Below are 72089 nucleotides of genomic sequence, written 5' to 3'. Positions count from 1 at the left end.
TGTAGTTAATGGAATTGGAATTCATATCAGGTGGAAGAGTCTGTAGTATATAGGAATTTAGCTGTAAAACACAGATGAATATTCACCTTCATCAACGATCTGTACTTTCACAGTTAAACTTCCTTGACCAATCGAAAATTCCTCTCACAAACCTGACGAAAGCAAATAAAGTACTGTATCAGTAATAATCAAATTCTCTGCAATTATAAATTTAGATTTCGTGACAAATTTTATCCTCTATAGCTTCAGTACTCTTATATAAATTTGCATTTAAAATAGAGAGGAAATGGTACCAGGAAATGGCATCACTTTAAATTTAAGATGACTCCGCAGCATGCAGGAGATGCAGGAAATAGTGCAAGATCGTTTCGAAAATATTAATGCTGAGTGGTGAACTAGGAAATTTATTCTTTTTACATACGTACAGTACCAGAAATAAATCAATCAAAACGTCCGTACTAAAAATTATCATAACATTTTAGATTTCTGAGAACATTGAGTGGGTTGTGTGTCTTCGAAACAGAATTTTAATTGGAGTTTTTCCTTTATTTCATATATTTTATTGGGTAGAAAAATGAGGTAGTGCTTTTGGTGCGAAGCCAGCTTGCTCCCTTATGCATCCTTGTCCCAGATGCAACCGAGGAACTTTATTTGACAGACTGCAGAGTGTATTCGCATGACCATTTTGATAACGACTTTACATTGTTCCGCGATATTCCCGTTGCTCTTCTCGTCCTAGTGCTGTCAATGGTTATTGGCGAGTAACCTTGTATATGCAAGAATGTCACGCTGGTTCTGTGTAGGCGTGCTGACCATGACTTTTGATCCATATTACGAAGATACTTAATCCGTTTTTTACGACACTCAACAATCATCCCAAGCCTTATAATACACACCCATAATGAAAGAAGACAAAGAGCAAAATCAGATGACATGTATTTTAGCTTAAGTTTTCACCATAAAGTTTCTTCTCTCCTACAGTATAGTCCATATGAGACCTTTCAATGTAAACTAGGATGACCAAATAGTTACCTAGAAAAAACGGGTCACCTTTTATTTTTGGATAGGTTGCTCCCCTAAATATATTTTTTAGCCTCTCCGTTCTCTCTCTTTTTGTATCTCTCATAAAAAGGGACAAATTTACACTTTTTCGTTTTCAAACCTATTGAAAAAGTTGTAGAATCAGTTAAATAACAAGTAACTATCAGCAGCTAACAAGAAATGAAAATATAAAATAATGAAATATTTGAAAACATTACTAAAAATATATGAAACATTTTATCAATTATTAAAATAAAAAAAAAAAAAAAAACATGAAGTATGTTCATGACAGGGGCGGATCCAGGACGGACTTCTGGGGGGGCGGTGGGTTGTAATACTGCCACTTAGAGCTACTTTTAAGAGTTCCAAACTCTGGGATAGGTTTTGTTTATATATAAAATAAGAAAAAGTTTCCTCTTTGAGGGGGGGGCGATCACCCGATCGCCTTCCTGGATTCGCCCGTGGTTCATAACAATAATGTAATGCAGAACATAAGTTCATTTCATGAGCTAGATTCATGAGAATACCTAGCTGTTGTTCTAGTCACCTTTAAAACTTACTTCTTTTCTAACAAGTTTACAAAGTTATAAAAGTCACAACAATCCACTTTGAAATTGTATAGCACTTGAAGAATTGCAGAAAGGGTCTCCACTACCATCCTGTTTCTTTCGTCTGTCCATTGGATGTTCATGGGCGAAAATATTCTTCCAGTATTGACATTATGAGCAGGGATCGCAAACACATATTGGCATATATTTAAAGATTCAGAATGCTGTTCAGACCTAGCATGGGTTTTAAAAAAACAAACCCATTTCTTGTGGCACTGGAGATTTTTTTAAAATCCTATCTCCATTCCTTTATATTATTATTAACAAAATCCTTCAACGAAGCCACGTGATCGAAAGGAAAGAATCATTTATTTCAATACTTTTCTCTTTGAAGTAAGCAACACTATTTTCAACCCCTGCCCCCAACTGGGGATCTTCAACAGCATCCATTTGAATATTGAAAAAGTAGGGAACAATACACTCCATTTTCTTAGATATTCAATGCAAGTTTCATAAAACTCATTAATTTCATTTTTGAAGTTGATTTTGTCTTGTTGCGTGTTTTCATTCCATTACATTAAAGGATTTTACATTAAATGATAAAAACTGTTCCTCTTTTCTTTTAGATATAGCTTTAAGCATGCTTTTCATTATTGACATCCATAACACTTGTTTTTGCACTTCCTCTCAATTTTCTTAATTTCGTGGTAGAAGATACTATATTTGTGCTTTACTTAAAGGATTTTTGTCTAGTCAAATCACGGAGACACTGTACTGTATTGATGACTGCGCCTCAATTTTCTACGACCCAAAATAGAGAGCAAACTCAGTTGAGTTGAATTGATATTGAGTTTAACGTCTCTTTCAGCAGCGAGGCTATATCAGACGGGATCTACTGACTAACGTGGAATCCGAACCACATGAGCTCCCACCGGGAATCGAATCCGGGTCTCCTACGCCAAAGGCGCGTACGCTAATAGTTTAACCACGAAAGAGCTCGAGAACAAAAACAGGTTACATTTGTTCTTCAGTCCTTTGAACTGTCATCTGCGGAGTGGAAGTCTTGGAATGAGGAGACCTGGGAGGGGAAACAGTGCAGCCACCACATGCACCATCGCAAACGTCGTAGTGATGTTGCCCAGTAATTAGAAATGTTCCAATATGATCACATAGCTTAGAAAAAAAATATGAATTAGGAAATTTTAGCGATTGGAAAGTGTATTTGTACCCAATGTAAATACGGGACATTGTAGCGTCCCGGGAGTTTTTTTTCGGGACACCGGGTATGGCAGTCAAAAAACGGGACAATCCCGTTTTTACGGGACGGTTAGTCACTCTAATGTAAACGGGAAAGTGGAAGGTAAAAAAGTAACTAGAAGAACATATCAATGATTTTGTATTTCTTTCGCGAAACAGATCTAGATAATCACTAATATTAAATATCCAAGTATCTAAAGCTTCGTTTAGAATTATTGTTGGATTATCCTCCCTAAACAATTCAGAAAAATCACGGACATATATTTTAAGATATAAAATAGTATAGATATATTAAGAAAATATATGTTGCTGAGAAAACGAGTCCTTGCATCACCACCGAGTTTTGTGCAACTTAACAGAGATATTCTATACTAAAAATAGTAGCCTAATTACAGTATGCGGACACTAGAGTGCGTATGATGCTCTTTATTATTCATTTTGTGTAGTTATGAGTAACATTTCTAGTTTCGTGCGGGTCAGATAACATATACATTTTACCTAAGCTACACAAAACCCGGAAGTTGGGACACAAAACTATCCAAAATTGAAATTATACATACTTACTATTATTCTGATCAGTGTTGTGCCCATTCAAATATCTAGTATATACATTTTGTTTAGTCAAGTGTATTTATATTTCGGTACTTCAGGTACAGTAAAGGTTGATGCACAAAAGGGCGCATAATGAGTACTAAGACTTTGACATAACTATTGTCGTAAAAGGCATTACGAGCCCTTCAGTATCTGGCCTAGGCACTAGGTTTAGTTTTTCTGATATTCTAAGTCGCACAGAACTCGGGAGATTGTACACAAAACTGCATAAAATGGATTTCTTACCCATCAATATGTGATATAACTATTGAGGCAAAAAGCGTTATGTGCAATTCCTGGCGGTAGGTATATCTTTGGTGGTGCGGTATATGCTAGAATATTAAGTAGAGGTACACTCGACCTTTTTCAAAATATAGCGAGAGATGTATAGGGCGTATATTCACCCAATAATTTTATAGTACAGCGTATACTCGTCTTAAATTTTCGAAAGAACGAGCGTTTACGGGGGTGAGTACGGTATATCCATGTTTTTGAAAACCGTAAGTCGAACATATATCTATCAGAAATTCTAGCATTTTACCACTGAATATAGTTTATACTTACGACCCCAGTGAATTTAAGGTATGTATACGCTGGAGTATAAAAATATTAGATGGGTATACGCCATATACTTCCGTATATGCCCCATTTAACTGCCTTTTCATATACGTCAACTGCGTTGCATACCGAGTTGCGCCACAGCCTATGAAGCATTGTTTTAAATTGAAGTCTTCATATGGGGCCACCGCACTTTTCAACTAAAACGATTGCTGAAACTGTTTCCTCTCGCACAACTTGTGTCTGCCAGTCCCGCAACTACACAAGAAGCATTGTCTTACGAGCTTTCATACAGGGACACTACATTGGTCGAAATCCCACAAGGTTGCCAATGTGTATCTTTTGTAAAAGGTATAAACTTACTTAGATTACTGATCAAAGACGGAAAATGTACAATTGTTTATGACAAAATTTTTCTTATTTTACGCCGTGTACTGGAGTTGTCGGCTGTATTAAAATATCTAGAAACTATTCTTATGCGTGCATTTAGCAAAAGAATTTAGAGTAAGAAATTAATTACAAAGTTGATTTTGAGTTCGAAGCTAGCGAAGTGACCGTATATTCTCTCGAATCAAAAGCGTGCCACACACACGAAGGAAAGTATGTCTGTATGCGTTTTTGTGTGCTTATATGTGCTTCTTATGTGTCTGGCAACTCACTCACAGGCTAAAATAGGTGGAAACTGAAAGATTATATATAAAAATGAACAAAAAAGGTATCAGTGGCTGCAATCAGTTGCTTGGTTTGTATTGCTTTGACTTCAGTTGCTATGTACGAAAGGGCTGTAAGTTGCGTCGGGAAGTGGTAGACAAAACTCGCTCTACGAATGTGATAACAGAGAACATTAAGTTTCCCAATTTAATTCTGATTCTGAATCTCTGAAGCGTAATTTAATGTCTGGAATTTACAGCAAAATATGTAAATCTTCAAATATAGTATGTTTCCTAAATTTTATTTTAGGTAAGCTTAGAGCTGTGCTTTATTTATTTATTTATTTATTTATTTATTTTTTAAATTGGTTTTCCGTGCTGCAAAATACTTTGGTGTATTTTTGTTGGGATCGATTTCTGAAATGAAATGAAATGAAATCTGTGAGTTTTAAGTCCCACAGTTATACCGGCTAGGCTAAAGGAGACAGTGATGATGAGAAATGAATGAAATGGTGGAATGAAGAAATTGGGAGGAAACGAGAGAACCCCGAGAAAACCCACGCACACGGTGTTTGTCCATGACAAAGTTCACCTGGCGCGAACTACGATCGAACCAACGACCGCACGCAGCAGAGGTGAACGCTCTACCACTGAGCCACTGCAGCCCCCAGGAATCGATTTCTGGTTCACTTCAATTTAATGATTTTTTCTTTTTAAATAACGCGTCATCAATGTCACATAGCCTGTGTCCAAGCATAGAGTTCTCTGATGATGCTGGTATCAAATATTTAGATTTTAGAGCAGGCCGCAAAATTTCAAAGTCAGACGCACTCGCCAATCCGAAAATGATGATCGCCAGTATCTCTCACGTACAAATTATGAGAGCTCTGGCCTTTGGTTTGACAAAGAAAGAAACTACATCAGGGCATAAAATTTCAAAACCAGACGATTAAATTCAGAACTTCACATTCCATGTTTTCTCTCACTCAATGACAGTTATTTGCATTCGAAACAGAAACTGTACAGCCCTGTGTTTACGCAGAAACAATTCCTACTAAACACTGGTCACCAGCTCTAAATTTCTAGTCACCAATGGCGACGTGGCGATCGGAAATTTGCGCCCTGCTTTAGAGAGTCGTAAAAGAGTCGGGATCCCATCTGTGAGATATTAGGTGACGTTGTAGTCAGGACAGTAGTCCAACTCGGGCCTTTCTACCCTCATCTCAAAAATGTAAAACACCACAAATAAATAAATAAATAAAATGATATTTCGAATACAACATTACGAAAAATTGATATTTCGATGTGTATACTCGTATAGTTTTTTGTCTCTTGAAGATAATAAGCGAAATACATTGCAAAGGAGTATCTCAAATGTCGAGAAGCGTCCTCTAGCGTTGATAATGGAAGAAAAATTTGTAATTAATGATCATGTCAGGGATATTTGCACGTTATGAATGATATAGTAAGGTATGTAGTATAGTAAAATAACCTTAAGATTATATGGGAAAATCACAATACATCAGTATGTTAGATTTTCTAATGGTCGGTTCTTAATTAAATCAATCTGTGACATAAATAAAGAAACAAGTCATTCCTTTCTAAGACATTAAATACCTATTATGGGCCATCTTTACAAAAGTACACACAATGAGTTCAATTTATTCTTTTAAATAGGTGGGTGTGTTAAAAAGGAATCAAACGTTCATCTATCCTTCTTTCGACTCTCTTCCACCCGCTAGTCTTTTTCTTGTTACCGTTAACGTGACGGAAACAAAAGAAAATCGAAGTCATGGGTGTGACATGAACCTAAGTGTCGGATTAGTCACTCATTGTGTACAATAATGAAACATGGATTGTGACGAATCCTGTTATTGTTGGCTCGCGCTTTTGTTGTTAAGTTGTTTAAAGGGATCCACCGCGGAGAGGGGTGTTTTTTGCTTGTGTGGTCGCTCGCCAGTCCACTCTTCATTTTTTTCCTATTTTATTTTATTTTACTTTTTTAATAGGAAGAAGAGCAAGTCCATAATAACAGAGTCATCCGACATTTACAAAGAACAGGTCAAGAAAGATTTCGTAACAGAACAAATTAATAGCTAGCTATTAAATAGAGTACGACAATTCCACGGTATATACCGATGTTTGAAATTATATGCAGAGAAATTTATTCCTTCTTTCTCTTCTGGCTTTGTATCAACATTATAAACGGTAGAATGGTAGGTTCGAAATGGGCTGGATTCGATTCCGGGAGCATATTTTGTTCCTTAATTTTTTCCAGTGATTTCTTTAGTTTCACAATCAAATGTTGGGCTGAGTAATACCGCCGTATAAAAGATCTAATCATACTCTTTTTACCATAATGTTTATTGAAAATGAAAATGAGAAATAAAGTGTAGCACACTCTGTATTCAGTTAAATCTGATTTAAATGCCAGAAGGCAAAATATGGGTCGAAAGTAACGATCATACTCTCCTTGAGACTTTTGAACCCGGAAGCAAAAATTTCTTTCTTTCTGCTTTTGGATCAGAAGATCCAACATATTTCAACCAAAAAAATTCTTGTAAGCTTTATATCTGAGAACTATATACAGTGTAGTCAAACTATTACTTAACTCAGTATGATGTGCTTATTCCGTAGAAAATACGAAAATTCGATTTAGGGGACTATTCAAAAATTTTGGGACCCCTGTTCCAAGATCCAATATATAGTTAATAGTCATATTACTTGTGAATGAGTCACATAATATTAAAAAAAAAAAATCATTCTAGTCCTAACTCTAAATGACGGACTCTTATTAATTTATAATAATTGGAACACTCCATACCCTCTCTTTTCATGTATCGAATTTTAAAAAATCCTTCTTTAGGATATCTTACATCACAAGCATAATGTACTGACCGAATTTCAAGTCTCACATTTAAGCAGTTTGGCGTATACGTTAGTCAGTCTGTTTTTTATATATAGCTTTTACATAAATTCTAGCCATTATATACATACTTAGTAGAATAAAGATCATTTTAAGTAACAGAAAAGATTACTTGGAGCAGTTATTCCGTAAAAAACTGCTTTATGAGAGCATATACTGTTCTCATAAACTATTGTCGTTGATCCGTTGATACGCTTAAATATTTCTATGTGAAATATGAGAAGTGGCGTCCTGTTGAATGAAGTAACCAGACAAAGAGTATTCTTGTAGAAGGCAGCAGTTCTCCAGCAAGATGACGGTAATCATAGTGATTGGTACGGCAACTTGGACATTAGTTGCAGGTGTGGTCAGAGTGATTTTAATGGCTGGAGTACTGCGGACTGGAGGGCAATGGGAAACCAACACACCATTTTTCCTTAGTTTGCTCACAGCAGAAAGAAAATATATGTACAATGGTCTTTCATAGATCAAAATATAGTTCCGGAGGTAAAATTTTCCCCATTTAGATCTCTGGGAGGGGGATAACTTAATAAGGACTATTGGACGAGAAAGTAACCATGTGGGGAAGATAGATAGGGAAATAAAGACATGCAAGAGCAAAAGATTTAGGATAGGGACATGAAGCATACACACCATGTTACAGAGAGGGAAATTAGAAAATCTTAAAGAGGACATGAAACAAAATAATCTGGATTTGGTAGGAATTTGTGAAGTTACGGTGTGTTGAATAGCGAAGGATATAGAATGTTTTACTCAGTTAATGAAAAGGACAGTCATAAAAGTGTAGGAATATTTCTTGGTAAGCGCTTAAAAGAGAAAGTAGTGAAAGTAAAATGTGTTGATAATGATATAGTTATGATATTAAGACTTACAGGGATAAAAGAAGGATCTAATAGTGATACAGATACGTGTACCGACAGGTTCGCATACAATTGAAGAAGTAGAGGAAAATGATGAGAAAATAGAAGAAATCGTAGACAAGGAGAAGAGAGGTAGATGTCTAATTGTAATGGCAGACTTTAACGCAACCGTGGGAGAATAACGAACGAGAAGGTAGTGTTGTAGGCAAATATGATTTAGGCGAAAGAAATGAAAGTGGAGAGGGTCTGGTCAATTCCTGTAGACAAATTCACTAGTATTGAGAACATGTGGTCCAATCAGCACAAGAGAAGAAGATATACATGGAAATTCCCAATAGGTGGCGGAAGATATCAGATAGAATATGTTAAGATTCAGGATTAACTTGAATAGCTTGACGAAGCGAAAACCATTCGTGGTACTCACATAGGCAGAAGAAAGCTAGGAAACAAGATGTTGAATACTGAAAAGTTAAGAAACTAGGAAGTAAGAAATCCTTTTGTTGAGAAATTCGAAAAAAACTAAAAGGAGTAAAGGACAAGAGCGGGTAGTAACAGACGGTGGCAGTATAGAAAACGTCGCATACAGCAGGCTGCAGAAGTAGCAGTAGGTTACCGCGAGAAAAAAGGCTAACAAACCATGGATTACATAACAAATGTTGCAGAAAATGAGGGAAAGAAAGACGTGGAAACAGGTTGATACGGAAGAGGGACAGGAAGTTAAACAACGAACTGTGAAGGAAAAGAGACAGAACCAGAGAAAAGTTTTACAAAAGTAATACGAGTACATAGAAAAATTAGAAAGAGTTGGAAAATATTAGGAAATGTACAAATGTATATCTGTGGAACTTCGGAGGAAATAAGGGGGTATTACAATAGTACTATAAGATAAGAATGAGAAGGTAGTCATCAAGAGAAGTGAAGTCTTAGGATGATGGAAAACTACGTTGAGGACTGATGTGAGAGTAGGACTAGACTATGTTTCCTAGATGTTGAAGAAGAAAATGAAGTAGGCGAAGATGATAAAAAGTTTAGTATTCTTCGGAATAAGTTCGATAAAGCTATATCCTAGATTAGGAATGGAAAGACAACCGAAATAGATAATATATCAATCGAATTCATTGAGAATATTGGATGCAAGGGCAATAAAGAATTGCTCCGACTGTGAACACTGGACAGTGGCCAAAAGACTTCCTGACAATGATCATGATACCAATGACTAAGAAATCGAATCTAAAGAGATGTGAGACTTATAACTATTAGCTTCTTATCTCGTGCATTAGAAATTTTGCTTTGAATTCTGAGCAGATGATTGTATGGAAGAACAACTGAAGAAATTGAGAAGAAATAGTTCGGGTTTAGAGAGATAAAGGCACAAGAGATACAATTGGATTATTAAGGGTGATCGTTGAAAGGTTTATAGAAATAGGGAAAGAGGTGCATGTGGTATTTACTGATCTAGAAAAGACATTTGACCGCCTGAATTGGGAGTTGTTATTGGAAGTTCTAAAGAAGGTTGGTTGGAATGGAAAGATCGAAGACTCATAAGAAACTTATGTATGAACCAACAAGTAAGTATTAGAATAGGGGAGGAAATGACATAGGAGAGTGCAATTGGAAGGATAGTTCGACAGGGATATTGTCTCTCGCCTATATTATTTAATATCTATCTAGAAGACATAGTAAAAAAGAGTCTACAAGATGAAGACGGCATTTCAGTTGGAGGTATTATGCTTAGATGTATAAGGTTTGTAGATGATATATAGCGCTTGTTGCAGAACCTGAAAAGAAAATCAATACAGTGTTAGAAAAATTGAGGAGGACAGTGAAGAATATGGGATGGAAATAAATGTTCGAAAGACGAAAGCCATTGCGATTGGAACGAAAGAGATGATGTCAAATGTAGAAGTAGAAGAGAAGAAAACAGAACAGTTTTCGATACCTGGGTGGTATTATACGTGGTAACATGAGGTGCGAACATGAAATAAAAAGCAAGAAAGGAATGGCGAAAGAAGTCTTTAGGAGAAAGAAAATACTTTTTGTGGACCTTGAATAAAGAATGGAGAAAAAGACTCTTCAATGTTTCGTATGTAATATTGTTCTTTATGAATAAGAAACATGAACTTACGCCAAAATGATGATAAACGACTAGAAGCTTTCGAAGTGTGGGTATGGAGAAGAATGGAGAAAATTAGCTTAGACGAGCAGAAAACAAATGAGAGCATGTTAGAAATGGTGGGGAAGGAAAGAACAAATTTAGATATTATGAAGAAGAGGAAGAGAAAGTGGTTGGAACATTGGCTGAGAAGGAATTGTATCATGAAGGACGTGCTGTAAGGGGAAAAGAAGGCTGTTATTGACGGATGATATCAAAACAGAGTATGTGAAGTCGAAGAGATTAGGTGAAGATGGTGGTGCATGGAAGCTTCTCAGTTGAGGCAAGTGACCTGCCAATAATGACAGAATACCTATGATGATGATGTAGATGGGACTATTCTTGCAAATTGGTACAGATAATAAGCCAAATCATGTAACATTATTCCTCTAAATTACACAAAATCTTATTTCATCTTCAAATTCTGGAATTGTCTGAATGAAAATGAATAGAGTACCTGAATGAAAATGAGAGAAAATGAATAAATTGTTAAATAGTTCTGCTTTGGCTTTCTTCTAGTCAGTTCTTATCCATATGCGTGGACAGTGTGAGACACTACACATGAGCCCCTCTGTAGTTCTTATGTATTACACTACTTTGGGTTCAAAATATCGATGAATTTTCCTAGTTCTGGTTGTGAAACAAGCTTTATCATCTCTTCTCTTGAAAAATGGTCGTCTTTGGTAAAGGATGACTATGCTTAGTAAGCACAAAATTTTCAGGATGAAACCAGATTCACTTCAGAAAATTCTCCTACACATATTTGTGTGATTAGGCCTCTATGTTCTTTTAGGTATAAACACTATGGAAAGAAGTCACACGACAAAACCAAACAGATAGACAATGAATAAAAGGACGTTATCCTTTATTTGTCGAATTTTCATTGACAAAAGAATAGTTGTTTGCATTCGTGAAAGGAATATATTGGGCCTATGTCTTGAGGGTGGTCCATAGGTCCGTAAGTTATTGTGTGATCATCAAATCAAGAGCTCTAATTTTAAAAGAAAAATCATCCAGAACATTTGTTCAACACGAAGAGACCCGTATTATTATCATTATTATTATTTAACCACAGACAACACTGTTCTTGGGGATCTAGTGATTTCTTTAAGGTTAAATTCAAGGCAAAAAATAACAATACTGTGTTGTCCGTAAGGGGTGGTTCTTCGAGTGGTGTTGGAGGGAAATTATGAATGTATTTCAAGCGTCTCCGTTCGTGGAGCGACGACGCCCCAAAGTCGAGGAACCCCACCCTTCCTCTTTTTCACACTGTTACGGTGACCTGATCTTTCAAGGGCAGGATGACGCTCTCGATATATATAATGTGCGTGTTTACCCTATCCTTTCTTTCTCATTCTGTTTGTCTGAAGATCCCAAAGAGGAGGGAGAGAACAGCGTGCAACAAATAAGGAGAGGAAATAGAAGGCAAACATCTAATTAAGCTTTTGTCATGCCTTTTTTCTCTTACTATTCTACACATGATGGTACGTATAATCCAGAGATTTTAATTGGAATGATGGCGAATATGGACTTTGTTGGCGCCTCTAGTTCAAGTACGTTGTCTTATTTACATTGTCTACTGTATAGTTTGTTTCCATTGCATCAGTGCCATAACAAATCTCTTCGGGGCCCCAATGCAGGAAGTATTTCTAGGGCTCTCGAGTTAGCGAGTTAGCGATTGGGGGAGGCTAATTGTGGGGTCAACTTGCTATTTTGATGATGTAATAGTTGAAACTTAATCTCCTTGTCAAAGCTATAACAATGGGTCCCTTCGAATTTATTTATATTACACACACACACACACACACACATATATATATATATATATATATATATATATATACAGGGTGCGAATTACCGGGGGGGATGAGGGGGATTTTCCCCCTCAATCACATTTTGTTCCCCCCCAAAGAAGTCAGCTGAAGTATCCCTACCGGGGATGCTCGCTTTCCCCCTCAAACTATGCTTAGTATAACTCCAAATTTCACTGATTTTTGTTATTTCTTGTAAATTTAATCTTCTGGCTGTATTTCGAAATGATCGATGTAAACTGTTCAATTTTGGTCATTTCTACTTACCACCTAATTACCCACTATTTTCAACGTTGTTTAGTAGAACTATATTATTATGACTACAGTTGTTACTTGCAACTGTACCTTCGTACCCTTCAGTTCGTCATCGTTTGTGAATTTGAATGTACTAATTGCGTATAACAAAGCCACATATAAATTTATAAATGTTATTAGCGGTTGGCCAAGAAGAAGTAAACAAATAGCTTCTTCTACCATACTTGGCGAAGTTCGGATATGTCATATTCATCCTCTATATTTGTATCGATTATCATCTTATTTTAATTTTTGTTATAACATGTTATTTCATTTTCCAGTGTACTCTTTGTTAGCACATGGTCTTCATTCCCTAGTAGGTTGTGTGTATGCAACTCAAAAGTTGCATCTAATTTGTGATAATTAGCATAGTAATCACTGCTTTTACAGTTTACGGAAATGAACTTTTGAAACTGTACTCAAAATCTGAGATATAGGTATTCTCTCGTAAGTATATGTTAACGTACACGCTGGGGGATACGCTCCTAGTGAGCAGACATGTTAATGAAGGTGATTTTTAGGTGAATAAGCGAATAATTCAAGATTTGTGTTAGAATTTGTTAATACGACTGGTTCTCCGTGTCATTGTCCGTGTCTGTATAAGCATTTGAACTGAAGCGGTTTTTTTTTTAAAGTTAACCCTTCATTTTTCCATCTTTTCGCTGTACAGTTTGCTGTCCACGCAATTAATGTTGTCTGAAAAACTTCAGTGTAATTTTTTACTTTATTTGAATAACGTAGCCCATAGTGAATCAACTCATCTTCAACCTAACAGTAAAGTAATTTTTAAGTGTTGACTTCCTGTGCCGATCACGGAATCGATATTTGGAGAAAAAAAAGTCGTGATGAGCACAGCTTTAGCGAGAAGTAGAAGCACAAGCTCGAAATTTGAATTGAGAGCTTTTAAATATTTGGCCTTCGATTTGACCTTGATGTGAGAAATCGGGACCAGCAACAATCCATTTCTTATTTGATAGGCTAATATCTAGATTTTCTTTAAAAAAAAAAAAATGTCCGGTTTAACTGATAATTTTAGTGGTTTTCACAAGACTGAAGTAGGTTTCTTTTCGCAACCTGTAGGTATTAATGCAAAGTGGAAGCTTTCAATATGAGTGGAAAAATTAACATATGCTTGTGATCATGGCTATCGCTCGAGGCGAATTATTAACTAAATAAACCTTAGAGAGCTACGGGGACAAGAGTGGGTACAACATTAAAACACGTTCAGAAAGGTTTAGTGGGGTGTGTGTATGTCAGACAATATATATGTGCATAGTTATTGTCGGTAGATTTATTAAATTAATGAATCTCTTATTTATTACAGATGTCACACACACACACACACACACACACATATATATATATATATATATATATATATATATATATATATATATATATATATATATATATATATATATATATATATATATATATGGGGAGTAAGGCATTTATTGTCTCATTTTGAAATTTGAACCTTCAGACTATGTCCTTTGACCTAATTTTATCCCCCCCAATATGGATGATCTAATTCGCACACTGTATATATATATATATGCATGGTTGATTCTGCGGGACCTCTTGCTCCAGCAATGATCGGTCCTTTCTTTGTGGGGGTCATTAACGAGTATCATCATTAACACCAAATAAGTCAGCCTAGTAGATCTTTTGATATCAAGAAAAACGTACTATACGCAAAGTTTTGGTAATTATAATATACTGAAGATTGGTTTCACCGTCGTTTCAGTAACTCTTTTGCTACCCTGTATTCAAGGGTTCAGCCTAAACTGGTTATCTGAAATATACTGAGTATTGTACAATGTGAGCCGTGTTACTCGTTCTGATTTTTACCTTTTGATTATTACTTCTAGTTGAACAGAGGGAGGGGGGTCAAATCATGTTTGGTACTAATATAAAACTTTATAATATACAAATCTCACGTACAGTGAATAACAGAATAATTTAGACATTCACTAATAAGTAAATTGAGCCTCAAACAGTGGATACGAGGCCCTTTTGTCTGGGAGTCAAGGTACGTTGCACTCCTTGCACTGCCTATTGTTAGGGTTCTGCATTGTATCAATCTACCTTATTTTATGAAAAAGTACTGACTTCTGAAGTTCGTAATTGTGAGAGTTTGATTTCGATTCCTGAAGATAGTACAATATTCTAATGTGTAGACCAGGGCCGTCATTTAGGGGGGTAGGGAGGGGCATTTGCCCCCCTGAGTTTGAGATGTATATAGATTTTATCAATAGAATAGTAGTAAATCAGTGAGAAACGCGAAATTTTACTAATATCAAGGGGTCTTGCCCCCCCCCAAGCAAAATCTGAAATGACGCTCCTGGCGTAGACCCTTGTTATATGTACATCCTGTAAACCTAACAGCTTAAATCTGAAATCTGTACATTTTAATTATGTGTTGCAGAGGTAACGAAAGTTGCAAATGTGTTGGGTGTGTCGCGAGGGACAGTGTTCAGGGTGTGGACGGCGAACGGATGAAATACGGAAAAACACATAGGCGAAGAGGAATATTGGTCGACAAAAGCCTCAGTGACAGTCCCGTTGAACACTAAAACCGATTGGGCGTCATTATCTTGTACCGCTACCAACAAATTGGAAAAAGTGGAAGTGGGTCAAAATGGGCCTCCAAGGTGGGAGGAAAATGACCTACTGTTCCGCTACTATCGAATTTCTAGGTCGTTTCCTTCACACGGTTTAGTGCCTGTTTTGTGCCGTTTTGTGTCCCTATATCCACGTTTTGTGCGTCTAAGGGTGTGGGTCAAAATGAGCCCACAGATATGACGGAACAAGTTAAAGTTGTTCCACCAACATCGAATTTCGAGGCCGTTTCTTCACCTCGTTTTATGCTTGTTTTGTGCCGTTTTATGTGCCCATTTCCGCATTTTGTTGTTAGTAGAAGTGGGCGAAAGTGGGCCTTCAATGTGGGACGAAAGCGACTTTCTCAGTTTATTTGCTGGACCATTTTCACCTACTTTTGACCCACTTCCTATGACGCATGAAACTTGGAAATAGGAGCACAAACTGGCACAAAACAATGCGAAAGAAACGACCTCGAAATTCAATGGCGGAACAGTGCTTCATTTCCATCCCACCTGGAGGCCCATTTTGACCCATTTCTGACGACGCAAAAAACGTGGAAATAGGCGCACAAAATGGCACAAAGCACGCATAAAACGATGTGAAGGAAACGTCCTTTAAATTTGATAGTGGAGGAATAGTAGGTCGTTTTTGTCCCACATTGGAGGCCCATTTTAACCCACTTTTTTTGAGGTACAAAGCGTGGAAATAGGCGCACAAAACGGTAGAGAATACGGAATGAACGATGTGAAAGAAAAGGCTTAGAGATTTGATAGGGGCGGAAGATGGATCACTTTCCTCTAGCTTTGAAGTCCTACTTTGACCCACATCCATTGACGCACAAAACGTGGTTATAGGCGCACAAAACGGCACAAAACACACACTAACCGATGCGAAAGAAACGACCTCAAAACTCAATAGTGGCGGAACAGTGGGGAATTTTCCTCTCACTTTGGAGGCCCATTTTGACCCAATTTCTCTGACGCAAAAAATGTGGAAGTAGGCACACAAAATGGCACAAAACTGGCACTAAACGATGCGAAAGAAACGAACCCGAAATTCGATAGTGGCGGAACAGCATTAACTTGTTCCGTTATATTTGTAGGCTCATTTTGTCCTACTTCCGATGACGCACAAAACGTGGAAATAGGCACACAAAACAGGCACTAAACTACGCGAAAGAAACAACCTCAAACTTCGATAATGGCGGAATAGTGGGTCATTTTCGTTAAACTTTAAACGACCGTTTTGATCTGCTTCGAGTGACGAAGAAAACGTGGAAATAGGAGCACAAAACCACACAAAACACGCACAAATCGATGTGAAAGAAAAGCCATCGAAATTTGATGATGGCGGAACAGCATTAAATTATTTCGCCATACTTATAGGCCCATTTTGACCTACTTTCGATGACGCACAAAACGTGGAAATAGGGGTACAAAACAGTAGAAAACAGCCACTAAACGGCGAGAAAGAAACGGCCTTGAAATTTGATGATAGCGGAGCAGCACTAACGTTTTCCGTTTTATTTGTAGGTCCACTTCGACCCACTTCCGGTGACGCACAAAGCTTGCAAATAGGAGCACAAAATGACACAAAACGATGCGAAAGAAACGATCTCGAAATTCGATAGTGGCGGAACAGTGGGTAATTTTCCACCCACCTTGGAGGCCCATTTTGACCCGCTTCCGGTGACGCACAAAACATGGAAATAAAAGCACAAAACGGTACAAAACACGGACAAAATTATGTGAATTAAACGATCTCGAAATTCGTTGGTGGCGGTACAAGTTAGTGACGCCAAGTAGATTGTCATTTTGAGCCGTCGTAAACTTTGGTGCAAGTGATTGAGGAACTCAACCGGCAGCTCTCACAGTTTATGTCAATAATCATAATTCGTAGCGACTTATGTGACATGGACATACATGGACATACAGGAACAGGTTGCACGGGCAAAACGCCAATGGTATCACCAACATGTAACATGGATCGCTGATAGCTGGAAACGTGTAATGGGTCGGATGAGAAATCGTTCACATTATTTCAAACTATTTGTCGTGTTTGTGTGTGGCGGACACCGAAAGAAGCGTATAACTTGTTCTGTCGTCTGCGTTATCTAAGCAGTCTTTCGAAATGAAAACTTCAAGTCGAAGTCAAATTTTCAACCCATTGTAACTACGCATTCACTAGAAATCCGTCAAATTGTGATCTTAGTATTGGACATTAAAGTACTTTGGATATCTATTGCTCCGTCTATCTCATTACTGCTGTAGAGGCAGGGGCAGATAGGTATCATTAGAGGGGCTCGGGCGCATCCTACCACAAGGGCCACCCGCTTCTCAATGTCACAAATCAAGTTGCACAGTTTTCTGTCTACAGTAAATTAATAGTATTAACAATTAAAACCTTATATTCTTTCATCAGTATATTATTCTGAATTGTTCGAAGTATTACATGAAGGAGTATGTATACTATATTACAAAATTGCCAAATGCTTTAGTGTACTACTTTTTGATGCTACTGTGTACATCACCTTTTCATTTCAAACATTTCTTAACAAATCTTCCTCAAGAGACAACAACATAAATGCTTCCAAATGTTCCTGAGACATGGCACTCCTTAACCTATTTTTAATGTATTTCAATTTTGAAAAACTTCTTTCACATGTTACCTGAGTTAAGGGGTGCCATTTGAATACTAGTAGCAAACCTGGATAAATATTACTGCACCAATTACTACTCTTTAAAATTTAAAAACAAACAAACAAACAAAAAGAAACATTAAACAATTTTTGCAACACGTTTTGCACTCGATTTTCTGTGAAGAATATGTTTTCTTCTAATCCTGAATAACTAACCCCATCAGCACAGTCAGTCATTTTTTTTTCTGTTGTATTCATCATCAAGACTGTCTTTCAAGGAGTCCCACTTCCTTGAAAAGTCCAAGAGAAGACATTTATAAAATCCCTGGAAACTTCTGTACTGAAATTTTTCAGAAGATGTGTACGTTATCGAAAGCCGTGTCTTGAAGTTCAGTTACTTGGTTGAAGTGTCTAGAGTTCAAACAATCCATAAAGTATATTGCTTCTTGAATCTTCAAGAAATACTCGAAATTACCGTATCCAATATTGTGTTGAACACTCGATGCAGTACCTGGTCAATGGATCAGAAATAGCTTCATCTTCACATTCATATGGAAACATTCTTTTCCATTTCCGAAAGCGAATTGCCGATGGTGAGTGGAAACAAAGAAATCACGTTCTAATTCTTCAAATTTGTTATTGGACCATTCTGCAAATCTTAACGTTGCATTCTTAATTGATTCAATATTATCTTTCTGCTTTTTCAGTTAAGACAGAGTAGTCTGCACCATCCAATACGACTACAATACACCAGCACCCTGTATTTAGAGAGTTTGAAAGAGTCACTTGACATATTCTCAGGAACAGTTGTGCTGTCAGAATTGTTTTGAACTTGAGATGATCTTTTATATATCATTTCGCTTTACACCTAGCTTTTGGTTTGATATTTCTGATATTTTCTGTAGAAGCTATTTTCTTCATTATTTTGCTCAATTCTGTGTACAAAAGCACTTCATGGGTTCAAAACTTACCAAGCGTTTTCTGCAAAACAGTGTTTGGTCCACCATCTTGTTTCCGTAGTAACTGAAGTTTTTTTTTTTTTTTAAGAGGCGGAGAACTTTATGTTGAAATAAAACACTTTTTTTAAAAAAAATATCCATGGAATTGGCTTTATTTGACAGATCATTTTATGGCATTAATGTCTGTGTTTGATTTCGGGCATGTGGCCACCGAGGCTGGCGCGTTCATGGCGTAATCTGGAGGTCCAATTTTCACATATTCTTGTCTCTTTGCGCTCACCGTTGTCTGTAATGTTCTGACCAGCATCATTTTTGAAGACATTTGGATCAATGATTCCACAGGATGCGTATTATCATTAGAATAAACGTTTTACAAAAACGAATGGAATTCATGTTTGTTCGATCTGAAGAATAAGCTGTACACACGCTGCTGAGGTGGATAATATGACAGCCAAGACCTCGTGCTATCTCCTCGTTTATAAGCAAACTCTGGATTAAAGAGAAGGCTTTATTTTGATTGATGGGAATGGGACTCAAAAATTTGAGGACGTATAAAACAGTTCCTTTGCTCTGTTCTCTGCTGCATCACACTGTTCAATGTTTCCACTGACTTCCGAATCTGCATCACTGGAACTGAAGATTTTCTGTTCACTTTCTTCTTTGAGAGTAACAATTGCAGCTGATGTTGAAAGCGCACTAATTTTAAGACTCATGGAAGTGGAACCTTCTTGTTCATTTTCCACTCTGACAGTTACGTTTGTAACTCATGTGGTCGAAGCACTAATTTCAGCATTCGTGAAACTAGAATTTTCCTGCTCATTTTCCACTCTGACAGTAGCATTTGTAGCAGATGAGGCAGGATCGCTAACTTCAATACTGTGTTCAGTCTGTTGGCAGTCAGTAGTGGATAGTCTTGCAGGTTTGGAGGTACTAACTAGGTATGTGATTCTTTTGCAGGCATCAGCATCTGCTTCTAATAGCTTCGCCTTCTTTCCAGGACGCCGCATCGATTTTCGCAATTTAAAGCTTGGTTCATTCAGTTCGAAATTTTCCTTTTATGTTGCATCTAGCAGGCACTTCGTTGAGGAGCACACCGGGCACCGCCCGGTGGCCCTATTTGCCTCTCTGTAGAGGGAACCAAAATTTAGATGTTCGTGGTACTGCAGCGTCTTGAGTTTGCAACGCTGCATAACAAGTGTGATATTGTATGCTTTTGTTTTACACGTAGATTTGAAATATCTTTTGTTTGCAATACTGTTAACCTAATGTTTTTTTCAAAGTATACCAAATAATGTCTCCCAATCTATATTACTTGGTACAAAATTTTAGTCTTTTTATCCATTAGTCTAGAGGTTACAAGGCCGTATTAAGGCAAATTATATATATATATATATATATATATATATATATATATATATATATATATATATTATAAAACGTAATATCATTCCCATTTGAAACTGAGCTAGAAGCAGAAGTTAAAGCCTTCTCTAGAGACAGTGACATTCGTTATGCGGTTTGAGAGTTCTATGTATAAAACACAGAACTTATAAAAGCAAAAGCTAAAAGAAAAAGGTATAAATTGAATTTGTAATTCACGACACTCAGTAACAATAATATTAATAATAAAGACACTAGCATTTACATTCTAGTGGGGTATGTCAGATCCCAGGTAACTCACATTACGAAAAGTCTCAGTATTTATGTTTGTTGCTATTAATACAATGATAGTTCACGTCAAACTGTGAATGTGGATAAGAAACTAGCACCATCTATTGGACAGCTCTAAATTTAGAGAGGAACATATGATGACTGGAGTCTTACAGACCTCATCTAGACAAGAGCGCTGACCCTGGGGGCCCGGGCCCACAATGCTGATGTAGACCCTCACATTGTATTTATGAATATACAATCTTTGGCATAATTTGAATATAATTCGTCTTAAAATCCTCATACATGCCTTCTGCAACCAAACACACATCTGAATGGCCCCTCCAAAGTTACAGAGAAATCGGCGCTCTTACCGCTGGAGTACTTAAAGGTTACGATAGTGCTTAGCAATCAGGTAAATCCTAGGTGCGAGACCCGCGACTGACCATCTGGACTTAAGTTTCTTCCCAGTAGGGATGGTACCGAGACCGAGACTAGTCTCGGTCTCGTCTCGGTATCGTCTCGAATTATCGAGACGAGACCGAGACCGAGACGGCCTTTTATATACCGAGACGAGACCGAGACGGCCTTTTATTTACCGAGACGAGACCGAGACCGAGACGTAGCTTTATAAATCGAGACGAGACCGAGACGAGACTTAAGTCAGTCTCGAAAGTCTCGGTCTCGTCTCGAATATTGATATAGACAACTATTAAGATTGATCTTTACTCAAAATTTCTTTCGTTGCTGTATTAGGTAATATGGGAACAGTTGACTAATATTCACTGGCGTAATTAGGGGATGGCTATCGGACTGAAGCCCCTCCCGAAATAGATTTGTGATCATTTTCTCGCATTGCACGTGCAACACAAATATTTCTTACTCGTTCTCAAGACTCTCCCGAAACAAAATCCACTGCTGATGTGTATAGTCATCTCTGTCTCTCTTTCAATACATACATACATACATACATACATACATATATAGACCAGCGGATCCAGGATATGACCGAGGGAGGTGCTAAACCATAGTTTGACATTTTATCCAGTGTGAAGAAAGAAGTAGGATTGAAGCCCATTTTATACAGTATATAGCTGAGCGTCAAGGGGAGGTATAACCCCTTTAACACTCCCCTTGGATCCTCGCCGTATATCATATCTAATATAAGTAAAAGAAAGAGTTTGTTTGTCTGTGTGTCTGCGCGCCTGTCTTTCTGATTGCCTGTGTGCTGCCTGGGGACCAGACAAGAGTCCAAGAGCTACGAAATTAGGGTGACAAGTATCATGTCCCAGGCCTCAGACCAAGAAGAAGCTTTTTTTTTTTTTTAATCAGGAGGGGCGTTTACCGGGACATGTAAAAGTAGTAGAAAATGACCGATATTAGTGTCGAATACATAGTTATCGCAGTCGCTGAGATCAATGATGATACTTCCATTAGCGATGACTTTCAAAGTCAGCTAGCTACCAGTGCATGCGGGCCGTGGTTCACTTGCGGGGGAGGGGAGTACCGAGACGTAAAAATAATAGAAAATGACCGATATTAGTGTCAAATAGTTTTCGCGTTTTCTGAGATCAATGGTGAAACTCCGATTGCATTAACCTCCAAATTCACTCCCATTCAGCTGTGGGCCGGAATTCACAGGAGGGATACCGAGACATGTAAAAGTAATCCAAAATGGCCGATATTAGTGTCAAATGTATAGTTTTTGCGGTCGCTGAGATCAATGGTGTCACTTCCATTAGCGATGACTTTCAAATTCAGTTACCAGTGCATGCGGGCCGGGGTTCACCTGCTGGGGAGGGGGTACCGATTCATGTAAAAATAATACAAAATGACTGATATTAGTGTCAAATACATAGTTTTCGCGGTTGCTGAGATAGTGATACTCCCACAGGCCTTGACTTCCAAATACTGGTCCCATGCGAAAAATGGGTATTTCATCAAGTTATATATAATAGTCATATATATTAAAAATGCTGAATTTTTTTGACATGCTGTGTGAAATGTGGAAGGGGAAATTCTTCTAGATACTCTGCAATACCACTAGATAAACAAGCAGTGTTGCCAACGCAACATAAAGTTGTAAATTTTCAAATTGCACTACGTTTGATACTATATATTTCTGTTCAGTTAATTTAGTTTAGTGCGTGGGTTTTCTCGGGGTTCTCCCGTTTCCTCCCACTTTATTCATTCCACCATTTCATTCATCTCTCATCATCACAGTCTCCTTTAGCCTAACCGGCATAACCGTGGGACGTAAAACTCAAAAATTTCATTTAATTTTTTAATTGAGTTTAACGCCTCTTTCAGCAGCGAGGTTATATGAGATTGAACCTACTGATTAACGTTGAATCTAAACCACATGAGCTCCCGCCGGGAATCTAACGCCATAGGCTAACTGCTTAGCCACGAAAGAGCTCTTCATATTTCTAATTTAGATATTAAATAAAACCATAATACCACATACATTATTCAGTGTAACAAAGGACAATACATATCACTAACATCAACATTTTGGAGATCTCTAATAACTCAAATGGCAGGAACATTATAACATTAGTGTTCAGAAGTTTTAATTACAACAAGTCTCAGTTACATTATTTTAAGCAGTGTTGCGAACTTAAATAAATTGCTAAATATTATTATAAATATAGTGTAAATAACGTAGCTAAAGTGCAAAATGTTTTAAAATTACTCGTAATTTGTTTTATGGTGCAAGAATGTTTTCAAAACACGATGTTTTTCATAGTCTTTGGGCTACTTATAATGTTAATGTCAAAGTTTTCGTTCCAGCAATACATGTAAAAGCAAATTGTATTTGAAATTAAATGCAATTGATAACTTTTCAGTAGCACTAGTTGTTCTCCCTAAGCCTTAAGCCTGGTGTATTTTTTTTAAGATTAAAACACTGCTTTATTAAAATTTTAATTACACCCTAACTGCATTTCATTTGTTATAGTTTGACCACCGACTACCTCAAACTCGATCCATACCATATAGCTATATACAATTATTCATAGACTTACAGTTAGTAATACACATTGTGTTGATTTTTGGTTTGTTTTGTTTTAGTTTAACGTCTCACGATTATGCTAAGGCGGCTAAAGGAGACGTGGAGTTACTAATCATAGTGGAATCCGACAAACTTCTGTCGTTGAACATTACCGCCACCGGGAATCGAACTCGGGACCATGCGAACCAAACTCAAGCGTACTAGCCATTACAGCAAATGGGGGTTCTTACATTGTGTTGATTTAAATAATTGAGTCAGTGTTGCCAGATCCGAAGATCAAAAAGGATCGTGTCTGTGCTCCAAAAGTAGAGGATATGAACTATTTGTAGCCCAAATATATAGAAATGAATTATTTGGCAACTAATGACTGGTACTAATGAAATAATGTTTAAAATAGACCGAAAAATGTGATGGACATATTGCAAGACAAAATTATGATCGATAGACGAAAACAATTTTAGATTGGATACCACGTAACAAAATCAGGAACCACTGGGGAGTAACCTGGAAAAGAGTTACCCAAGATAGATAGTTGTAGAGAAAACTTGGGGAGACTTCATCCAGCAGTGGATTGATAATGCTTGATTATGATGATGGTGATGATTTTATATCGAGATCTCAGAGGTAAACTAAACCAAATCATAAGTTCGTAATTTTACAGGAGAAGCCAAAAACCGGTTCCTTAACTAAGATCTATAATACTGTTTTTCAAACTATACTAACCGTAAGTAGTTACAAAGTAGTAAGATGGCTTTAGACTTACATTATTATACCACTAGAAAGAACATAGTGTATAAATTTACTAGGTAAGTTAGGGTAAAATTGGATCCAAAATTTGACGAAAGTCATACAGCGAAAAAAAAAAATATTTTTGACTATTTAATACTTCATGTTGCTGCAAAACTACGAAAATAAATACAAAAGAAAACTAGAATATTAAGAATCACTTGTTTTGGCGCGAGAGAGAAAATAGATACAGCTAGCTCGAATTACCTATATACTTATATAATATGTATGTTCATGTTTCACAAGTAATTTTCAATCAATATAAAATTTCAACGTAATGAACGCACCATTAGTTTTCTGGAATAAAGATCACATGCACCGCTAAGAGCTCAGGAATAAGCTTATTCTATGTTACGGCAGTGGATTACGTATGCGTATGTAATGCATTACAACTTTAGGAACTTGTATAAGAAACAGAATGTACTTAAATTTAGACGCGAACTAAATGACAGTCAAAACAGAATGTATTGGATAATAAATGAGAAATTGTAAAATTTCAATTTCGGTACGATTAAGTAAATTCATGCTGCTATGTGTTGCATTATCCGTTAGAATGTATTGATCAATTCTTATTCTAAGGAAGGAAATAAACTACTGTATAGTACTGAAGTTAATTTAATAGAGTTTAATTGTATAGGCAGTACTGAGGCCATATAAGAAAGTCTTTTACTGAAAGTGAAATATGGGTTACTATTAGAATTTTATCCCAGATATGATATACCCACTGATGATTGAAACTAGAACACACACATGGAAGGCATCAGCACTAGCAAATTAGCTCTGAAGAAGTACAACATACTATAATTCTAAGTCAAGAATAAGGCCAAAAATAAGAAGCAGAAACGACAAACTTTACAATAATAATACTTTTACAATTTTAATTTCATCTATTTATTTCGAGACTTTCGAGACGAGACCGAGACGAGACCGAGATTTGGCTCTCGAGACCGAGACCGAGATCGAGACAAGCATTTGTAGACCGAGACGAGACCGAGACCGAGACAGCTATTTTAAAACCGAGACGAGACCGAGACTGTACAAAGTCTCGTCTCGATACCATCCCTACTTCTTAGTGGTTTTCTTTTTTTCTACCAACTAAATGCTGGAATGATACCTTTAAATAGAGAGACTGACTTCCTTCCAAAATTCTATTGCAGATTTTTTCAGCCAGTGGTCAGACCCCTAAGAGGGTCGCGGAAAGAACGCATGGATGGGTGTTGCCAGAGGTGGTGGAAAAGAAATGTAATTATCATTTAGTAACGGAAAAAAATTAAAGATAATTTAAATTTCTTATTTTGAGACATATTCTCATGTTCATACTTAGAAAAATATACTATCAAATACAGCGTAAAGTATTAAACAAAATTGAAAAAATATTAAAGATTCATTTTAAAACAATTGAAATAAAGAAAAAAATGAAAATGGTGAAGAATTGTATATCGAAATACAAATACAACAAAAGCTGTATATTTAATTATAGTTCAAAATGAAGGCTACATATATATATCACTGTAAACTCTAATCGAAAAGTTTATTACAAACAGGAAATTATTGGTCACTAAGAAGATAATGTGATAAAAAGGAATCGTGAAATGAAACAGATTGAGAAAACCTGTTCTATTGCATCCAATGTAATATTCCTAGAGAATTATATTTGGAACTGCCTAAATAAATAATTATTGATAATGAGATGGAGTCGGAAAGATTTGTACCTTCATTTACAGAGATATAAAAAGAAATAAGTTGAAATCAAGGAAAATGACAGCAATCGTCTTCTTCGAGATTTATTACGGGAGAGAATTTATTTACGAGAATTATTCAAATGAATAGTTTGCTTTTGCTTTCAGCTGTTTCTTTTCGAAAAACATACTACAGTTGGAATTCAAAGAATCATTATCAAGATATCACGGCCAAACCTTGTCCGTTACAATCTATTTGAATAGACTTGTATGGTTCCAGGAAGGATGTGTCGCACGACTATCGGGAGAACTCACGTTACAACACATGCGAATATATGTTTAAAAGCATTGCTTTAGTATCGTTACTAAAGTGTTACGTCATGTTGTTTATCTGATCGAAGCATAGTTTAGGTTCCTCGGGCATATCGCAATATAAATAAATAAACAAGCCAATGTCGTATGTACACTACGCAAAGGAGTTTGGTTGTATTGTATATTTTCTCAATTGATATTAAAACCAGAAGTGGTACTAGATTACATTGTAGATGGGATACATTTTTAAAGGGGGATACTTAATTGTTTGCAGAAAATTACTTCACTCTATCTATCACCGTTTTCACTCTATAGCACTCACTGTTAAAACCAAGGGGGGCGCGGTGGCTCCGTGGCAAAGCGTTCACCTCCGGTGCTTGGGGTCCCTGGCTCGATTCTAGCTCGCGCCGTGTGGACTTTGTGGTTGACAAACACCGTGCTCGTGGGTTTTCACCGGGTTCTCCCGTTTCCTCCCACTTTCTTCATTCCACCATTTCACTCATTTCTCATTATCACCGTCTCCTTTAGCCTAAGCGACATAAGCGTGGGACGTTAAACTTAAGATTTCATTTCATTTTTTTCACTGTTAAAACCAGAAGTTGCTTATTTTCTGGCATTTCCGGTTTCAATACAGAAATTAGAGTGGGGATGGAATATATTTATGGGGCGCTTAATTTATTGTAGAAAACAGATTCTCTCTATCTTCGATGGTAAGCACCGACAAAACCAGAACTGGTTGATTTTCTGCCACTTCTGGCTTTAGCAGAGAGAATAGAGTGGAGATAGACTGAGATGGAACGCTTAATTTATTATAGGAAACAATTTCTCGCTATTTATTATGGTTTTTGTTCTGTTTGCGGCCAACACTAGTATCGGAAGTTGTTGATTTCTGCCACTTCCCGTTTGAATAAATGGTTAACGAAGAAGATAGGACCTATTTTTATAACGTAGAATCCTGGGGCCGCGGTGGCTCAGTGATAGAGCGTTCACCTCTGGTGCTTGGGGTCCCGGGTTCGATCCCAGCCCCCGCCAAGTGAACTTTGTGGTGGACAAACACCGTATACCTGGGTTTTTCGGGGTTCTCCCGTTTCCTCCCACTTTCTTCATTCCACCATTTCATTAATTACTCATCATCACCGTCTCCTTTAGCCTAACCGGCATAATCGTGGGACGTAAAACTCAAAGATTTCATTTCATTTCATAACGTAGAATCCAGTCCAGAAAAGAGCTTTTCGCAATCTTTTATCTATGTACTGTAGATCAATATTGATACTGGAATTTTTAGTAAATTGCATCACTTCCGGTTTTAATGTAGAGTTAAGGATGAAGAATAAATTCATTCTGGGGACGCGTAATCGATTGCAGAAAATCACTGTAGAAACCGAAAATGGTTGATATCTACCGTTTTCCGTTCGAATATGACCCCCATGAATTAACTTGTTTCATAACGTTTTATTTGCTACGCTCTGACCAAAATTAGTGGTGATTCATTGAGTACTTCTCTAAATTTTTGCCAGATAAACGAACGGGCACACGGACAGTGTAATATATAAAGGAACAGTTTCAGTCTTCTGTGGTTCTAAAGTAATCATTTCTAACAGAATGATCTGTGACGTCACAATTTTCTGCTCTCCTTCTTAGCATATCACATAAAGAAGATAAGACACTAATCTGGTGTTGAGGAAGTCTAGTAATATCAGGAAGATAGCGCGTAAAGTCCCGCTAGTACAGTGTTAAAGTATTTGTTTCATTTTCGTTCTTTATTCAATAGTTTCATTGTTTCAAACTTTTTCTTTTGCTTTGTTATAAAATGTTGACTCTTTATGCGATCTAGTAAATTCGAGTTGCTGATGCGAAGTTATTCTACGATTGGGTGCTGATGCGAAGTTATTCTACGTGAACCAATTCTGCTTTCATATCCAGCTTTTTTTATTTTTTATTTTATTTTTTTTTTTACATGAAGTTATTTTCTACAATTTGACAATTGTTTTACCAGTACGTTCCTTTTTTGTATGTTTTATAACAATTCATCTTTGCACCAGCTCCACCTCTGTAATTAATCAATATTTTATAATTGTGATAAACTGTTCGGAATCAGTCAATTTCGGTTCGTCCATGCCATTCATGTGTTTCTTACCTTCGCAGTTTTACTGTATGTTTTAGGGAGTTCGAGGAGGGTAATGGGAAGTTAGAGATGCCAGAAGCACCAGAAGGGGAAAGGTACGACTTTGCACACACAACTTTATTGATTAAAAAAAAAAAAAAAAAAAAACTGATTTAGTTACTTTACGAAACATAGCTGAGCGAGCGTCAGCGCGCAAAGGGGGTTAGAAGCCCAACAGGACTCGTTTTATTCCACCTTTGCCCCATGATAATACCACGTGACATTACGTCACACTCGGGTGTGCAACTTCGATGGAAATCTAACCTAGTCTCTTCCCTGTGACCAACTTAAAAAAATAATTGGCTAGGGTAGCGCGTGAAAAAATTATATGCGCTTAAGCAAAGAAGGAGAATAAAAAATGTTTATTTTATTAATATTAATTTGTGATTTTCAGATGTTAAGAGGTATTGGAAGTTTCAGTGTATACCGAAAGTTAATTTGTTTTAATTGTGACTTTTCCGAAAATTTAATTAGATAAAAAGAATATTTCTGCAAAACTGCAAAATAGGGAAAAGAAATAATTACTATTCACCAGAATAAACCAGAAATCCGAAATTCTAAAATAGTAGATAAATCTAAGCGGAAGTTATTCTTACTCAACTTTTACTAGCAACTTAAGTGTTTGTTTTGAAGGTTAGCAAAGTAAATTATTAATAAACTAGTAGTTATATAATATATGGAAAGGGCCCGTCTTTCCATACCAAAATATCATTTTACTTTACATAAACGGGTCACGATCATCTACGAAGTCTATTTGATATCTAAATTTCTGTACATCTGAACTAAGTATTCTGATCATTCTGCATATTTTGTTGAAGGCTCGACGTTACAAATATTTAACAGAAAAAGAACTAATGATCTGATTCATAAGTGATAATAAATATGAAGGTAACCAAGAAAGTTCTAAAGCTTTTCGTGAAGGTTTGTTCAATTGGCCCTCAAACCGTGAGTTGAATGCGAATGGCAAAGGTCAGTTGTTGGTGTGAGTATATCAAACATACTACCTGGTTGTGGCAATTCAGTTATCGTGAACTTGAGTAAGGACAGAGTGATCATGGGACCTCCACAGAGCGTCATAAGGGCGTGTATGCTGTACGAGTTCAAACTGGGGTCAAACGCCGCTGCGGTAGGGCGGAAGATGTTCCAGCATTTGGTGAGGGTGTCGTGACTATGCGGACAGTGCAGCGGTGATTTAACAAATTTAAGGACGGTGACGAAACACTCGAAGACGTACCACGTGCCGGAAGACCAACACGTGTATGAAATGAAGATCTTCAGACAACAATTGAGACGAACAGTGGCCATACATGTGAAGAACTGGGACTACAATTCAGTGTGAGTGCATAAACCATTCGGCAGCAGTTGGGTCGATGGGTCCCACATAATTTGACTCAGGGCTAGAAGGCAACGCGAGCAGACACCTGTGTTTCCTTGATGTCTCGTCTGAGAAATGGTATTGACAGGGTGTGAGCAGGGTGTTGGCATGTGATGAGAAGCTGGTTCTGTATGAAGCCCCATGGCGTCGTTATCATCCCATGAACAGGTTAAAAAGCAGTAGAAACCAGCACTGCACGAGAAGAAGACCTCATGTGTGTTTGGTGGACTGCTCGCGGCATCGTGCATCGGGAACTGCTACCAGCTCTTCAGAACATCGGTGCAACTGTGTACTGTCAGCAGTGGAGCCATTTAAACAAAAAAAAAACCCTCTCAAAACTCTGGACCCAATACTTCTGAATCACAAAGGGGTCCTCCTGTTACAGAACAATGCTAAGTCCCACGTGGCTAGGATGACCCGGGATACCATTCTACGCCTTGGATGGGAAATACTATTGCATCCGCCATACTCTCCTAACATTGCAGCGTCCCATTATCACCTTTTCCATTCCTTGGACAATAATCGTAGAGGACGCCAGTTCAAATTGCTAGTAGAAGTGCAAAATGCACTTGATACCTTCTTCGCTTCACGACCCAATAAGTTCTACCGCGACGGAATCCATGGCCTTCCAGAACGTTGGGAGAAGGTCGTCGATGCCGACGAGGACTATTTCTACTCTTCCAGGTACGTCTTATGTGACACATCACTGTTCGAAGGTGATGGGTAAAAAAGTGACAGAACGTTCGTGGTTATACCTTTAAATGTACAAAGATTCTTGTGTATAAGATAATTAGTATGTTAACTGCACATATTTAACTTAAAAGATATTACACGCTGTTGTTTCTACTCTTCCCCTCCACATCGAAACTAAATATAGAATATAATAATATTATAATAATATTTATTTTTATTAATAGTATATTAATTTGGGAGTGCAACAAGCAATTAAGAAACGTTATATTATAAATGTAATTGGTATTTAAGTACTACGTGTCACAGTATTTTTATAATTAGTCATTGTAAGAATGATGACGTTGTTACATTTTATTCATTTGAAACTTGGTAGATGGAGTCGGATCAACTGCAACTTGCGTTGGAAACCCTAAAAATAAAAGTAATGATGCATTAAATATGCTATCCGCAATTATGGAACTTATACATGATATCTAATATTCAAATACTTTTTGTACAAAGGTTATCAAACACATCTTTCTTTCTTTGATACATAACCTCATTTTGAGAAAGAGCTCTATTTACTTGTCTATTGGCCACAAAGACTTCTAAATTATGTTTTATTTTCTGAATTCTCTGATTTGTTGTTCAATATGTTCCACATTTTATATTTACCTCAGTTACTACATATATCAATGATTACATTGCAGTCTAAAGTATGTTCTCTTGAAATATGGACATTCTTCGAACTTTCGAGAGTAAATTACTTAACCTAAAGAAATCTGATTTAAATTATTATCGATACAACTACTAAAGTTACAATAATATATCTTCAAGCTACATTAATAATAAACAATAATACCGGTAGTAATAGTAATACACTTTACGTCCAATATAATTTGTATCTTATCAGTTATGTCTAATGACAATTGTTTTCTATTTTTCTACTTCTAATCAAAACTACGTTCTATGCACTATTTATATTGCAAACTTACTTAAATTGAGGATTATTTTCTCTTTCAAAGAATCTCTGGAACATGAGATCTGTCTGTTGATGCCTACTTCGTCTCTTCTTGTCAACTTCCTGGAAAGGAAAATGTTAGTGCATTACATTATTATACTCTGCCGTTTTGTATTACAGAATGCATATGTTTAAATATATGAATTTAACATTATTTCTGGTTGACGGTTTATTCTAAATGAATTAACTTATTTAACTTCACTATATCATAACCTATACTTTAAATTGTATGTCAATACTCACCCTCGTCTTGTAATTGATTTAGAGGACTGCATTCGAGGACTTTCGTTTTAAACTTCGAACTATATATGCATGGTGATAACTTCTAACGTTCTTTACAGAAGAGTTGACATCAAAAAGTCTGTGTCTTTGAACGTTTTCGCGGACATTATTGCCAATAGCGGCACTGGGCTTTACTTTGGTTCAGTTTCCGGTAGGCTGCTTCACGTACCGATGATGGAAGCTGACATCATAACTGTCACGAAATGACATGTTGATATAATATTTTGTTCGTCTCCGAAGACCGTCGAAAGAGAAACATGAAATGTGCATGCTGATGTCAGTTGGTAGTGGAAACTTGTGAAATGCATTACGGAAAATACCAAACTCTTTAATCAAAATTTAAATGTGTAGAAGACTGGGTGACAGTATTCATTAAAACTGTACTCCACGATTTTGCACGTATATTACTCGTGTAACACGAACGAGTTATTTTCATTATTATACAAATATTCAATAGCATGTCAGTCGCCCAATATAAGGCACTGTGACTCTACACAGTGTTAAGAAGTCACAGAATAAACAAAGTCAACTGCGTCTTCTTTCATGCTGCGAAACCACGGCAGACTTCCAAAATGTAGGAATTCAATATTAGAACCGTAAGAGTCAGTAGTATCTTTATGACTTTCGGTTTAGAGGTATAAGATCGAAGAAAACACCTATTCTTGTAACATTGAATTCACATCAGAAAAACCATATCCCATTATCTCTTACTGTTTTTGCTCTATGAAAGATCAAGATGAAAACCAGAAATGGAAATAGATTTCTACTAATTCTGGTTTCATTTGAGAAATAAGATGGAACCTATTCTTGGATCACTGAATGGGTATCCATATGAAAGAGCTTCTTGCTATCTATCAGCAGTTTGATCTGTGGCAATCAACGTAGAAAACCGAAAGTGGTACGCTTCTATTACATCTGGTTTTTGAGTAAAGGGATAAGGGTGAACACGGAATCTATTATCGGGACACTGAATCCACATCATAAAACTATTTCTGACAGTTTTCACTCTTCTGCTTCTTTGTCGCAGCCTTTCCCATGTTAATAATAATAATAATAATAATAATAATAATAATAATAATAATAATAATAATAATAATAATAATAATAATAATAATAATAATAATAAGTAATATTTAGACTAATTTTTGTTTAAACATTGAGCATTTCAATTGAAATATGTCCAAACCCATAGAATGCATTTTATTGCCTCTATCACATATCCTATACAAAGGAGAGTTTTTACCTAAATTTGTTTTGTTATCAGGCATATAAAACATTTGTCTGAATCTCAGATTTTGACGAGGGCAATAGAATGGTAATTCACCTAAGAAAGACATATTATCCTCTTGGTTATCAATAAGTTTTTTCAAGTAGAATACACATTGAATAAACCTTCTATCTTCCAATGACAAAAGCTGAAATCTCCTGAGAAGTATGTTGTAAAATACATAACGAGTTGGTATATTATCAATTTTATAACTAATATATTTTAACATTTTCTTTTGTACCTTTTCTATTTGTTGTTTTGGTTTTTGGTAAAATGGTTCCCAAATTATAGAAGCATACTCTAATTTTGTTCTAACAAAAGAGTTATATAATGTTAATATCGTTTTTATGTTTTTAAAATAACAGCACGACCGCTTAATAAACCCAAGCATTTTAAATGCCTCATTTGTTTTGATATTCATATGACATGTAAACTTAAGATTTGCATCAAACCATACTCCCAGATCCTTGACAACTTCTTTCCTTTCCAGTACTTGATTCCCTATAATATATTTAAATATAACAGGTTTCTTTGTGATCGAAAATGTTACAACATTGCATTTTGAAATATTGAGTTCAAATTCGTTTCTTTCACATCATTCACTCAACCACACCAGATCTCTCTGTAATTTTTCATAATCATCTTTTGTAGAAATTTGTTGGTAAAATTTAGTATCATCAGCAAATATTGGAATCAGCACGAAGAATATTGGAACTCTTCAGGTAAATTGTTTATCATAATTAAAAATAGTAAAAGTCCTAAATTGGATCTTTGGGATACTCCAGATTATACAGAATATTGTTTAGATTTACAATTGTAATATGTTACATATTGGATTCTGCTGCTTAAATATGACTTAAATAGTCGGATTAATTCATTTGAAATACTAAATCCTTTAATCTTTTTAAGAAGTGTTTCATGATTAATCAAATCAAAGGCTCACTTAAAATCTGTATACACTACATCAACTTGAAACCTTACGTTAAGAGCTTCACTAATTGCTTGACTTATATTCAACAAGTTTGTTACTGTTGATCTGTTATGTCTAAAACCATATTGTGAATCAGAGAGATATCGTGAAATGTGATTAAACAGGTGTTTGCAAATTATTGATTCGAATATTTTAGCAGGAGAAGAAATCAAACTTATCGGCCTATGGTCTTGTATTGATTTTACAGCATTAATTTTCGGAACTGGACATATTGCTGATATTTTAAATTTTGTAGGAAAATAACACTGAGTAATAGACAGATTAAATATGTAGGTTAATGGCTTAACAAGAAATTCCTTACAACCTTTAAAAATGTAAGTTGGTATACTATCATTACTAATTGACCTTTTACCTTTCATTTTGTCAATAACTTCGATTACTTCTGTTTCAGTGATCCTATCCAGTGACATGGTATCTACAATCGAAGAAACATCATTCAGAAAAATACCAGATAGTTTAATGTTAGGTGGTTCAGAACTATATACTGATTGAAAGTGCTTAGCAAAAGATTTCAATTTATTGTCAACAATTTTTTCGTTGTTATATTCAAGTATTGATTGATGTTTGAAGATTTTTTCTTATTAATATAGTTCCAAATGTCCTAGGTTCCTCTATGATTTGCTCTTCTATTGCGTTGTTATAACCACGAAAAGGTATTTCAATACTATTTTGTACTTGTGTCCTTAGTGTAACAAATTGCATGTAAACTGAGTCAAGTCTTGTTTTTTTTTTTTAATTTATTCCTATAACTTTCTTTCTTCTTTAAGTTTTTTATTATTTCAGGAGTAAACCAGGTTGAATATGAACGTTTCCTCTTTATATTTTTAGGTGTACATTCATTTAGAACTCCATATAATTCAGAATATAAAAACTCGACACTATTATCAATATCTTAATCTCATACAAGGAATCCCATTTCTTACATCTCAATAACTGATAAAGTTTCAAAAAATCACACTTACAAAAGTTGTAGACTAAGTCTTCCATTTCATTTCGTGTCTTACAGTTTTTATAAATCGGAATACTAATATTCAAACAGGGGTGATGACGATCTGGTTCAACAAAATGAACATCAGATTCAAGAACTTTAACGTGTAATACATTAGTAAATACAACATCTAAAATTCTATTATTTAGATTTCTTACTTTATTGATTTGTGAGAAATTAAAAAATACTTTATGTAAGACATTGTTCTCCAAATTAGGCAAATTTAAAAAATAATTACCATCCAAATAATCTGTTAAAGGCGCCAAATTCAAATCTCCTGTAATAAAAATATTTTGAGATAATTTAGTTCATTAAAGTTTTCAATGTTTCGAAAAAAATTAAGTATAATTCTTCTGAGCTATGTGGCGAGAAATACGCTATATATACATGTTAAATCTGATAATTTTATTTTTACCCACAAATCCTCATTATCTGGCAATTCAAATTTTGTTATTCTCTCAGAGATATAATTATTGTGAACAGCTAAGAGAACACCACATTCATCTTTCATATTACTACGCTCTAAGTTGCGATCTTTTCTTTAGACCAAATATTTATCGTCAAACAACTCATTACTAAATATTTCATGTCTTAGCCATGATTTAGTATTGGCAACACAATCAAAATTAAACATGGTAGAGCTTAGGTGAAATTCGTTAATTTTTGTTTTTAACCCATTACCTTCTGGTAATATATATCAAACGTACTCTTAACTACTGCCATCTTAAATTATAGCCTACATATTTCAAAATTAAACTGGAATAGAATTTGGAAATACTGGAAAACTGAATTTGGATCTTCTTCAGTTTTAATAATCATAACCTGGCTATTTTCGTTTTTTCTAATTAAAATTTGTTTATTGCCATTTACCCAACAGTATTTATGCTGTGTATTTCTTGCAGCTGTTCTAGCTTTTCAAAATAATTTCTTATTTTTAGGAGTTAAATTTACATTCACAAATATTCTACTATCATTACTTCCAGATACTAAATTATTACTAACTAAACTCGTATTCCTTCTAGTCAACCACCTATCTCTCACCGTGCGCGTTGTAAATTGTACAATTATTGCTTTTGGTTTATTTTTACCGTTTGATAATCGTCGAACAACATCAATTTCCTCCTCCGCACATTTTATTCTTAATTTTTGAGCCATGTCGATTACAACTTCCTTTAAATTTTCATTAGTACGCTCCTGTATACCATATATTTCAATATTTTTATTACGTCCATACTGATTAAGATCATTTATTTCTACATCCTGTAATTTTAATTGCTTTTTCAATTCTAGGTTTTCTGCTTTTAGCTTGGCGATATCCTTATCCCGTTGAATATTACCCTTAATCTCTAGTTCAAGTTTCTTCAACAATTCATCGTGTTGATTAGACATAAATTGCTCACTAGCTGTTAATTGAGTTATTTGAGGACAGAGTTCCTCAAGCTTCATTCCTATATTAGAAGGACTCAAAGATCTGTCATCCAATTTTGAGGATGTACTTTTGTTAATTAGCATTGACTCAGTTGCGCTCCGTGGTACAGTTTTTGTAATTACTACCTCCCTCAGATTAGAACCACTACAATCTCTACATACCCATTTCTTTATAATACCCGTCTGCTTCATGTCCGTATACTTCTCCACAGATATTTTGTAACACACTATATGAAATAATTAATTACAATTCTTTTTTGAACACTGTAGTGCGTCATCATAACGGCTAACATTTGAATTACAAATTGTACAAGAAGACATTGTGATCGCACTACTGTATTAAATACATTTAAATGGGGGTTCAAAATGGGTTAACGTATGGGTTCTCGATAACCAAATTGAACCGCATATAACAGTATATTTATACTATACAGCACACTATGTTAATTATACTTATATTGGGATCCAAAATGGCGGCAAGTTTTAATAGTGGTTGCTGCTAATCATCACTTTAGAAATTGGCACACTAGTTTTCCATAACACAGGGATTCGGAGAAGCAAATACGCATAAGTAATGTGCTGTATACTATATACAGTACTAAAACTGAAATTGAATCACAGAAATAGTATTTAGTAAAGGAAAATAAACTTCAGTAATGTACTAGATTCAACTTCTAGCATATAACTATTCAACCTACTTGTTGAAGATAATTTCAGTATTGCAATAACAGACACAGCTCTGCTCAGTTGTTTGTTTACATTTGTAACTAAACGATTAAACTGGATAAATATTTACTTCTATCACCTACCTATTTAACACAATCACTAACTATTCATATTCATGTCAGTGTCTTCAAATGAATTAAAAAATCAGTAGAACTTTTTAAATTAAATTATTTTTAGAGAGCACTCACTCAATACATCCACCTTGCACCATAGTTGCCAATCCTGGATTGTGTTGGATTGATATTATCATCTTTAATTATTTTCCTCTACTCTCTTTTATCTTGGAGATCCTCTATTCTCCATCCTCTCTCCCTCAAATAGTTTTTTATCTTGTCCTTCTATCTCACTTTGGGTCTTCCCTTATTTCTTTTATCTGTTACCTCCAGCTTTCCAATTATCTTTCTAACATAGTCATCATTTCTTCGTTCTACACGTTCGACTCATCTCTACCTCCGTTCTTGAAACTTTTTACTAATCGTTCCTTATTCTATTCTCCCTTGTCACATCACACATTCTATCTGAACATTCTAATCTCCGTCACTTCCATGCTGAGTCCTTGTAATTGCCCAGATTTCACTACTGTACATCATTGTCGAACTGTATCATTTTATGTATACGGCCTTTTAATCTGGAATTTACTTTCTTTCTACACAGTACCTCGCTCATCTTCCAATTTAACCAGCCAGATTGTATTCTGTATTGGATTTCTGTATGTAATCCACCATCCTGATCGAGGTATAATTCAAGAATACTTAAATTTTTGGGTAGTAGTCTCTCTCCTTGTAGCCGAAGGAAGTTTTCGAGTTCTTTGCTGAGTGTTATATATTCTTTATTCTACTTTTTTCTAATACCTCTTTTTTCAATACCTTTCTCCATTCTTTCAGTTTCTTCTCTGTTTTATCTTTAGATGTTTCGCATATAACGATACCATCGGAAATGAAAGTCAATATTGTAACTTAAGATAGTATTTGATTTCTTGAACTTTTGGATTTAGTAGGAAAATAAGAACGGAGTTAAAAGCTGTCTTGGGATGAATCCATATCAGAACGCTTCTCGCTATCGATTGCAGTGATCAATGTTGAAACTAGAAATGGTAGATATTTACCACTTTTGATTTGAATTGGCGGTTGAAGGCAGGGACGTGCCGTGAAAAATCAGCGTCCGGGGCAAGAGTATACGACGACGCCCCCATACATATATTTCAAGCAATTTTTTCCTATCTTTTTTCCTTTTTTCTCCCGAATTTTTTGCCCCGCTCGCCCCACCCCCACGGCACGGCCCTGGTTGGAGGAAGAGACTGTACGTTTTCGGAGTCACTGTATCTTTTATCAGAAACTAATTCTCAGTAGCTCTTTCTGTTTCTGCTTTGATTCCTGTCGAAGAACAATAGACGGATGAACAGGTAACCCGTATAAAACTTCCAATATTTATGGGTAGCATAATTTGGAAGTTTAAAAGCACGAAAACTCATACAAAAAAAAAAAAAAAAAAAAAAAAAACCTAAGGGTAGAAGTTTTTCATCCATCCTCGATCTACAACTTCAGAAATAACATTAAGAATACTTAAGAATACTTTGACAACTATGATGAATGCTTTCATTTGAATTCGCAACGAATTATTCAGTTTTCAATATTAGAGCTCCTTCGTGGATAAGTGGTTAACGTACGCTAGAGGTCAGCACGGGCCGGAAATTTCAGCCCGGCCCGGCCCGAGCTCGTGTGATAATCAATTGAGCCCGAAATAAGCCCGGATTACAAAAACTTAATAATTAACGCAATATTGTATTTTTATTTACAGCAATTAGAGGTTTAATTTTTCAGTTGTGCTTTAAAAGTGCTCCAAAAAGAATGGTGCAATATATATCGTTGTACAGTATATTTACAAAGTTAGGCCCGAAAAGGCCCGAGAAATGTGGTTGTAGATTTAAAAATTTACAGCCAGAGCCCGTGCAGATCTGTAGCGTACGCGCCTTTGGCGTGGGAGACCTGTGTTCGATTCCTGGCAGGAGCTCATATGGTTCGGATTCCACGTTAATCAGTAGGTACACGTCTCATATCTGCCGTGTCGTGACCAAACGCTGTAACTTTGGCGAAGAAGTTTTGCGAAAATGAGCCTTAAAGTTTTCATCCGAAAATGTGATCTGTATCGCGTAGAAATAGTGTATCTTGACTTTGGAAACACGTGGTTACATGTAATGTTACGTAAATGCATATTGTGTGATTAAATTTGGTGAAAATTGATTGGTTGACCATTATTGCCTAGTTACACTGGTTCTACACGATACAGATCACATTTTCGGATGAAAACTTTAAGGCTCATTTTCGCAAAACTTCTTCGCCAAAGTTACAGCGTTTTGTCACGACACGGCAGATATAGCCTCGCTACTGAACGAGACGTTAAATTCACAATCAACTCGACTAAGTTTTCAATATTAATGCACTTAGTATTTTAGTTTGATAGGGAGATGGGATACAATAAAAAAAAAACTATCAGCGTTATCGTTTTTTAAAATTATTTCTGCAATCTTTCTAATAATAGCCGAAGAATGTAATTTCGTAGGCTCTTTGAATGAACGGAAAACTTCAAAAAATATAGCGTCTATGTGAGCTTCTCTAGTACTTTTTGTAAGATATGTTAAAATAAGTTCTAAAGAGCACCTTACGCTTTTACGACATTAAAATTTACGATGTTTGTTTGCAGCAGCGCCAATATTAATCAAATCTTTATGACAAAATGTCTTTCCATTTTTGTGAATGTATGCCATACACATTCAATATAACATGTTCTTATAACTTAAAATGTTTTACATAATTTTGACCACACATGTAGACCATAAGAAGCCATTCAGCCTTTTAAGACAAGATTAAGTACGAAAAGTAACAGAAACATAAATGTAACTTAATCTAACAAACCATGAAAACGAAAATTATGGTAGTAATAGAAGTGAAAGTTGTATTCTTCTTTTATTACAATGCAATGGTTAGAAAACCTAGTTTTGAGTATTGTGAAACTGACATCTATGTCAAATAACAGCGTTATTTAAACGACATTATAGTAAAACGAGATGTATATAATGTTTATGAATATATGAGTGTTTATCTAGTTTCTAAAATGACACCTACCTATTATGATAATCAGGTTCGACTCTAAACTAGTCTATATTTAATTCTTTACAGTAAATGTCAAATGGTTTACATTAAAATAAATGTATATTGTATTTAAGAATTTAATAATATTATAAAAAGATATAACAAATAGGTACTGTCAATGAAAAACACCATTAGTTAGTTCGGAAAATGCATTACTTAGCAGACGCGAGCAAAAGAAAAAAATGAAAATGAAAAAGAAAGCGATATTTTGATCAAATGTTTAATTCTATTTACAAAGAAAGTTCTCAAACACTGCATTCAAGACAATCTAAAACAGCAAGATGTTTCTGGTTTCTTCCCGATTTTCACTAACGTTACTGAATTTCATTCAGATATTCGACTCCAATGATACGTTAATCTGAAATCTTAAAAGTCTATGAGTTTAAAATAACTTTACGGGACACATTACAATGAATTGAAGGACTAGAGACACCTAAAAATGAGTAAAATCATTATCTTGGCCTCGCATGTCCTAATGTATATCCATCTTGAGAAGTTTCATTAGTTTACACAAAACTCATCCAGGTACACTCATGTCCAAAATGATTGTCGCATATCTATAATTGTCTTCGTGTAAGAATATAGTGTTTCTAAATGGACAAGAAATTTTTATTTTCGTTTTATTGTTCTTATTTACTGCTCTTTTGACATGAAATTTTGCCACATTTTGCCCGTTTTTTTTTCTTGTTAGTGTTACATGAAACATACATTTATGAACGAATGGGATATGGATAATCACCGTTAAAATCACCATTGCTCATGAAGATGCTAACGGATTGACTCCATACAGTGATGCCAATCCGTGAAAAAATCCCATTTTATGGGATCTTTTGACAATAATTTTTCAAATAGGGATAAAGGGAATTTTCGTCAAAATTGCAGCATATATGGGACTTTTCATACACTTATTTCATCGACGCCAACCATATTCTCTATGAGCGTGAAGTAAGCTAGTGGCGCTTCAATTAACATAAAATCAATACTAATTGTTAAATTTTGTTATTGGAAAGTAAAAGTTAGTGTGAAAGTGTTTATGCAGGAACTTGTAAATCTCAAAAAACAACCCACAAGGAACGTAAGTTGTACTCTGAAATTTAAAAGGAATACTAAACGGAAGAAAATAAATTTCCAAACGAAAAATGGCCAATTTCTAAAACGTTACACACAAAATTAATTTGAGAATGAAGTTTGCCTAGTTTCATGACGTTAAGTAGAACATTATAGCATAAAAAGTGATGGAAATACTAAATTGTGACAATAAAATGTGCTTGTTTTTATCAACAATATTAATAGTCTCTTTTAATTAAGGAAAATACTTATTATTTATTTATTTATTTATTGAACAATTTCCCAGATACAGCATAACTTTGCCATTTTACACAGGGACATGCTAACAAAAGAAAGAAAAGAAAATATGACAACAATAACAACAACATAGAAAAAAAAAAGAGTGTAAAAGTAAAACTATTCCGTCAAAGCTCGTTTAATTGCTCTTTCAAACACTGGGTAGCTCGAAAAAATGTCCACATCAGTTGTTACTTGATTATAACTGTTTGGTATTCTATAAAAAAGAGACCTCTGTATAACAGCTAACCTAGGACGGGCAAGATGGAATAGGTGGGTATTCCGAGTGATGCGGGAAGGGACACGTAAGGATAGTTCCTGAAGTAATATTTCCGATCTTAAGGTTCCATTAACTATTTTATGTAGATATTTCAGGTCAGAGATATTTCTGCGTACTTCAGGAGTCTGAATATTAAGATGTCGCAAGAGCTCCTTCTTAGATAATATTCGAAGTGCAGGAACACGAAATCGGTCTATAGCAATGAAGAAATTGAGAACAGAATCAAGTCTGGAGAGATGTGTAGGTGCTGCCATGGCCCATATGGGAGAGCAGTATTCGATCTTGGGCGCTATTAAAGTCTTATAAAAAGTTGCTAATGAAGAAACAGTGCGTAGTTCGGTGAATCGATAAAGAAGTCCCAACATGCGCATTGAATTCTTTAGTATTGAGGAGATGTGGTCAGAGAAGGTGAGTTTTGAATCAAAGATGACACCAAGATCGTTATGACTAGCAGAATGTGTGATAGGGGAATCGTTGATATGGTATGTGGAGGGAACAGGAGACTTTTTCAAAGTAATAGTAATACTGTCACATTTCTTACTGTTGAGTTTCAAGTGCCACATTTCACACCAGCCTGTAAGGTAATTTATGTCTTCCTGTAGGGCAATTGTGTCATGGAGACACGATATTTCTCTGTATAACTTACAATCGTCAGCAAAAAGCAGAAGGCCACTAGGTTGAGCTGATAAGTGCGTGTAGAGATCATCCATATACAGGACAAACAGTAGAGGCCCAAGCACACTCCCCTGAGGCACCCCTGAGATCACGGGTTGGGGGTTAGAAGTCGCCCCTGAAAGAACAACTCTCTGTTTACGGTCCTTCAAGTAGCTTGTGATTAGAGAGAGAAATTTGCCATGTACATTAAATCTATTGGAGAGTTTATGGAGAAGATGAATGTGACTGACAGAATCAAAGGCCTTCGAGAGATCAAAGTAGATAACATCTAATTGAGTATTGTTATTCATACATTTGACTGCACAGGAAAGAAGAGTACTTAAGTTTGAGAGACTTGAGCTTTTCGGTAGAAAGCCGTGCTGAGAACTATGGATGTAAGGTGAGGTGAATTTAAGTAGCCTGTCTTTAATTATTTTTTCGCAGATAATTGATATTACAGAAAGAAGAGATATTGGCCTATAGGAGGATACATGATCCTTAAGTCCTGATTTATATATTGGGGTCACGTGAGCCAGTTTCCAACTGGTGGGATAATACCCTTCCTTGAAGCATCTATTGAATAAGATAGATAGAGGAACCGCAATAACTGAAGCAGTTTTGTTGAGAAAGAGAGGACTAATTTTATCAGGTCCAAGTGATCTATGTGGAGATAACGATAGCAAGAGAGCCAGAACTTCGCCCGGGGTGGTAGAGAGAATGGATAAGGTGTCCGAACAGATGGGGTGGAGAGGGGGGAGATGGGTTGTAGAGGAAAGGGAAGTAAATGTTTTGCAGAAGTAGTTATTGAAGAGGTCTGGTCTTTGATCATCACTCGCTTCAGTATTTTCATCTTGAATTGTTGCCGGTATGCCCGGAGATTTTGTTCTAGATTTAATTACAGACCAAAAGACTTTAGGGTTACTAACAGTAAAATCACCAATTGAGTCCATGTATTCAAAATATTTACGTCGCTGTACCTTCTTGGCAAGACTTCTAATTCTAGCAAAGTTTTTATATGTGTAGTCACTCGGATGTGATTTCCATAGAGTCCAGGCAAGCTTTTTGTTTTTAAGAAGGTCACGAAGTTCATTGTCGTACCAGACCGGAAACCTGTTCGATTTTGATGCTTTCACCGGCACAAAGTCCTTTATGGCTGAGTGGACAACGGATGTAAATAAGTCCACAGCGTTGTCAACAGTTCCTACCTCTAACAAACACCAAGGAAACAGTTCAATAGCCCGGCAGATGTCACCCCAGGGGGCTTTCTTCCATAGAAGTTGTGACCTACTTTTGAGGGCCTGGTTTGTAGTAGTGGAGGGGAGGAAATCGAAAGAAACATCCAAGGAATCGTGATCCGAAGGAAAAAGATTTCTGCATGGGACAACACAACGAGGTTCTAAGTTAGAAAGAATGTAGTCAAGATTGCTATTATTGCGGGTATTATGCATATTATGTTGACCTAGACCAAGTCCATGAATAAAATTGTCCATGAAATAACTGTCGTTTCCATCTTTAGCGACTCCATGCTTGCTGTCCTGCCACGTGATGGAAAGGTTGAAATCACCCAATAGGATGACGTCACCGTGTGACAACGCATGTAACAGTGAGTCATGGCAAGCTTCTAAGATGTGCTGGGGGGTGTTCTTGTGCGGCCTATAGAAGCATCCAATAAACACAGAACGACGCTTTGGAATAAATACTTCCACCCATATAAGTTCACAATCCCGTTCAAGATCCAGTCTTCTCTTGCTCTTCCACTTATTATTTACACAAATCATCACTCCACCTCCACGAGTTATGCGGTCTTTACGATAAATGGTGAAATTATTAGAAAAGCTAATTTCACTGTCGTTCACTGATTCATTCAGCCACGATTCGGTCACCGCGAAACAATCCAGTTCCCTTATCTCACCTAGGTTCAATGAGCACTCAAGTAATTTGTTTTTAATGCTACGAACATTTTGATAATATATATTGAAAGCATTAGTGTAATGTGGACAGGGTGGGCCAGGGTTTACGTGAATATCACCACAAAGGAGGAGAAAACAAACGAGAATGAGGCACTGTTTTTTTGCTTTTGACTCATACCTTGTCACAAAATCACTGGTAGTTCCTCCGTCACTGTTAGCAGTACCAGAGAGAGCACATGGCGGTCCTCTTGGTATGAAGGCAGCAGCAATAAAATGAAATGATCTTCCACTACACTTCAGTCCATGTTTCATTGGCAATGCTTCATTTGGGAAAGTCACAGCACCGTTACTACATGAAGACAGTAGAGCACGCACATAAACACTACACAAAACCACGAGAAAAAGATAAACAATAAGAGCACCACTTTGCATCGACTTCGAGCTTGACGCCATCTTACATAGGTGTTAGAAGATTGGAATTTAAGATTAACTCACTCAAATATTGAGGAAAGTGACATAAAATAGTTTCAATTTTCATATTTTATAAAGTTTGAAAAGTTTGTAATTAGTAGAGACCGGATGTTAGGCAAAATGCTTATTATTTAACGTTAAAGATATGATAAAAAAATAACGTTTTAAAGTTTATATGGTGGGTTATACTTTCAATTTAAGGCAATTTCATTTTGCCTATTTTGCCTATTTCACCCCTTAATGCCTAAATAATTGCTTTAGTACCTAATGTTGCCTATTCTATGCATTTTCTCTAGAATAAGACTTCATTGGGAAAAATATACAATTTCGTATATTATTAAAGGATTCTGCCTCTTTCGAGAAATATAAGATTAAGAGAAACTAACTTATGGGCAGGTCTAAATCAACCTTCACTACACTACAATAAATGTATGTCGTTGAAAACATTAACACAGTATGATCCACATTTCTTCCCTTCCCTCTTCCTCTTGTTTGCAACAGCGTTGCATTTCACAGAGGCACATAAGAATTGCAACAAGATGCAATAAGAAGAACAGGTACCGATTGAGTCAACACTGCGCAAAAATTACGTAGACGGTTGTTATTCGGATGTTATTGAAAGAATTAGAAAAGAAGTGAGTGGGAAAAAATGTGGGTTTCAATTGAGGAAATAACCAATGAAGCGGGATGGTTCCTTGCGTGTTGTAATCGGTACAATGGGATATGATCAACAGCCCAAATTATTTCTTCTAGCATGTGAGGAACTGCTGAAAACAAATAGTACAGCAATTACTCAGTTATTCATTTCCTCACTGAATTTATTTTGGCCGGTGTTTATCATGGATACAGCACCATGCATGAAAAAAGCTGCAAGGGCACTTGAAGTTCTTTTCCCAGCTATGCTTCACATAACGTGTATCGCACACGCTCTGCATCGAATTGCTGAGGAAATCCGTGGTTTATTTCCCGACGTAGATGCTTTAATCTCCAATAGCAAAAAAATATTTCTCAAAGCTCCATCTCGGTTCCAGGTATTTAAAGAAATTGTCCTGCACTTGCTTTACCTACAAACCCAGTAATAACAAGATGGAGTACTTGGATTTCTGCAGCTCTATACTACGCAACTAACTTTCAGACCGTAGAAGAAGTAGTAACTTCTCTATCTGAAGAGAATGACCCATCAATTCGCATATCACAACTGTTGAACAATGACGTTGTGCGAAACGATTTAGCCTTCATTCCTACCCTATTGAATTTTTCCAAGTGTGATAACGTTTCTGGAAAAGATAAATAAAACCTTCAGCAAGTCCGTGGATCATTTTCACTCTGTAGTGGACAAAATTTGTTCTGTACCAGGTACCAAGAGCTAGATGTTTTGTGAGGAATGTGAGAGAGTTGTTGGAGAGGATAAAGACTTGCACAAATTTAAAACAACTGGACAAGTGTTGAAAGGCGAAACTGTACCCAATGAATTTGGCCCATATGTTCTTGGGTTTTTCAAATATTCGTCGGTTACATCCGTGGAAGTTGAGTGATAGTTCTGATTGTTGAAACATGTATTATCCGATCGAAGTCATAATTTATCACTTGAAAACTTCAAAAAAATATCTTGTAATCATGTGAAATCGAGATGAATAATTGCTTGTGTCGACAAGCCAGCAAAATGCAGTGAATTGAAGCACAAGGAACAATTTATCTTTTTGTTTGAAATCTGTCAATATTTAATCTTCTCAGTGATGCGTGTTGTGGTATAAACTCCTGTGTACAAATCAAATTTAAATTATGATTTGCTATTTATAGTGTTAAAATGCCATAAAATTTTGTACTGCTATATGCTGATGTAATGCTGCAAATCTTTTTATTGGTCTGAGTACTGATAAAGTGTATAACGTTTGGACTGTTATTTAGTGATAAAGTGCTGTATAGAATGTATTTATCAAATATACCGTACATGGAAAGCATGTGAAGCTTCGTTTTTATATAAACAATAAAATAAGATATTAACATTCAAGTACCTTTCTATATATTCTTTGAACATTATCTATGACTTTAATTTATTTTTTTAATTGTGTTGAGAATTTGTCTTCATTATTTCAAATTACATTTTAGTGTTTATTTTACTGTCTATTTCTTAAATTTTAAGTGTCTATTTTCCAAGTTTTTAATGCCTAAACATCCGGTCTCTAGTAATTGGTATAGCTCATGGGCACATAAGAACAAAATGGGAATTTCTGTCTTTCGAGACAGGATTTTATAAGGTTCCAGGTTAGCATCACTGACTCCATAAAAGAACTCGACCCAGAAAATTGCTCTATCTACCGCAAAACCGGTATCCAAAAATTCATTTTTGTTCAAGAGTCTCGTGTGGAATAACGGACCGACAGATGTAGTAACATTAGGTTACAATATTAGAAGATCCACTAGCGTGATTAGCAATGATAATAAATAATAATAACCTAGATCAATACTGCATTATATTGTAAGAAAGTAGGGTGGAAGTAAGAAATATCTCTGACCTTCCAGCGAGGGAGTGTCCACAGTCTAGATTTTGCTCATTCTTTTTTTCTGAAAACCGATGAATTAAAATAAAGGGTAAGGAATTCCTTTCATGTTGATTTTACCATTGTCGTTTTAAGCCTTTAGTATTTTGCCAACAATGTTATTCGGCTGTAAAACCATCACTAATTGATAACGCATATCATTTTTTATTTCCTTTGAACTTGATCGTGGTTACGAGTGGAAACGATCTAGTTCCTGTGACCTCTCTATTTTGTTGTCTCATGCAAAAGAGAAGCAGTGAACCAAAGATGACTTAGCAAATGGCGTGACGCATCCGCTGGCCTCCAGCACTGGCCGCTGTTGGGTACTTGAATTAAGAAAAAGAAAAATCAGGTCATAAATTGATTTACACTTCATTTACCAATAATCATGTTCCATTAAAATCTTTGATACATAAATAACGAGTAGCTACTACAACCATATATGGTTCCTGGGAATGACACGAATATTACTAAGATTGCCGATTAATTGTTTGTATTGAAAAGGTGTTGTGTAAGTGATCCTGTTCTCACTGTCTGTATTAATTTCAAGTATCTCAAGAGGACTGAACATCTCAAGAATTTCTAGGTGATGATAATAATTTTTTTAACATAGTACAGCATACCCTGGAATTGATTATTAGAAACAAGGTTCTGGTCAATGCAAAGACATTCAAATTCCTTTGCTATTTATTCTATTATCAGGATATTCTTATGTCAAATTGAACATAGTACAAGAAAGTATATTTGTGTATGGAAATTACTCAATATTTGATGATATCTAGTGTCTAAACTATCCATCTAATGATATTAATATATCTAATATGTAGGTCAGAGAGTATAATCTATTAGACTCGCTCATTTCCGATGGGAATGAGTCTTAGAAATATATTGTGTAAGGGGAAAAAAATCTGAAATATTTCAGTTTAACGTCTCACGATTATCTGCTGTAGGCTAAGGGAGACGTTGATTGAGGCAAGTGAATGATGATGAAATAATTGGTGAAATGAGAATGTGAGAGGTCACGGGACTACCCCTAGAAAACCCACGGACACGATGATGTCTACCACAAACTGACAGCCGTGAATCTAACCAGGGACCCCACGCATCAGAAGTAAGCGTTCTACCACTGAGTCACCGTGCCCCAGGGGAAAAATAAGTTGTATACGTAAAGGGAAGAGTTTTAAGCTGAAAACTGATTTAGGTAAAACTGTTTCTTTGCGCATTGGCGGATCTAGAAAAAAATGAGGGCGGGGCAGCTAGAAGCCAGACTATGATAGGTGTCATGAGTTTAATATAAGCTTTATATATATATATATATATATATATATATATATATATATATATATATATATATATATATATATATATATATATATATATATATATATATATATATAAGGGGGATATAGGGGCTATAGCCCCCCTGCTTGACGCTCAGGTATACACTGGATAAAATGGGCTTCAATCCTGCTTTACACTGGATAAAACGGCAAAATATGGTTTAGCCCCTCCTTGATCATATCCTGGATCCGCCCCTATATATATATATATATATATATATATATAATAGCTTCAATTTTTTGGTACTGAAAAAACTGGGAGGCGACGCCGGCCTAGACGCGCCACTGTTACGAGCACTGGTATTCAGTAACTGGCGAGTGTGATGCTATTCATGACGTAAAAGTTTCTGAGCATTCCCAGTCGTCTCTGCTGCTTGGTGTTAAAAAGAGTATATAGTAAGGTGGTGAAATTGTAAATAAAATCGGGGGCGCGGTGGCTCAGTGGTAGAGCGTTCACCTCTAGTGCTTGGGGTCCCGGGTTCGATCCCAGCCCCCGCCAAGTGAACTTTGTGGTGGACAAACACCGTGCTCGTGGGTTTTCTCGGGGTACTCCCGTTTCCTTCCACTTTCTTCACTCCACCATTTTCTCTCATTATCACCGTCTCCTTTAGCCTAAGCGGCATAACCGTGGGACGTAAAAATTACAGATTTCATTTTTGTAAATAAAAACTTCCAATTATAAATGAAATATTTCTTAAAATACAGTACTCCGATTTTTACAAAACATAATGTGTATTTTATTCGAGATTAGAGCTTTACTTGCATAGTTTGGGATTGGAATTGGTAAGAGGGAAGTGGGAGGGTTTCTGCTGGCTTCCACAATGCGTAGCGTTACAAGCAATAATAATATTTTAACATCTTGTGCAACTAAATGTTAACATTTTAAAATCTTTTTTTTTTTTCTTTCTTAAATTTAAAACGTGAAGGTAACTGTTTAGTTTAAGGAACAGAGTTCATAGTTAGATTTCTTACATTAATTAACTATCCAGGCATCTTTCGGGAATTTGCTGGGTCAGAGAAGATGCCGATTGATTTTCATATAGACCCTCAGCGCTCATGGCCTGCAAATTACAAAGAGGAAAGGAACCTAAGGAAGATACGATTAAGGTAAACAACCGTCAAAGTTTCCTTTGCAGAGGGTCTTCTTCCGGGGCGCTGTTCCTCTTCCCTCTGTTGCCTGTAAGTAATCTTAACAGCCATGTTCTAACAGTAAGCTAGCACATTTATATAATTGAGTGCTAGTACTACTACTATATGTCTTACTTTCATTGCTAGTAACGTTTTGGACTTCAACGCCACTAGAAAAAAAGTGGGGAATTGACTTACCTACGTAATACACTACATTTAACCACACGAATAAGATAAACTAATTCTTAGCAACTGTTCGCTTGTTGAATTGTTTGAAGTTAACTATGAAGTAACAATAATCTTAAACAGTAATGACTACTTTTCAATTGAAATAAATTCGATTGTTAGTATATAGCATAGTTTTAGTATGTAAAGTTGTATTGGGAAATCCAATTTTGTAATTAGGTAAAATTGAAGAAATTATAAAGTTTTTAAATTTTGGATAAACACCTTAAAAAATATATCCTTTTTTTCTTTATATAAACAACTGTAGCTAGGGAGATATATTTTGATGCTGTGATCCTAATGTGCAATCTTTTTTCAGCATGTAGAAACAACTAGTCTCCGGCAGATCGCCAAAGAGTAAGGAGGCATGAGTGAGCGGCGTCGGAATTCAGATTTTTTTGGCAAAATGACTGAAAAACTTGAACAAGACTTCTGCATTTAATGTGTCAAGCTTGGAGAATCCCAAGTGGAAACCGTCCGCAAGAGTTGACAGGCTTTCGCAGAAAAAGCAATGGGACCATCTAATCACACTTGATACACACTTTGCTGGACAAACACAGCATACCAGAGACCTGCACGGGCCGAATTTTTTGGCACGAGCCCAATTCAGCCCGAATGTACACTCATGTCCAAAATTATTGTCGCATGTCTATAAATATGTTGTTGTAGGAATATAATTTGATAAAGAATTCGCCCCGTATTTCTTATAATGCTAGTACGTGTATAATCGGCAAAGACATGTGTGTGGCAAATTTCATGTGAAAAGAGCAGTAAATAAGAACAATGTAACGAAAATAACATTTTCTCTTCCATTTAGCAACATTTTATTTTATTCATTATAATTTTGGTATTTATAATTTTTTTCCTATGAAATTTACCACAAATATACAGTTCCCGATTATACACATAGTATCAGTATTAAAAGGACTCTGCAAAATCATTATCAAATTATTTCTTGCAATAAGACAGTTATAGATATGCGACAATCATTTTGGACATGAGTATACCTAGGCCCGGCCCAGCCCGGGCCCGAAAAGTTTTGGAGATTTTCGGCCCTAGCCCGGCCCGGCCCGATAAGTTTTTTTAAATTCTTGGCCCAAGCCCGGCCCGGGCCGATAAATTTTAAAAGTTTTCGTTTTGTAACTTTTTCAACGTTTGCCTTTATTCTAAGTATCGTTTAACAAAAGCCAATAATTATTAAAGAATTGCAACTAATCGGCCTCAGCCCGGCCCGACCTGAAGAGAAATCAGTGTCGGCCCGTTCAAGCCCAGCCCACGGGCCGGGCCGGACTTCGGGCTGAGCACGGCCCGTGCAGGTCTCTACAGCATGCCCATGCTTCGCCAGGCTTCCTACTTTAATAACACGGCTCCGGGTGACTTCTGACTTTTCCTCAACTTGAAATGCCTCTAAAAGGAAGCAGATTTTAATCCAGATGAGAGATCATGCAGAAGCAACGGACCAGCTGTGGTCAGTCCCAAAAGAGGCGATCCAGCGCTGCTTCCAGCCAGTGGCGGATCTAGAAGATAAAAACTGGGGGAGGTAGTCAGAATCCAGACTATTATTGGCATATCATGAGTTTACTATAAACTTTCAAAAATATAAAAATAATAGCTTAAATTATTTTTATCACTCAAAAAACTGGGGGCCTAGACGGGGGGTAGCACGTCAAATATTATCCCAGGACAGATGCACCCAACGAACACAAATCAATTGTATATATTTTCTATCATCTTTAAAGTTTCTATTTCTCTCCACTTGACTAATGGCTGGAGCCCGCGTCATTAGTGCACAGGCTATTCGATGGGAGAGCCTTGAAACTAAGACGCATCACGATGATTCGGATTCCACCTTAAACTGTAGGTCCAAATTTTATATAGTCTCGGAGCTTAAAAGGGATGCTAAACTCCAATTAAATTAAAGCTCTTACTGTGAGCTTGAATATCCCAGAACAGTTATGGGATATTACTTTTAAAGAATAGGTCGTAAATGGTTTCTAGAGGAATATTGTACCAGTACGAGGGCTCCTGAAAAAGTTTCTGCACACTATTACTTAGAGTGGTACTAGTGTTCCGATATTATAAAATTCAGAAGAACAGATCTTCTTATGTTTAAATTCTCTTTGATTTTTGTTGAAGATTACGTTTATTTTTCACTATAGTTTGAAGAAATACTTCAGAAACAACTCTTGAAATGCGTCAACAGTGATTCACGCGACATAAATTGGCCACCACGCACCTTGTTTTTAATGTGTGTGAGCAAAAATGAGTCATTACGTGTTAAAACAGCTGAGAACGGACAGTGAGTTCTTGAAAAAATCAACAGTTTGATATGCTGAGTGCAGACTCGTGTTGTGGTACCGATGGGGTCACTCGGTCGAAAAAGTTTAACACGCTTTTTCAGGACAGCCACCCTGAATAAGGTTTTCCTCATTCACACCAGGCAAATGCCGGGGTGGTACCTAACTTATAGGTCCTTCCCTTTCCCCGGATTGTGTGCTTGCCGAAGGATGTCATCCTCAAATCGTGAAAGGTTAAATGGCCTCAGATGCCGAAAGCCCAGAAATCTAAATCCTAAATCGTGTTGTGGTAGTGAAGAATGATACGACAAACTGGGTTTGTTTTATGGAGTTCATTTGAAGCTTACTTCCCTATCCATTGAATCCACCTAGAGGGAGCGCGCTGCGATGTACAGTGACGCCAGAGAAATATGGTCTAATTACTTTTTATACAAACCCTGTAATTAAATAAATACAGTCAGTGTTTATTTTCAAATATTAACTCATGCGCTTCGAATTCTCAATAAGCTGTGATGTTAAACATTCAAGCTAAAATTATTTACTTTGTATAAAAGAATGTTCAGAAAAATTATTATTATAATAATCCAGGAACTCACTTTAGGTAAACTCTTAGTTTCTGTCTTGAATAAAGGAGAGCGGCTTTCATTCGAGTGGGAGTACAGTCAACAAAAAAGCTACTGTATATGGACCATAAACATGTTCTCTTGGCATTAACTTTTGAATTAACTAATATCAGTTTTCTATCATAGGGAGAACTTGCTTTCATCAGTTTTCTATCATCATTTTATATCAGTTTTCTTTGTCATAGGGAGAACTTGCTCCTTACAGAACAATGAAAACTACAGATAATCATCAAAATGTAGAAAATCTTATATGATATGAAAATAATCATAGAAGTTTCAATTCGTATATAGGGAATGAAATATGCCCGTAACGACATGTAAGCGTTGAGAATAAAAGTCTTTCTATTTATATTAATAATCAACCCTTTCTATTAATAATCACCTCCAGACTACGGTCTGGAACTAGAAAGCATTTCGAACAATACTTGGGAGCAAACGCCCGAACGAGAAAAATTGTTAAACTTTCTAATATTTTGGGGTATATTCATGAGATCCATAAAGAAATAGAAAAGTTGTTTCATTGAAGTCATAATTGTATACGGGGAAAGAGAGGGGAAGTACAATGAAATACAGATCGGAGAATTATTTGATGACTGCATCTTTCAGAATCGAATTAGCTTTTAAGTGGTAAAGAATAACAAAATGATCGGAAACCGATTTTACTCTAATTGAAGTACATAAGACAAGAGCTGTGCATGTAATCAAGCAAATATTCATAGAGCAATCTACTTAAAATAGGTCAATATGAAGAACAAATTTTCAAGGAATGGAATTAATAGTTACTTTAATGCCTATACAGCATTTAAGGAAGGACGCAAAACAGCTTTTAGTAATTACCCAGGAATCTCACAATTCTCAACCACTGCAAATCCTAGGAAAACTGATATAATAATTGAAGTTCATCGTCAGTTCAGTGACAATATGTCAACACTAGACCAAATCTTCTATATTAGGCAAATATTTAAAAATAATTGTTAATTTGTACATACAGCTTGTCAGCTTTTTATATGGACTATGAAAATGTATGATCCAATTAAATGAAAAAGATATACTTTATAATGTTTTTGAGAGATTTGGAACTCCCAAAACTTAAGATTAATGAAGTCCTACATGTTAGTGAAGCCAGGAGTAGTATATGAGTACAAAGACTAGGTGAACTAACTTTGGCTAAATTCAATTGACACAAAATAGACCCAATTCCCTTACTTTATTTCTGCGGCGATGAATTCCATATTTTGCTTTAGTCATACAGATAAGTTTTATCCTCTTGTTTTAGACAATGCATTCAATTTCTCATAAGAAGATTCAGTGCATTTATATACGAAAACGAGGAAACTGTCTTCATACACACACGCATATACCATACAAGAAGATAAGATTCCATAAAAGAGAAGTTAGGCTTCTCAGAGGCCAAAGATCAGACTGGGTGGGGTAGAAAAAAGAAGTAGGATTTAAAAATAATAAAAAGTGAAGCATCCTGGACACAAAAACAATGGACACACTCACACATCAGAAAAACGCCCGCCCGCGAGAGTTTTTTAAAAAGAAAAGGTAGTAACGATTCGTGAATCAGGTCAAAAGGAAATTAGAACACTTGGATTTCGAAATATATATGGATCTAGAAGTATTTTTTAAAGAAACAAAATAAGAAAAACACGAGTGAGAAAGAAAGATGTTCTTGATGCAAGTCTCTCTGCATGTAAAGTGAAAACAATTACCTGACAGAATAATTAGTTCTTCGTAACATGCGGCTACTTTGCGGTAGCTTCTTGCATAATTGCATCTAACGATGGTCCGCTGCAGATGTACTGTACTTACCAACCGAAAGAGTTAACGTTCTCATAAACCAAGGAAAGTAAAAGGATATTTCTTTCTTCTTATCTGCACATATATGCCGTACCCACCCACATACTCACCTTTGATGCATGCATACATTGATACTTCTTCTTTTTCTTTAGAAGAAAAAATCCATTTCTTTAAAAGCATAAATTGAGTAAAACGCAAGACCGACACTTTCTAAGTTGTGTGGTCTACTAGAAAGATTTTACGAAATGGTCACGGGGTATTTTAAAGAAATATACATATATCCAGTTATAGAGTGGGAAAAAGAAAATTGGTTATATTTTTAAAATACAGTAGCAAGAAGCTAAAATGAAGTCTACTAATTAGCTGCCCTTTTCCACTTCTAAAAATAACTTAAAATTAAAAGATAATATATCAAAATCTAAACTTCAGAGAAATATATTATTTAGAATGCTCTCTAGAACAATGTCACTCACTTCGTTTATCGTGTTTTTTTATGACTGTATAATTTGATAACTTACCCATTATTACATTATCGATCTTAGGTCAAACTATGCCATGATAAAATATCTCATTATTATTGACTACTATGTTCCACCAGTTTCTAAAGAGTTTGGTAAAACAGGATGGCTAAGATAAATTGGGTATCCTAGTTTCATCGTTTTCAGTGCTTCGATCTTGTGGTCAACAAAGGGCATTAGTTTCAAGCTGTGACGAATACATACACATCAGTTTTCGTTAGATGAGTTACATGTACAAGGTGGACCGAAAGTAAGTACCAAATCTTAACATTTTATATTTCCTGAAATATAAGAGATAAAACCTCACGTTTTTCTGTTGTGTTGGTTTATTCCGTATATCCTAAAGTTACATCTCAGCATGGCACCAACAATTTCTGCACATTTCTATAAAAAGACAGAAATATTTTATGTTGCCTTCTTAGGGCATCGACAGATATTTCGGATATGATTTAACGGTTTTGTTTCCAAGTTTATCAAGAGTTTAAAGTTTACTTCCAGGAAACTGAAATTTGGACTTCGTGCAGGATATTCTGTCAATCCTCCATGACCTATCCGAAGTTGTTGATCGAGTCAATACTAACAAGATAGGCAAAATGTGAGCCAGTACGGACGACCTCGTACTACTTCCTATACATAAATTCTTGGCTACACAATCGTTTTTAATACTTCCAAGTAACTTCAGTTCTCATGGGAATCCATAGCAGGAACGGTCAAAAAACGAGTGGAGGATATATCGCATCAGGCTGGTTGTATATCCTCTGAACAACCGATGGTAACTGTTACCAAACATCGGAACATGAAGCTAAACCTATGAAATTAACTATATGAACTAACTAATATGAAATTAACTATATACTATTATTTCTATGCAAGCGTCTACACCTATCATAATTTTTTGAACTTGATGAGACTTCCAAGGATCTTACTGCAAATTTTTATGAAGAGCAAAACACAGAAGATGGCCAGTGTAAGTACTTTCTTTTGTGGCCGATCTGCCCCGTGGGTTTTCAAGAACTTCGATCAATTTTTTTTCAGCATCCGTTCTTTTTCCTCAAACTGTGACGTGAAGGCATACTAGCTTTCTGAACATTCGCTAGAATTGCGATAATCCTTAACATCATGTTAGGGCCTGAGCACAATGAACCAAATAGTACTGCGAAAGGGCAGTTTACGCAACACTGAGATAGGGAAGGTTGGTCTGTAGATATGCGTAATCATCACTGAACTCTTTACTGATGGCACGTGTGTCTACTTCGGCTTCCGTTGATCCAGAACAATAAATACTGGCAAATTGAGTGGCAGATGGTCGTGTTTTCGGACATGTCTTGCTTTAACTTGTCCTAGAGTGAAGGTCACAGCTGTGTGATGTACACAATCTAATAGCATGCATTGTCTCGTGTAATAGAGGCCGAACAGCAAGTGTGATTGTGTGAGGCACCAATGCTAGCAATACATGATATCTGCTGTTGTGCAGATTGTAACTTTATAAATGGCCACTAAATCAAGGAAGTAGTAAATGTAGAGGTTATACTATTCCTTCAGATATCTCCGATATTTCAGAGAAACGATGCTCCGAAACAATATTCTGAATGTTCAAACATTCCTCCAAGAACGACGGCTAGTGACACTTCCATGGCTTGCAAGCTCGGCTAATATAGTCTATCCCAGGCCTGTCCATGAATTGGCTCCCGGAGCCGAAGCGTGAGCGAGCACGAGCGGAGACAAGAACAGGTGAGCACAGGTTCTGGTAGCTTTGCCCCTTCCACTGCATCCGATAAGTGTTGCCAACCACACATGATGGCAAAAAACCTACGGCCAAACCTGGTCAGAAATTCGCACGATGTTGAAGCATTGAGCAGACGCAAGCGTAAAATGTGCAGGTGTGTTCTCCCCCTCCCCATTTCGAAAGCAGTGACGCGAAAACACTGCAGGAAATAAAATTGGTACGTTTTTTGGTCGAGGAAGACGCATGATAGAGATTACAGTTAGCGTTGAAGTAACTAACAAATGAACAAGAAAGAAAGAAACTAATATTAAACATGTCAGCTTACAGACGTAAAAGCGACTGCAAAAATCGGAAACGAATTGTTTCAGATCTTTTTAGCTTGCTTACACAATTCGTGATGTTGTATTACATTAGCACTCGGTCTGTAACTTGTCACTTGCTTCACGTTTTCTAAGTTGTAAACGCCTTTCGTTGCTAGATTGATAGCAGAACGACGGGAGGTTGAAAATAATAATAATAATAATAATAATAATAATAATAATAATAATAATAATAATAATAATAATAATAATAATAATAATAATAATAATAATAATGCGTATTATTATTATTATTATTAGTAGTAGTAGTAGTAATGGTAGTAGTATTCGGACCAAAGAGGGATGAAAATGGGGATTGGAGGGAATTCATAACGAGGAATCGCATAGTTTATACCGCTCACCTAACATTGTTAGGGTCATTAAGTGTAGAAGGCTCAGGTGGGCAGGCCATGTAGCCAGAATGGAAGAAATTAGAAACACTTTCATAATTTTAACTGAAAACCCAATTGGAAGAAGACCACTAGGAAGACTTAGGCGTAGATGGGAAGACAATATTAAGATGGATCTTGCAGAAATAAGAGTACAGAGTAGAAACTAGATCCAGTTGGCTAAGGACAGAAGTTAGTGGAAATATTTTGTAAACGCGGCATTGAACCTTCGGGTTCCATAGGCCATAGAGTTAGTTAGTTAGTTATTATCTAAAATAAATGTTCAAATGTTGTTAAGATTCAATTACACAGAAGAACTGAGTTCCGACCAAACACTAATTTGTCGGAAGGAAATTCCAGTGCAGTCCAGCCCACTTTAAGCGTTATCCGTGCAACCCACGTTTCATGTTCAAGACATTGGGAATAATTGTTCGTATCATTCAGTTGGAACGTTTCCTTCCGAGTTTACGCTGTTACAGTAGGCCTACAACATTGTGACTTTGAAAATCAGTCAGTAACTATCGAAGAAAGACAAGCGTGTAGCTTCAGTCGTTGATATGATTTAACATTCTTTTCCACTTTTAACAAGCCACCGGCAAGCAACCAGCCAGAGACAATATATTTTTCATTATTAAAAAGACACTCCTTGTTAAAAAAAAAAAAAAAAACACTAATGGTAGTCACTAATGGTCACTCTTAAAAATGGAAAATCTCTTTGGCTCTCTTAATATTTTGTTTGATTCTTTGCGATAAAGTAACTTTAAAAGTGGAGTAAGAAATACTATTCTTCCTATTGATAGTGTAATAGTGGCTTCTAATCTCCACAACCAACCCCTTGCTAAGCCTATTCGTACACACATACATGCATAAGCTAATTTTCTGGAGATAATACTTAGATAATTACAAAAAGTGCTACAGTATTTTTTTCGTATCAACAGATTATCTCTTTTCCTAAAAAGCGAAACAACATAATATAACAAACCCACACTCGGATTAAGAACTTGATTATATATATTGGATATTATATACATTTCCATTGGACAAACTAGCAAATTTTTATAAATGTAAGCGATGGTTTGGGTCCACCACATCCTTCTTTAACAAAAGAAAAAAGAAGAAAAGAAACGTTCATAGTTTATCATTTGATTGCTGTTACAAGTTTGTGTTGTCTATAGTTAACGGTTACCACGTTGTAGAAAACACTTTACACTAAATGGAAATCAGTTACCATACATACTCTTTTTTATTTGGTAAGCTGGTGATTACCGCCAAGGTTGACAACACTTCCGCTCCTCTAAGGACGAAACTCGAAGATGCACGAAGTACGAACAACGGTATTTGCACGTAGAATGCTCGTGAGCGTTCACGAGGAGAGTTTCCACTATCTGCTCGCCGTGGCCAGGGCTGGTCTATCCAATATATCTGGAATTGGTGGTCATTATCTTATTTATCAAGGCATTCTTGCTGACTGCTTGTGGACCCATATACAAGCAGCGTGGCAGACAATTCTCACGTGGCAATTTTGCACAGGCTCTAATCGCAGTGCATTGAAGTCATATGGTTTATGAAAATTTTTCTAACCTTTAGTGTAGAGTTCTAAAGTTGTAAACCTTTTCTCAATTCATATAACAAATCAGTAGTACAAATTTCATTTCCCTTGCACGTTGCCTTTCCTGAAGTTGCAGCTTTCACATACAATTGTGTATATTCTTTTTGAGTCTAAGCTTTTCTCTCTAGAGGACAGGAATCTGAATAGAATCTGCCTGGACTTTTAAATACTGTATGTATAATCCATTTCGTTGTATCCGCTATGATAATTCATAATATTTCAGTAACATCGTTCAAACTCAATTAACAACAACAACAACAAAATACTTGGATACTTAAAGAAATTACAAAAATACTTGAGGTGCGATTGTTTATTCAAATTATTTCTTTGCAAATAATGATTACAAGACGTAATGAAGAAAAGAAAAAAAGATGAAAAAGAAAAAGTAGCTCAATATACAGAAAACAGCGAGCCTATATGTTTTACAAAATGATTTTACTGATAAGAAACCTTAACCATCAACAATTAAAACTGTATTCTAATACTTTTGACCACATCCTTGAATTTTATTTGGCAAGGTCGTTGTAGTTCAAATATCTTCTACCAGGTGGCAGTGTGACAAGTTTCAAGATGGTTGCCTGGGTGTAGGAAAGCATTTGGATCCTAGAATTTCATGTTAATAGTTGCTCTGTTATGGGTGTTCAACGTGAACTTCGAAATATCGAAAAGAACAACCATTAAGGAACCCATTCGCAAGTAGTATCAACATTTGAAGACACTAGGATGCATATGCAAGGAAAAAGATCTTTATACCCTAGGCAGATGTCGAGGGAGCTCGAGCTTGTTTTCAACGCAGACTTCGGAAGTCTACAGCGAGAGCTGATCGAGAACTTAAAATATTTCGAACAACGGTGCAGTGCGTAAGCGTTTACAGATGTATCTGTAGAGTGCAGTTGTTAGAACACTCAACACCAAATGATTGGTCTAGCTGCTTACAATGATTAACAGCTTTTACGTTGGCTACTAATATCATCGGACTCAAACATTGATTTTTTTTCTGAATAGACATATCCAAGACATTGTGTACAAACCATATCTACCTCAAAATGTCCTTGAACAGCAAGAGAACATTACTGCTGCAGTGCAAACTGTTGATGAAAACATGCTGAAACGGGGCTGGGTGGAATTACAGTACCGAATTGATGCATGCAGAGTAACAAAGAGGTCTCATTGATCTTTTGTAAGTTACTGTACTACATTTTTTATCACTAAAACTTGGACGGTTATAGCACGTATGTGTAAAATTTTAAGTAAATTGCACAATTACAAAATATGTGAGTTGAATTCGTCAAAATAATTTTGAAACGCCCTATATATATATATATATATATATATATATATATATATATATATATATCGAAACAAATAGACGAGTGAGTACACATGTTACTGGTGACGAATTCCTGCTGTCAGCATAGAGGAATAAGAAAACTCTCCTATGAAAACCTAGAATTCCCATTTGGCAATATGGTTAGCGTAGCAGTATTCGGCATGGGAGACCTGGGTTCGATTCGCGATAGTAGTTCATAAAGCTCGGATCTGACATATAGCTACGGTACTGACCGAGATGTAAACTCCAAATAAATTACCATCAACATTTAGAAAGAGAAAACAGTACAGAGAGATGAAACTTAACCATTAATGTTCCTAAAATACTGAGATATATTCCCCAAGAAGAAGACACGGTGAACAAAAGAAAGTATAGAATATGAAGAATTGTCATCATAATCTCATATCGCTACAAACTTGAACTGAAGATTGCTCTATTACCGAAGAAACTTAAACAGGATAAAATAAAAGAAAAAAGAGGAAAAGAAATTAAACATAATTATATAATATTTCTACAATGAAGAACGGAGAATTGAAGGGCAGGAAACGATGAGTTACCTATTTCTACAAAAATCACATCGACAGAGGAAGAAAGTTATCTTGATAAAAGGTGCAGTTTTTCAATGAACTCTTTTCAAGTTGAAATCTAATAAAGACTGGTTCCAGTGTTTTGTATGCCAAGGGTGGAGCTTGTAGTAATGTTGAGGGTAATGATGCATTTGTTTGTGATTTAGGTTCAGAAAATAATTTTTGGGATTTTATTTTTAAAAACTCAAATAATAGAAGATATTGAAATTATACCACGTTTTACAGGCACCTGGTTTTACACTAAGTACCTGTGAGGCAAAGACAACATAATTCTCTGAAGTATCTTAGGTTGGTATCTGATTATTTATTTTTAACAAAAAATTTTGTTGCTAGTTATATCATATTCACTGATGGTTGGTCAACAAAATTACTTTGACCTCTGATAATTTGTTGACAGAGAAAAAGTGTTTTAATATGGAGTTTAAGTTTACTTTCTCCCGTTAGACCTTTGTGAAGATCTTATTTGATTTTTCCTTTTGTTAATTTGAAAAAAAAAAAAAAAAAAAACTATTGAGACTTTCAACCAACATCTTTCGGAAAGAAAGGATGGGCAGTTGCTGCCACTCACTATACTCCTTTACTTTTCATACCTAGTACAGGACTAGAAGAATTAAACATGTACTAATATGTAAAATGAAATTGAAGATAAGTGGAGAAGTGACAACCATTTCGTACTGGAGAGATTAATAATGAATGCTGTTAAAGAATTTGAAAGTAAGTTGGATGAGGCCTAAAATAAAATAAAATTTATAGTTTAATATCCTACAATTATACACTGAGGCTAAGAGAGACAGTAATTATAATGAATGAAAGGTGAGATGAAGAAAGTGGGAGGAAACAGGAAAAAGTCGAGAAAACTCATGAACACTGTGTTTGTCCACCACAAAGCCTACTTGACCCGAGCTGGGGTAGAACTAAGAACTTCACAGACCACAAGTGAGCGCTCTACCATTGAGCACCGCGGCCCTCATATTAAATGTATCATCTTATATTTTATTTAAAAAAAAAACGGAGGGGAGACCACAGAAAGCATGTTAATAATAGTTCTTGCCCTTTGTTATCTGCATATTACATAAAGACATAAAATACAAAAACTCAAGTCAAATGAGACTTCCTGATTGTAAAGCGAATACAAATCTCTTGGCTCAATTTGGCTTCACTTGAATTGCCTTCTTGTTCACATTTATGTTTGAAATGTGTTAGGAATTTGTAACTAAGAAAGAAATATGGACAATTTAAAGTATGAGTCAAACCATAAAATTCGGTTTAGAACAAACTTTAAATAGTCTTTCTCAATTGCAGATTTTTTTTCTCCCTGGAGAATTGAAAAACAGCATCGTAAAGTGTCACAGAGTGTAATTGTAATCTATTTACAAGACGTTCGGATCATTTCCTGTGTCCTTAACAGAAGACAAATGTTGCAGATGCAAGAAGTAGACCAACTTCTCTATTGTCAACCTTGCCCTCGTCAGATATTGTTGAGGAAGACATCCTTGAAATGAAAGAAATAGAAATGACTCACGAAAACATTTTTAGCTCTTTCAAAGAGGAAATAAGGCTTATTCCCATTATTCGCTTCACTTGAACAACAACACAGCAAGTGTCAAAACGGGAACGCTGGCGGAAGGTCTTTCTCCTGATTGTGTTTGTCTGTCTTTTCATTGCTTCATTTCACCTTCAGGAACAGGTTGCAGTGCGATCTTCAGATAAATGTCCTTGTCTCAGAAGACGAAAAAAGTAATAATAAAAAGTGATTATGTTTGCTTGTTGCACTGTTTTATCCTAGGTATTCTTTACTGTCAAGATTTACTCACGGTTCATTCCAACTTCAATGTTTCTCAGTTACACAAATATTGAACAAGGGTTGAGTTGAGTGTTTGTGCTTCTTCTCCGTATGCAATATCGAGGTTATGAAGGATGCAATCTACTAGTAGTGTGCGGAGTTTGAATGCGGTGCTATGAACTTTGTGGTGGTCAAACACCGTGCGGGGGTTTTCTCGTTTCTTCCCACTATCTTCATTCCACCGTTTCATTCATTTCTCATCATCACTGTCTCCTTCGCCTAGCCGGCATAATAGTGGGACGTAAAACTTAAAGATTTCAATTTGAATGCGATGCACTTAGGTGATGCTAAAATTGACGTGGAAGGACAAAATTAAGAATGACGTGATCCAAGGAACAGTAACGGTGACACTAACAATAGAACAGCTAAAAAAAGAGAGAGAGAGAGAGAGAGACCAATGGTTTACCCATGTAAGAAGACCTTCGGAGTACTTAGCTCACCGAGTGGATGCTGCAGAACTGAATGGGAAATGAGTGCGATGGCAACCAAAGAAGAATTGAGGGAGATTCTGTAAAGAACGCCATGGTACAGTGGATATAACACAAGACAAAAACAGATGGAGGACAGCGATCAGCAAAATCGAACCCAGCTACTTGGCAAAAAAGGTTTAGAAGAACAAGATCTAACTAAACTATTGAATCAAGGAAAAAGTGGAAAAATTACAAATTTGAAAGAAAAATAATCGTCTTCAAAAACGCATTTAAAAAAGAGAAAAGAAAAACTTTAGAAAAGAAAAATAACCATCTTCGAAAACGCACTAAAAAGCAGAAAATAAAAATTAAAAAATACCGGTATATGAACAAACTTAAGACTAAAAGGTAGAAAATAATAAAGCGCTTAAACGGGGAAAATAATTTATCACTATTATCTGTAAAAATTTTGAAGTTATGCTAAACTAAACATAGTAATCTATATTATAAAACTGAAAGTCTATGTTTGTGACTCTGAATATCTTCAATAACCAAACCGATCTCGATCAAATTTGCCACATAGATGAGGTTTGGGCATGGAATGATTTTCATCATTTTACCTTGACGGTGCATTTTAGCGGGGGATGCGGCACAGGATCGACACGGCATACGACCGACAATTCAGCTCAGAAACCTGTTTCGGTCCTGTGCCGTGTCGATCCTGTGCCGTTTCGGTCCTATGCCGTGTCGATCCTATGCCGTGTCGATCCTGTGCCGTTTTGCTCTCACGCCGCTGCTCTGAAATAATTTAACTTTTAATCATGTGCCTAAAAAAATAATATTTTTATTATCTGTTTAATCTTTGCTCTTACAAATTATAAACTCCTGTCGATTCTATGCCTGTGCAAGTTATATGCATAGAATACGTACGATCGAAACGGCATAGAGCCGACACGGCATAGGACCGAAACGGCACAGGATCGACACGGCATAGGACCGAAACGGCACAGGATCGACACGGCATAGGAACGAAACGGCACAGGATCGACACGGCACAGGATCGACACGGCACAGGATCGACACGGCGCAGGACCGAAACGGCATAGGACCGAAACGACGCACGATCATCCCCACTGCGTAGTATCTATAAAACCAAATATTTATTTCTCATAAAAGCAATCAGAGACCTGTCAATTGATTTTAAAATATAAGAATTATAAGATATTTACTATATGAATATTAATAATTGTGAGTGACAAAAGAATGATAGTGCTAAATGGACAAAATATAATTTATTGTGTGCTTGGTCAAAAGCATTTCTATATGTATGGAATACTTATATTTATTATTATTATTATTATTATTATTATTATTATTATTATTATTATTATTATTATTATTATTATTATTATTATTATTATTATTATTATTATTATTACGTTTTAACTCGTTTTGAAATCATGGCCTGATTCCACTAGAAAGCGAAAGCCATGAGAAATGTAAGCTAAGTAGTAATATGGAATACTTTTCATGTTGCTCACTAGAGGAAACATGCTCGCATGTCTTCTCGTCTCGATATCGAGACCACAAGAGACTTTTTTAATAAGAAGCTCAGTTGGGAAGTAATAACTGAGCCGATGGCTCGAGCCGGCTCGCTTGGGGTGAACCATCGGCTCGAGCTGGCTTGGTTGGATGAACCATCTGCTCGGTTCGGCTCATCTGGGCCGAAGGCTCTTGCTGACACGGTTCGGTGAGCTGTTGGCTCGGCTCACTTCTCGGTTCGGGTCCATAGTGAGTGAGCTGTGAGCCCAGCTGCTCAAGTTGTTTACAATTGTAAACCCGGGCCGAACAGTTTTGAAGATATTTGGCCAGTGCCCTATAACTTTTAACAATGTTTGGCTCGAGCCCGAATACTCAACCTAAACCCTCAACCCAAATTCACAAGCTCGTGAACAATATCCTTGACTCCTAGAATTCACGACTACCGAGGTTAGCAATCAACTAGTTTTTTAGTATTCAAACACAGACCGCGTTTCTTTCATGTTTAAACACAGTGTTGTTATAATTATAATTATAATTATTATTTATTATTATTAATAATAATAATAAAAGTTGTACTAGTAGTAGTACTAGTATCATTGATAACCTATATTGTCTATGCAAGATACTTGAAGAGAATACTCGAAACTACAAACCAGATTTGGTTCGACTCGACCCGAATTCGAGTCGAGTTGGAGGAAATTTTTCGAATCGCGTTCGAAGATGTCTGTTTTTAGTCGAATCGAGTTTCAAAGAATACTCGCTCGTACTCACTCGTGCCCATCGTAGGATGACCACATTCTAACAATCGAAAAGTAGGACACAAGTATAATAGTACTGTATATGATATCTTACTGCGTCGGCAATACGCATATCATTATTTCAATTAATGTTAACCTTAAGTTAATGAACATTTTTGTTAAGAAGAAGCACTGAACAAAATTATTAAAGGAATTAAACACAACTCCAAATGCTTTGATGAATAACAAATTGGTTTATTTTATGAACGTACAGTCAAAGTTCGTGTTGGGCTAAATAATAATAATAATAATAATAATAATAATAATAATAATAATAATAATAATAATAATAATAATAATAATAATAATAATAATAAATTTCGAAGCGTGGTATTATTTTAAGAAATGAAAGAAAATTTAGACCGGCACAAAGGAACTTCTATTTAACTTGGTTAGCATCACTGTCATAAGTTCAATAAGAAACCTTTCCTACTTTACCGATATCTCAACAAGGCCTTCTCAGTAAAAGCGATGTATTGTAAAAAATGGTTTGTTGATTGTTCTCCATCCCTAGTCTTCTGAGGAGTGTTAAAAAACACAGCGGTTCATCATTCAGGAAAAGAGTGTGTTCGATTCAAAATATTGTGAATGAAGAATGAAACATTAAGATATTGCAAATAAATTAACTCTGGACATTTCGCAGGACATTTTAAAGAAGAAGGATATTTCTCGATTTCCTAGACATCTTCGCAACACGCAGGACAGCTCTTTGAAAAACAGTACTGTACTGCGAAAATCAGTACGTCTGGTTACCCTAGCCCATCCCTACGAGTAACGCAGTATGGCATTTTAGCCAATGTTACCTTATATGAAAATATTCATAACTTATAGCTGTCAAGTAGAAATGTGTCCTTGCATTTACATAAAGCAATTCAGAAAGGGCAATAATAATAATAATAATAATAATAATAATAATAATAATAATAATAATAATAATAATAATAATAATAATAATAATAATAATAATAATAATAATAATAATAATAATAAAAGCGATAGTAATAGTAGTACGGAAAATTGAAGTGATAACATTTGTTCACATATTCTAAGTTTCAGACCTAAAAGTAACGCGTTACTTTCGAAGTAAAGTAACAGTTACTTTTTGGGGGCAAGTAACGCGTTACATTTTAGGAAAAAGTAAAGTAACTTGTAACGCGTTACATTTTTACATGTAACTTACCCAAAACTGTCCATGGGAAAATTGTTCACTGCTCGGGCCAAGATTGTTTCTGACTGTCGACAGATGGATGCCGTTTATGGCAGACCTTTGCCTGAAGTACTGCCCAAAGTTTGTAGTCCAACGGGTTAAGATCCGGGCTGCTAGAAGGCCAATCAGTGGTAGAAATGAAGTGAGGGACGTTCCGCGCCAGCCAGTCCTAAGTTGGTTTCGCTGTGTGGCCTGGAGCGGAATCCTGTTGGAAGGTCCACCTTTCTCCAGGGAACATGGTAGCAGATAGTGGTTACACTATAGGTGTTACACTGTGTTCTGGTATACCTTGGCAGATGTTTTAACACCTTGTTCGCAAAAATACAGCTGGGTTGTGCTTGAGTAGCTCACTCCCCACCAAACCATCACTGAGGCAGCATGATGTGTCGGGTGTCATCCAGAAGTCCTAAACGGCAGAACTCCTAAAAATATAGGCACTAGACCTGAATTTTAGTACTTCTGCAGTTTAGGACTTGTGGCACGGTATGATTTTTAGGATTTCTGCCGTTTAGGACTTGTGCCGTTTAGGTCTTGAGCCTTTTTCATTCACTTGCTTTAGTTCTGAAATTCGCCACCACCCCACGAAATTGCGACGATGCAGCAACTAGTTGGCAATAATGTCACGAACGTAGCTAATTCCAACAATAACAGCTATATTTGTACTACTAAGATTATTATTATCACTATCTGTTCTGCACTTATACGTGAATTACATAATACAACTTATTTCATTCTAAGAATTAATTACATAATTAGTTAAGAAATTCGTTTCTTTCGAATGGAGATACGAGAATCCCAAGACAAATTCCTAAAATAAAAATAAATAAATAAAAAATTGAAAAATGTTTAAAAAGCATATTTTACCAGACTTCTGAAAGCAAGAAAACATTCAGAATTTCAATATATACTGTGTGGAGCGAATTTTATTAAGAGTAAGACAAAAATCCACCAAAGTTTACTTAATTAAGACAAAAGCTCACTAGACATTTCACGAGTGAACATTAAATACCAACGATATACATAAAGAACGCAGTAGATTTAAAATTGAACAAAGAACATTTACTATGCAATACATTGGGTGACATTCATAAGTTCTAAACGGCACAAGTCCTAAAAATATAGGCACTAGACCTAAATTTTAGGTCCTGTGCCATTTTTGCAGAAATTACTACATAGTCATTTAGGGCTGTAGCCTGGAATTTTTTCTAGGGGAGCTTGATTTTTATATATTAAAAGCAAATCAAAAGTTTATTTTCAGATTACGAAAGCTTCAATAAGACAATACATTTATACATATTACACATGTACATAAATACATAATATTATTGTATTTCCAGTTACTTCCTTTTTGAAACCTGGGCCTTGACAGAGCGTAAATTTAAAACCACAGCTTGTGGGAAATGTACGAATAAGTTAGTTATAAGAAATCGGAAACTGTTCATGGAAGTCCATTTGTTTGACTGTATTTATCTTCTGTACTCTTATATAAAAGAGTAAAGATGAGTGATTTTTGGGCATACTACTACAAGTAGAGTCGATAAATTTTAGTTATAAAATATAATTTTCTTATGAAAGCAGTACATAAGAAAGAATTTTTGGAAATAAGTATCGTAAAAAGGGTGGGTAAGATTTTTTTAAAGGGTAGTGTATCTCGCAAGTTTCTAAAGGTAGTAAAATAAAACTTGGCATATAAGCTTTCCTATTTAAAAAAAAAAATACATATCTGGAGAAAACTCGATTTAGAGACCGTTCGAATATTTTATGGTAACTGATCCAAAAATTAATATTAGCCAAGATCATAATACTTTGATCCATTTTTTAGATCATTCCTAAAATTCTTGTTTTTATCCAATCTTTCTTTTAAACAGTATCACTCTCTTTGTTCTCAATTTGAAATTTATCAAGCAATTATAAAGCATTGCTTATTATCCAATTTGTATTCGGTGTAGAGCTTCAATTTTCTCAAAGTTTCAAATAAGATAATAAAATATGATTTACTATCGGAATTCGTGTCAGGTATTATTATTACTTTTATTGGTGTTTTCCTTTCTTTCAATTGTTAAAACAAGAAACTACCTTGCACTGTCATAAAATATGTGCTCTTTTCCAATAGCATAGTAAGTGCTCATATAATTTTGAACTTTAAAATTAAGGATTGAATCAGTACAAGAAGTACAATTTGGATAACGAATGACTTATTAATATAATTGATGTTTAGTGGCGTACTGAAGTAAAGGGATTAAGGACTTTGAAACCCCCCTTGAGCAAGGTATTATGCAAAATTAAGCACGTTTATCATATTAGCACGTTTATATATATAAACACTTGATATTATATAAACTTGTGTTCCTAAAGCCCCTGAACCCCCTAAACATTTGCGTAGAGTACTGATTGTGTTTCTCTTATTATTTTAACCGTTTTATGCTTTGAACGAAATTTGAAGTGCAGGAACCCTGTGAAGGTGACCACCTTTACTATAAAAATTTCTTTAATGGTTCTTAGTTTTTCTTCAAAACAATCAATAACGAACGAAAAATAAATGATTGAGTTTGATTTTAAATCGAAATTTGAAATACCACCAAAAAGTTGGCCCACCCAACCTTATTTTGTAAATGACTCTTAATAATTTTCAAAACAAACTATTTCCTCTTCAAACCAATCAATAAGAAAGGAAAACATGTTATTAGCTTGAGTATTGAATCGATATTTAAAAGCAGAAAAAACAGTATGAAGTTGACCACCAAATGTATCCTGGAAATAGATATATTTTACTGGTTGTTTTGAAACAAGTGATTTTTTCTTCAAAATAAGCAAACCGCCCCGAAACAAATCACCTTCATCAACATTATTTCTTAATTATATTCTTATGTTTTTCGAATCAAATTACTTTTCTTCCAAACAAGCAACAACAAATCCATATCAAACGATTGATTTTGGTCTTGAATCGAAATTTGTAAGTAAAGGAATCAGATTGAATTTGATCACATTCTAAATTTATTTTGTAAATCTCTTTCTCTATTTTTTTCGAAACAAGCGATTTGCTCTTAAAAACAACCAATAAGAAACGCTTGGCTTCGGTTTTGATTCGAGACTTTAAAGTGGAGCCAATATGAAATTCCATCACCCATTTCTCTTGAAAAGACCCTTTATGTTTTTCGAAACAGACTATTCTCTTTCAAAATAATTAGTAGCATACGCATATCAAACAATTGATTTTGATTTTCAATCAAAATTTTAAGTGGAGGAACAAGGGTAAATTTGGCCATATACCAACTTTATTTTGTAAAAATCTCTTTATGTTTTAAGAAAGATACGATTTTTACTATTTTTCTTCAAAAAAGTCAATAACAAACGAAAAACAAACGATTGGCTTCCGATTTCAATTCGAAATTTGAAAGGAGGCAACTTAACATAGGTGCATTGCTTCGCTTAAAAAAAAAAATCCAAACGCAAATTCTAAGCCTACAGTTTTAAAATTGCAGTTACATGTACATACTTCAACTTAGTATACATAAAAAATTACAGCATTATAAAAATATCAGACAAATAATATTATTTATTCGGTATTGAAAACCTCGAATCAACTATTGGAGTTATTTAGCGTATTTTTTTTAATATCACAAAATTAAAGGTGTATTTATTACGGCATGGATATATTACGCACAATATTTTTATACAATTTGTATATATATATATATATATATATATATATATATATATATATATATATATATATATATATATATATATAATTTTTTTAAAAATAGACCATTTAGAATTATTTATCCTTACAATTTTTTATATCCACAAATTCAAGGTGAGGGATATGCGATATTGATATTTTCAGAAAGTGTTGACCACCCTACAGAATGTCGATCCTGTGCCGTGTCGATCCTATGCCGTTTCGGTCCTGTGCCGTGTCGATCCTGTGCCGTTTCGGTCCTATGCCGTGTCGGCCCTGTGCCGTTTCGGTCCTATGCCGTGTCGATCCTACGCCGTTTCGTTCCTATGCCGTTTCGATCGTATGACGGTTCTCTCCTATATATCCTTGAGAAAATAATTGTTACTTAATATTGCGTAATTATAAAATAATGTATTTTTTATTATTGCGATCGTATGAAAGTTCTGCTGTCGATCCTATGCCGTGTCGATCCTGTGCCGTTTCGGTTCTGTGCCGTTTCGGTTCTGTGCCGTGTCGATCCTACGCCGTGTCGATCCTATGCCGTGTCGATCCTACGCCGTGTCGGTCCTGTGCATGTAACCCTTTTAGCGTAGGGGAAGGGGGAGATATACTTTTGAAAATGAAAATGAAGGTGACTGTCTTTCTGACTTAATAATTCTTGAACCGCCCGATCGATCTCGATCAAAGTTTCAACATAGATGAGGCTCGGACCTGGAAGTTTTTATCATATCACCTTGACGGTTCAACTTAGGGGAGGATAGGGGAGATATTTAAAAATGATCGAAAATGACCGAACAGTGACAGTTCTGATTCCATTTAAATTCAAATTCAACTCCGCAACTTGGGAGAGAGATGGTACAAGATGGTACAGCACAACAGCAACATTAAAAAAAATAGCTCATTTACGCGTATAGAGGATCTGAAAGTATACTCATTTGAAAAAAACGTCTACAGTTTCTGGTAACTGATATAATAAAAATGATCGACAGTGTCCGATATCATAGAGCGCTTAGTAATAGTAAAAAGTGGCTGACTAACGCAGGGCCGGCGCTAGCACTTTTGCCGCCCTGGGAGGTACTT

At 35.9% G+C, this 72089-nt stretch overlaps 1 protein-coding gene across 1 annotated transcript; it reads right to left on the bottom strand.

Annotated features, from left to right (window-relative positions):
- Nucleotides 1-30757: 30757 nt before the first annotated feature.
- LOC145675753 (uncharacterized) lies at nucleotides 30758-45020 on the bottom strand. The gene is made up of 3 exons (XM_081746406.1): nucleotides 44759-45020; nucleotides 31536-31624; nucleotides 30758-30970 (listed from the first exon to the last, which is right to left on the bottom strand). Exons 1-3 carry the CDS (start codon nucleotides 45010-45012, stop codon nucleotides 30906-30908), a joined length of 408 nt encoding a protein of 135 aa, XP_081602532.1. The 5' UTR covers nucleotides 45013-45020; the 3' UTR covers nucleotides 30758-30905.
- Nucleotides 45021-72089: the final 27069 nt, after the last annotated feature.

Source organism: Thermobia domestica, chromosome 18 (genome assembly GCF_964235325.1).
Source record: "Thermobia domestica chromosome 18, izTheDome1.hap1.1, whole genome shotgun sequence".
Classification (NCBI taxonomy): Eukaryota; Metazoa; Arthropoda; class Insecta; order Zygentoma; family Lepismatidae; genus Thermobia; species Thermobia domestica.
Note: the sequence above shows the minus strand (reverse complement) of the source record. Positions and strands in the feature narration are given on the sequence as shown.

Bases quoted from the DNA above. Each gene is read 5' to 3' on its own strand.
- LOC145675753 (XM_081746406.1), bottom strand. From the start codon at position 45,012: ATGCAAAGTGGTGCTCTTATTGTTTATCTTTTTCTCGTGGTTTTGTGT. The intron at 31,625-44,758 runs GTATGAGTCAAA...TTTCCTTTCCAG, and splicing joins ACCAGTGATTTTGTGACAAG to GAAGTTGACAAGAAGAGACG. The intron at 30,971-31,535 runs GTAAGTTTGCAA...TTTTATTTTTAG, and splicing joins GAAAATAATCCTCAATTTAA to GGTTTCCAACGCAAGTTGCA.